This window comes from Nelumbo nucifera, chromosome 1 (genome assembly GCF_055504915.1).
Source record: "Nelumbo nucifera cultivar China Antique chromosome 1, China Antique-T2T, whole genome shotgun sequence".
Taxonomy (NCBI): domain Eukaryota; kingdom Viridiplantae; phylum Streptophyta; class Magnoliopsida; order Proteales; family Nelumbonaceae; genus Nelumbo; species Nelumbo nucifera.
In genome coordinates, this window is record NC_142649.1 from 108,414,119 (window position 1) to 108,475,066 (window position 60,948).

General features: G+C 40.6%; 1 protein-coding gene, 1 long non-coding RNA gene and 1 pseudogene across 5 annotated transcripts; 1 reads left to right on the top strand and 2 right to left on the bottom strand.

Moving 5' to 3' along the window:
• Positions 1 to 18,234: 18,234 nt before the first annotated feature.
• On the bottom strand, positions 18,235 to 19,384 carry LOC148803682 (pentatricopeptide repeat-containing protein At4g13650-like; annotated as a pseudogene).
• Positions 19,385 to 24,338: 4,954 nt separating this feature from the next.
• On the bottom strand, positions 24,339 to 33,000 carry LOC104605947 (putative WD repeat-containing protein C2A9.03). 2 transcript variants are annotated; one of them, XM_010270912.2, is made up of 10 exons: positions 32,714 to 33,000; positions 32,051 to 32,195; positions 31,774 to 31,944; positions 31,062 to 31,148; positions 26,050 to 26,184; positions 25,848 to 25,958; positions 25,613 to 25,704; positions 25,428 to 25,530; positions 25,232 to 25,318; positions 24,339 to 25,120 (listed from the first exon to the last, which is right to left on the bottom strand). In XM_010270912.2, exons 2-10 carry the CDS (start codon positions 32,189 to 32,191, stop codon positions 24,710 to 24,712), a joined length of 1,338 nt encoding a protein of 445 aa, XP_010269214.1. In that variant the 5' UTR covers positions 32,192 to 32,195; positions 32,714 to 33,000; the 3' UTR covers positions 24,339 to 24,709. The 2 variants fall into 2 exon arrangements, with proteins under 2 accessions (XP_010269214.1, XP_010269213.1); XM_010270911.2 differs by having other exon boundaries at positions 25,428 to 25,533.
• Positions 33,001 to 36,641: 3,641 nt separating this feature from the next.
• Positions 36,642 to 39,855, top strand: LOC109115310 (uncharacterized). Of its 3 annotated transcripts, none has more exons than XR_016081322.1 (4): positions 36,642 to 36,786; positions 37,080 to 37,540; positions 37,724 to 37,984; positions 39,542 to 39,852. It is a non-coding gene; the product is annotated as an uncharacterized LOC109115310 (long non-coding RNA). The 3 variants fall into 3 exon arrangements; XR_002023158.2 differs by having other exon boundaries at positions 36,669 to 36,793; XR_002023157.2 differs by lacking the exon at positions 36,642 to 36,786 and having other exon boundaries at positions 36,805 to 37,540; positions 39,542 to 39,855.
• The last annotated feature ends 21,093 nt before the right edge of the window (positions 39,856 to 60,948 follow it).

The window sequence follows — 60,948 nt, forward strand, 5'->3', positions numbered from 1 at the left end:
AATGGTAAAAGGTGGAAATCTCCTGGAACACCTAAATGTATTCAATGGTATCTTGGATCAACTAGGGAAAGTTGATGTCAAGGTGGAGGAAGAAGACAAGGCCCTTTTGCTTCTTACCTCACTTCCTGATTCATATGAAAATTTGGTGACAACATTACTATACAAGAAAAATACATTGAAGTTAAAAGAAGTCACTACATCTCTTTTTATGCAATGAGGTTAGGAAGAAGCCCAAGTATGAATGTGGGCAAGGTTTTGCATTGGTTACAAGGGAATGGATCAAAATCTGATAAGGAATCTGAGAGCAACAGGTCTAGATCCAAGGTCAAGGAAAAGGGCAAAATACAAGGTTACAAATGTAAGGAATTTGGTCACATAAAGAAAAATTGCCCTACATGGAAAAGGGGTGGAGATGAATATGGAAATGTGACAGTTGCATTGGATGATGATGGAAACATTTTCATAATCTCCGAAGGTATGTACAATTTTTCTCCAAATGAGTGGGTTTTAGATTCTGGGTGTTCTATGCATATTTGCTCCAAGAATGAATATTTTGATACATTCCAATAGAGGAAGACATGTGCTATCTTCTTGGGTCATGGATCTACTTGTGACATCACGAATGTTGGAATAATAAAAATCAAAATATTTGATGGAGTGGTTCACACTTTGGGTGGTGTAGTGTATGTCCCATAGATGTGTAGGAATCTAATATCATTGAGTTGGTTGGACTCTAAGGATTGCAAGATCTTTCCCATGACCTCAATGAGATGTTGGAAATGGAGTGCGTGAGGTAGTGTGACCACATGGAGAGTCTCTTTCACAAATGGAGCGGAGACAAGTGCTAGAACTTTCCAAAGTACATAAGTTGGTGAAAGTAATATTCATGCTGGAAGAGAGGAAGGATTGAGGTCCCTCTTTGGAGCTAACTAAGACTATTAGCTCAAGTGTAGTTACACAAGTACATTGGTTGTTTTGTTTGAATCAGGTGGAGTCAGGACCGAGTGATTTAGGTTATGTGTAGCTGATGGTATTTTACAAGGCCAATAGAGGTTTGTTGTATTTGTGAACAGGTGAAGGCACAAATAGTAGATCTCCAAGATGGTTGAAAAATAAGCCAAGGTGGAGATTGTTGGGTTTGGATTATTTTGAATCTAATGGTTGGTATGGCCTCTCTTTAAGTTAAAAGAGGGTTTTACATATAAAAGGTTTCTTTTGTATGAAGGGTTACAAGAAAGAATGAGAGGTAGAGAGAAAGATGGTGCTCTTGGTGTAAGGGTGGAGTTTTTCTATTGTTTCTGTTCTTTGGGTTGAAAGAGGAAAGGGAGAACGAGTGTATAAGGGTTAAGGGTTGGTTTGGGTTGCAAGTTACAAGGTACCTGTATTGTTTCTCATTTTCTTTCATAGTGAAGAACAAGTTTTGTCTCTCGTGGACATAGGCAATAAGGTCAAACCATGTAAACCCTTTGTGTTTTTGGTGGTGTTTGTTTATTTGCCTTTTGCTTTGTTGCCTTGATGTTTTTTAGGTTATTTCTTGTATTATCTTACTATTATTCTAAGTTTTGCTGATGTTAGTAGTCAACTACCAAGAAATCTCTTTGTGTAGTAGTCGACTACTAGCAACATGATACGCTTAGGTAATGTTTGGTATTGTGGCTATATATACTTGAAATGGTGCCACATCAATGCCACTTACGCATTTTGAGTTTATCATTTTTTTTGGGTAAAAGACTTAAAACTTCCTCCCTAATATCTCACCTAAATACTAAAACATCTCCTCACTTTTTAAATTGGACTTAAACCTCCTCTCTTAAATGACATCAGCAAACAAAAACCTAACATTCCTTAATTCTCCATCTATATCTATTAGCACATGACATCATATGTGGTTCAAGTTTTTTAAAAGTCTCAATTTTACCCATCATTATCTCTTTGATTAGTTTTTCAATGATCCTCATATAGAAAAAGCAATCTTGAATAGATTCACTATTGTTTTTAGTTTTTTTCTCTTTGCTCTTTTTATTTGGTTGACTTTTGTGTTACTTCAATCATGGGTACTGATGATGCATGATCTGGTCGCTCCCTGTTAGAAGACAGCTCATACATCAGACTACTATGTACTCGGGTCGGACTACAAGGCAAGAAGATCAGTGATTCGGGGGTACTTTACCTAGTGTGAACACTCTGATGCTTAAGTTAGCAAAGGAGATTGTAGAGAGCTGATTGCTTGAGAGTAATGGTATGTGAGAGCTAAATTGCACGTACCTTGTGAGGTTGGAGGCAAATCCTTGGGCCTCACGATGCATGTATGAGATCACCGGTCCGTCTAAACCGGAGTCAGTTCTGCACCCGAAGATGGACCCCGAGTAAGCTGATAAGGCTTATCAAGGTCCATCCGATTCGGGCGGGATGAAGACATGATTTGTTGGCATGCAACATGATCCCGAGGAGATCGGAGACAGCTGGCTCGCTTCTAGAAGGAGGCTATGTGGCACCTCGAAAGGTCAATGAGTATCGCAAGTTGCTCGGGCCCCAATTTTGGTTGAGTGACCCGAGGTGCCCAAGATGACTAGGACTGCTGAGGTGTTTGAGGATGTTGAAGTGTCGCCAAATCATTGTAGCTCCATGTGTCATGGTGTCATTGAACGGGCCAAATTATCCCTCAACAATTTCCCCCCACTCCCGAGCCTGAAATCGTTAACTCGGGGCGGGTCTCAAAGAGCTGATTGGATTTGACAGGTCTTTGGTTTAGTCAAGGTCCAACCAATGATTCGGACCTGATCAACTCAACCAGCTCGACCATAAGGGGCGAGGTCACATCTCGGGCATGAACAGACGTCACGTGAACTATAAACTCCGCGGATGTCAAGAACACACTCAACCGAATTTGGCCTCATAATATGAATAGTTGCACCCCTGGGAGCCGTTGGATCTGCTCGATTTAGATCGTTTGTGGTCGATTAAGTCGACTATAAATAAAGCCCTTGGGGATTCATTTACTTCGTCCCATTTTGAGCTCTGATGCATTTAGAGGTCGCAGAGCGTGTTGTCGGTATCTTCAGCCTGATTAGAGGTTAGTCTTTCTTTCTTCTAGGTAAGTCATCTTCCATTGCTCATTTCATTTCCTTTGGTTTTCCTTCCTTTCATTATGTCGACTAGCGATTCTAGTGCGCAGAGGGTTTGGTCCAATCTGGCCGAGGGTACCTCGGTCCAAGACTGACGAGGTTCCCATAAAAGGGCCTTGTCTTCCCACCGACTATCTAGGCTTAGTGTGTCGAATCACTTCGGTCCCATCGAGTTGTTTGTCAAGGAGATCCATAATCTAGCAGCTCGGTATAGGTTCTCGGACCATTACGAGTATTCTCTTTGAGGAGGCCATCTTCGAGGAGTACGAGGTGGCCGTCTTCGAGGAGGCTCTAAAGGCAGGTCTCCGATTTCCGCTCCACCCCTTCATTCTTGAGGTGTTAAACTACTACAATGTCAACCTCGATCAACTGCACTCGAACTCTATCAGTACCCTAGTCGATACAATCTCACTTTTCTTTCACCTCAGCCTTCCTCTTGACAGTAAAACCTTCGTCGTCCTTTGCAAAAAAAAAAAAAACAAAATCCTACCAGCACCTCGGGCAAGGTCAGTTACTACATGTCTTACCAGGCCCGGTATAAACTTCTTCAAGGCTTCCCTTCCAAAGTCCTAGCCTAGAAGAGTAAGTACTTTTTCGTTGCATTGTCTAACAAGTGGCCCTTCCCGATGCACTGGAGAGAGGTTGTAAAAGACGTCAGGGATGAGTTGAGCGAGAAAGTGCAAGCTAGGATATGGAACCTAGTAGACTGCAAGTTGAATCTAAAGGGCTTCTTGACCGTGGAGAAGCTAATCCAAGTCGGGCTGAGTCCTGTAGGTAGGTTGTTGTCTTAAGTTTGGGTGTTTATTTTCTTCACTTCATGGTGATTTGACTAACACTTGGGCTTCTTGTGCAGGTGACATATCAGGTGTCGCAACTTTGGGGTTCATCCAAAATATAAGGAAGAGGAAGAAGAGTAAGGTGTCTCACAAGGAGGCTCCACGGGCATCTTCCCCAGAGCCCTCTGTACCAGCCATTGCGAACAAAATCCCAGTGGTCGACCTAGTCAAGGAAGATCAAGTGGGGAGGCTATCACAAGAGACCAAGGTGTTCCAGTTGTCCAAGGCATGCCCTCTGCAACCTAGAGCTCCAACAGCCGAGGAGACACCTGAGGAGAGGTAGACCATCATTGACTTCCAGACCGCCTTAATCAAGAACAAGGAGGCCATCTTCCCCGAGGAGGTCTCTGACATGTTCGAGATGCGGTTTGGCGAGCTCGGCGCCAAAGCCATACGTTTCCTCATGATGGTAAGCTTCTAAATTCGTTGTTGTACTATTCTCAAGTTGTTTCTTTATACTTAGCCTATTTCTTCTCTTTGCAGATGAACTCCATAGTCCACTCCCTTGTCAAGCAGTCTAAACAGCATATGGCGAGGGCCAATAGTGCTGAAGCAACGGTGAATGAGTATCAGTCCCGGGTGGAGCGAGTTGTTGATGTCATCGGCAAGTTGAAGGACAAGCTAGTGAGCGAGAGTAACCATGTCGGGGAGTTGGAGCTTCACGTTGAGAAGCTTAAGAAGGATTTTCAGGAGAAGGATGGCCACCTCGCTGAATGTGAGGTCCAATTTCTCAAAGAGGTCCAAGCTTCCAAAGCCCACGCCGTTGAGGAGTACAAGGTCTCGCCAATCTATCTGCGGGGAAATGAGTTCAGCACCACGACTTTCCGTCAAGGGTTCAAACTTTGCCAGATGTTGATGGGATCGGTGTACCCTAAGCTCAACCTCATGCCCATCAGGTCCTCAACCTGTACCAATGAATTGTCAGATCAGGTCGACCTAGAGCCAGACTTCGAAGAAGAGGAAGATGGGGTCAGCGAGGAAGTTGCTGTTGGGGCCAACGTGGATGCTGCCAGAGAGGACACTGTTGAGGGAGACATTGCTCAGATAGTTGGTGATGGGGACGAGGAGCCCCAAAATGTCTGAAACCCTTGCCTCTTTTCTTGGACCCCCTTGTAAATATGTAAAGTGACGAGTCTCCGAGCTCAATGTAAAAGAACTTTCTTCTTTTCTTATCTTTCTTGATAATGATGTAATCGGTGTTTATCTTCAACGAATGGAAGTCCCATTTCTTCGCACCTTGTATCCATCTTCTTTTAACACTTCTTTTGAACCTGAAACTTCATAAAAAATAAACTAAGTGTAGGATTATCCTGAGGTGACTAGGCATAGTAGAGGATTAACCCGAAGTGTCTATATGCCGAAGCAGCTAGGCATAGTATGGGTTATAATCCGAATTGGCCATGTGCCAACTGAGCGTAATATGGGATTAACCCGAACTGCCTATATGCCAAAGTGACTAAGCTTTTCGAGTTGTCGAGGTCGTTACCAATTCGGCAAAGGGGGCCTTTAGGCTTAAAGCGACTTGGTGTCCCCTTTAAAGTGTAATTTAGTTGAAGTACTCTTTAGGTAGGATGGCTCGACCAGGTCACCGAAGGCGGTCTTTTATACTTGGCAAAATTTTATAGCAGTTGGTGAAGTTGCAGACGCTGGACTCCTGAGCTCATAGGTAGTACGAGCTCGAGACGTTGGAGGGGAAGCAAGTGCCCCGTGCTTGGAACGTGGACAATCTAATGATGTAATCGGTGTTTTCTTCAACGAATGGAAGTCCATTTCTTCGCACCTCGTATCCATCTTCTTTTAACACTTCTTTTGAACCTGAAACTTCATAAAAAATAAACTAAGTGTAGGATTATCCTGAGGTGACTAGGCATAGTAGAGGATTAACCCGAAGTGTCTATATGCCGAAGTAGCTAGGCATAGTATGGGTTATAATCCGAATTGGCTATGTGCCAACTGGGCGTAATATGGGATTAACCCGAACTGCCTATATGCCAAAGTGACTAAGCTTTTCGAGTTGTCGAGGTCGTTACCAATTCGGCAAAGGGGGCCTTTAGGCTTAAAGCGACTTGGTGTCCCCTTTAAAGTGTAATTTAGTTGAAGTACTCTTTAGGTAGGATGGCTCGACCAGGTCACCGAGGTGGGCGGTCTTTTATACTTAGCAAAATTTTATAGCAGTTGGTGAAGTTGTAGACGTTGGACTCCCGAGCTCGTAGGTAGTACCTCCTTAGATTGTCCACATTCCAAACACGAGGCACTTGCTTCCCCTCCAACGTCTCGAGCTCGTACGTTCCTTCATTGATCACCCATAGTACTCTAAAGGGACCTTCCCAATTCAGGCGTAGCTTACCTACACCGGGCTCAAGTACCATAACTTTCTGAAGTACAAGGTTACCATCTCGAAAGTGGCATCTCTTGACTCAGGCATTATAGTACCGAGCTACTTGTTGCTGGTAGGCCGCAGTCCTGATATAGGCCAGGTCAAGGTTGGTGCACAACTCGTCGTCGTTGGCCTCTTCATCGTATGTCTTTAACCGCAAGGTGGGCACTTCGATCTCGATAGGGATGATGACCACCATTCCATACGTGAGATTGAATGGGGTCTCTCCAGTCGCCATTTTGATTGTAGTCCGATAAGCCCAAAGGTTGCAAGGTAGCTCGTCTATCTACAAACCCTTGGGAAAGTCGAGCTTTAAGTCCATAGAGGATTGCCCTGTTCATCACCTCAGCCTGTCCGTTTGCTTAGGGATGAGCTACCAAAGTAAAGTTTTGCTGGATCACCATCTTGGCACACTAATTATGGAAATTTATGTCCCTGAAATGCATTTTGTTGCTGGATATCAACACCTTCGGGTGTCCAAATCTGCATACCATGTTCCTCTAGAAGAGATCTTGTATGTTCCGGGCTATGATTGTCACTTGTGGCTTGACCTCAACCCACTACATGAAGTAGTCAACCGCCACGACAAGGAACCTTCTCTGCCCAATCGCAGGTGGGAAAGGACCGAGTATGTCTATTCCGCACTGAGCAAACGATCATGAGCTAGCCAGGTATTTGAGGTCGGCGGTAGCCTGGTGGGGTATGTTGGTGTGCCTCTAGTAGTTGTCACACCTCCAGATGAGCTTGAGTGTGTTCGCCTTCATCATAGGCCAGTAGTAGCCTTGCCTTAACGCTTTTTGGGTAAGCGCCCTGGCCCCTAGGTGTCCTCCACAAAGACCCTTGTGGATCTCATATAGCACCTGGCTTGCCTTTGAAGGACACAAGCAGCATAGGTAGGGGAGCATGAAAGTTCTCTTGTACAGTTGCTCGCCAATAATGATGTAGTGAGCTAACTTGCCCTCTACCTTCCGAACTGCATTGCGATCCGCTAGTAGGGTCCTGTGGCATAGATAATCAACGAGCGGATCCATCAAACTCGGTTTTGCTGCCAAAATAGGATCAACCTCTTCTGCCACCCTCACGATGCTAGGTCATGGTAGGTCTTCGATGTTGATTGTTCTTCTTGTCACATTGGTTGCACTGGCCAGCTTGGAAAGCACATCAGCCTCTATGTTTTCAGTCCTTGGTATTTGTTGGATATACCAGGAGTGGAAGTCGGATAGGAGCCCTCTAACCTTAGTGAAATAGGCTGACATGGCAGGCTACCAGGCCTCAGGCTACCTAGTTTACGACCAGCTGAGAATTGCTACATACCACGACGTGCTTAGAGTCGACCTCCCTTGCCAAATTCAGCCAAACTATCAATGCCTCGTACTTCGCTTTGTTGTTCGATGCTACGAATGCAAGTTGGACGGTGTACTCCAGCTTTACTTTTCTAGGCCCGTAAAGTATCAGCCCAGCTCCGCTTCTATGCTGGTTAGACGAGTTGTTGATGTGGAGGATCCATGGCTTCTCATCCCAAGCCGAGACTTCCCTGACCGAGACAGACACCGCATTAGTCGATGCTTTCAACTTTCTATCTCACTCAAACACCCTAGGGGTCGGCGTGCTTAATGTTAGGGGTGGATTCGAGCTGAGTCAAGCCGAATAGTAGTAGGCTCAAGACTATTCTATAAGGCTCAAGTTCGAGCTTGAGCTAGATTCGAGCTAGAACCTTGAGCTCGAGCTCAATTTTGAGAAAATTTATTTTATAAAAATAAAAATTATATATAAAATAATTATTTATTTTATATTTAAAAAATTAAGAGTTATAATAATTAATAATTATAATATTATTATTATTATATATATATATAATAATCGAGCTCTAGTTGGCTTGAGCTTGGCTCGTTTAATAATCGAGCCACTAAATTGGGCTCGAGCTCGAGAAGCTCATGAAAAGCTTGGCTCGTTGCCACCCCTACTAATCGTGCACTCGGTGACAAAGTGTACCAAGACCTGTGCTTTGATTGCTGGGCACAACTCGAGCCAGATGTCATACTCGCTTAGCTCGGCTACCCATTTCGTCAACCTTCCCGAGACCTCGGGCTTTTGAAGAATGTGCTACAGAGGTCAATCAATCAGGACTATGATGGTATGGGCTTAGAAGTAGGGACGTAGCTTCCAAGATGTCAAGACTAAGGCAAAGGCCAACTTCTCTATGTTGAGGTACCTGGTCTCAACTGCATGCAAAACTTTTCTTATGTAGTAGACGGGTCGTTGCACCCTGTCTACTTCTCGAACTAATACCGAGCTCACTACTTCATCGCTTGCGGAGAGGTAAAGTTTCAGGTTGGGTCAACAATGAAGGTGAACTGAGGTACCTTTTTATCTCATTGAACGCGAGCTAGCACTCCTCGATCCACTGAAAGTCCTTGTTCTTTTTATTGCTTTAAAAAATGGTAAACACCCATAGCCGACTTAGACATAAATCAGTTTAGGGCGGCAATCTGGCCTATTAACTTTTCGACTTCCTTAATTAACCTAGGTGGTCTCATGTTTAGGATTGCCTGGATTTTATTAGGGTGGGGTTCGATGCCATGTTGGTGCACTATGTAACCACGGAATTTTCCCAACGTGACCTCGAAGACACATTTGTTCAAGTTGAGTTTCATGTTGAATTTTCTTAAAATTTGAAAAACATAATTTAAATCATTAACTAAAGAATGCAAATTGGGTTTTCACGACCATGTCATCAACATAACATTTAACTTTATTTCCAATCAATGGAGAAAATATTTTATTTACAAGTCACTAGAAAGTAGCTCCAGCGTTTTTCAGTCCAAAGGGCATTACTTTATAATAGTATAGCCCAGCTCGGTTACAAGTGTAGTTTTTTCTAGTCTTTTGGGTCCATCTGGGTCTGGTTGTAGCTGGAGTAGGCATCCATGAAGCTCAACAACTCGTGTCTCGAGATCACGTCTACTAGGTGGTCTATTTAAGGGAGTGGGAAACTGTCCTTTGGGTAAGCCCCATTGAGGTTGGTGTAGTCGATGCACATGTGCCACTTTCCATTCGCCTTTTTCACAAGCATTAGGTTGGCTACCCAGCTCGGATACTGGACCTCTCTAACAAAGTTTGCTGCAAGGAGCTTCCTAATCTCCTCATCTACTATCCTCCACCTTTCCGAGGCAAGATTTCTTTTCCATTGCCTGACAGGCCTAATTAAAGGGTCCACGTTAAGCTTATGAGTAATTACGGATGGGTCCATGTTGGGCATTTTTGTTGCCAACAATGAAAAAACATCTTAATTTTCAAGTAAAAAACTTATTAGTCGAGACCGAAGTGGTTCTACTAGGTGATCTCCGATATGGACCATCTTCTTGGGCTCGGTATCAGAGATTGGGACTAGGACAGTGTCCTCCATTGGTTGAGCTCGCTCATTTGTGTTCTCGGGGGGTGGCTCTAGGTCGACGTCGTCCGTCAGTTTTCCCTTGTCCTTCAATGCCGCGACATAGCACTTATGCGACTCTAGTTGGTCGCCTCGTACTACCCCTACACCGTACCTCATCGAAAACTTCACCGAGAGATAGTAGGTCGACACCATCGCGCAAAGCACATGTAGGATGGGCCGACCTAGGATTGGGTTATAAGGGGACGGGGTCGTGGCCACTAGGAAGGTGTACTCAAAGTGGACCAAGTTGGGCTCTTATCTTGTTGCAACTTGCACCTTGATACAGCCCAAGGGCATCACCACATCTCTGTTGAAGCTGACAAGTAGAACATCTGCTGGTTGCAAATCCTTCCTCTCTAGTTGCATCTTCTCGAAGGCCTCTAGGAAAATAATATCGGTCGAGCTCTCGGAGACAACCAAAATCTGCTTTACCTCGAAGTCATTGATCACCATCTTGACAACGAGGGTGTCGTCGTGTGGATACTAGATCCCACGAGCGTCATCCTCGGTGAAGTAAATGACTTCACCCACACGAGAACACTTCAGTGGGTTCTCGTCTTCATGCTCGAGCTCCTGGACTGAGTTCTTCCCTGCCAGACTGGTACAACCTACCACTATAGAACCTTAGATGATCATGTTGATCATTCCGCAACTAGGCCTCTTTGGTGGTGGTGGATCCCAAGGTGGTTGATCCTAATCCTGGTTCCTGCTTGACTCTGGCACTTTTCTTGGCTAGTCTACAAGTCGGCTTCTGTTGTCATGCTTGATGAATTGTTTCATCAAGACGCTACGGATCAATTCCTTGATCTCATCCTTCAATTTTTTGCAGCTTTCTGTGTCATGGCCTACGTCACGGTGGAAGTGATAGTATGTATTCGGGTTGCGGTTGGCGGGGTGGCTGTCTTATTCTGCACCAAGATCTCGCCCCTCTTTGCATTTAGGGTGGTGTAGCTTTGATTCTAGACTAGAGGAGTTCTGGATCACCAACCTAATTTGGAACTCCAGTGTGGAGACCTGATCCTTCTTCTTGGTGACCTACTTCGCCTGTTATGGGGTGACCAACTTCTCTTCGGCAACTTGCCCTTACGTCATTGCTTACTGCTCCCTGCTTCTTCTTTAGCTCACTTCCTCTTCCAAGATAGCTCTAACCAAGATCCTAGCACCTCCTCGTCCTTTGTGAACTTGTCAGCCTGGTGAAGGAACTCCTCCATAGTGGATGGATGGTTCAACTCTACTTCCTAGCACAAGTCTGGGTAGCAGACGCCATTAACTGTTGCAGTGAATTGTACTGCTGGGTTGAGATTGGGAATTTGGAGGCACTCCAAGTTGAATCTCTTGATGTAATCTTGGAGCATCTTGTTTGGTCGTTGGACGACATTTAGTAGGCAGGTCGCAGATTTGGGGCACCTCTTGATGATGGCGAAGTGCGTGGCGAAGAGGTTTGTAAAGTGATTCTAGCTCTTTATCGAGCCCATGGCCAGTCCCAAGTACCACATCCAAGTTGTACCTCGGAAAGTCATCGGGGCCTGAAGGCTATCAATGTGGTCTATGGGGTCCGTTGTGTTATCATATGACTTCAGGCTCGGGGCTTTAAAATCCTTAGGCCATGGGACCATAAGGATCTCTGGTGCTAGTGGAGAGGTGCGGGTCACCTCTGGTGTTGCTGTCTGCACAACAACCTAACTAACCTCCCCTTTCCTGTTAGCCTCCTTGTTGTTAGTGGGAGTGAGGTGGCTTCTCCTATGAACTGCCCAATTGTCATAGAAGGGACTTCAGGGTGTGTTGCGGGTTATTCTTGGCCCCCTATGACCTGGTTGTTGACATTGGCAGGCTGGTTGTTGCTTGAAGAGGCCATCAATGTAGTAGGATTAACAAAGGAGTGAGAACAAGGCTTTTTATTGCATGTTCCCATAGACGGTGCCAATTAATGATGCGCGGTCTGGTTGCTCCCTACTAGAAGGCAACTCGGATGTCGGGCTGGTACATAGCTAAGTCGAACTGCAAGGCAAGAAGATCAAAATTCCTAGGGTACTTTACCCATTGTGGTTACTTCGATGGTTATGTTAGCGAAGGAGATTGTAAAGAGCTGATTGCATGAGAGTAATGGTATGTGAGAGCTAAATTGCGCGTACCTTGTGAGGCTGGAGGCAAAGCCTTTATATAGGTGAGCTGTAGTGGGCCTCACAATGCGTGCTTGAGATCACTGACCCGTCTAACCCAGAGTCAGTTTTGCATTCGAAGATGGACTCTGAGTAAGCTGATAAGGATTCTCCAAGTCTATCCGATTCGAGCAGGATGAAGATAAGATCTTTTGGCATGCGGCATGATCCCAAGGAGATTGGAGATAGCTAGCTCACTTCTAGAAGGAGGCTATGTGGCACCTTGACAGGTTGATGAGTGTAGCAAGCTGCTTGGGCCCCGGTCTTGGTTGAGTGATCTGAGGTGCCCAAGGTGACTAGGACTGCTGAGGTGTCTGAGGATGTTGAAGTGTTGCTAATTCATTGCGTCACTCCATGTGTCATCACGTCACTAATTATCCCTCATCAGATATAGTGTAGTATGTATAGTTAAAACAAAAAATTCTTTTCATAAAATTGACTTGAAAGAAAAAGAAGAAGAATAATTGTTTACTGTATTATAGGTTTAAAGAGAAGAAAAGAGAGAGAGAGAGAGAGAGAGAGAGAGAGAGAGAGAGAGAGAGAGAGAGAGAGAGAGAGGAGAAAAGAAAGAAGGGGTTCAATGGTGAATGATCCGCTGCCTCATACACTCCTTTATTTATAGCTTTTAGGATCCTTACAAGAATAAGAAATAAACAAAAATTAGAAACAATAAGGGTAGCCAGCCCAACTTAACAGAAATTAGAAACTTCTAATAACAGAAATAAGAAACTAAAGAAATTAGAACTACTAAAAGAAATTAGAAACTACTAATAAAAGAAATTAGAAACAACTAGGTGTGGGTATGAAACCACACACACTAGAGCCTGAGTGTGGGTATGGAACCCCACACTCGTGGCTAACCAACTATTTCTTCAAATTGCAATATCGTTCTACAAAATAAAAAAGGTAGATAAAAAGGATTTATGGAAGAAAATTTCAAGTGAAGATTTAACAAAATAAGTTCAGAAAAATATTCGTTTACCCTTTTGTGAGGAAATTAAGATCACCAATTGTTAATTGCCATTGAAGAAACCCACTTTGTAGTTAATAAAAAGGGAAATTATCTAAAACTCACCATGAGTTTTCATCATTTCTCTTAAACTCACCATGTCACTAACTTGATGTTAAACAGACTAACGGGTGTTAATATATTACCATTTTAACCTTCATAGAAAAATATAAAATATATCAAAATAAATTAACGGGTGTTAATATATTACCATTTTAATATTTAGACATGAAAAAGGAAAATGTTCAAAAAAATATTTTCAAATTATAGAAACTATAGAAATTGAAAAATAAAACCAGAAAATAAAAATTGTAGAAAAAACACCAAAAAATGATAGAAAAACACAAAAATAGCAAATAAATAACAAAAAATACAGGAAAATTTATAGATTGTAAAAATTAGAAAAATGTAAAAAAAAGGAATTATAAAAAACATTGAAAATTATAACAAAACACTAAAAATGCAAAAAAAAACAAGAAAAATGAAAACTGAAAAAGACCAATTTTCCTCTTATTCACCATTCAAGGGTAATTTGGTCATAAAAATAGTTATTTATGCTGACATGGACACCTCTGTTAAGAAGTATTAACGGTGCACTAACGGAAGGTGAGTTTTGGAAAATAAAAACTTACTGACATAGTGAGTTTTAGATTTTTTGAAAATTTATGGTGAGTTTAAGAGAAATGTTGAAAACTCATGGTGAGTTTTAGACAATTTCCCTAATAAAAAGTGCAAGAATCCATCACCCAACTCTTCTCCTCCCTCAAAAATGTCAAAAAAGGAATCTTCAACAATCTTTTCATAAGAGGTAAACACGTTAATTGAGTATTTTCATTCATGCAATCATTGTCTATTACACTATGGAAATAGGTCAATGTAGATACTCCACCACCGCAGTCAAATTTTTACTACTTCAAAGGTTGAAGAGGATAGGTTTTTCACTTTAAATTAATTATGAAAAATTAACCAATCAAGTCCCAAGTTTAATTTGGGGTATCTTAATCATTTCCAAAAAGTACGGGCATGCCCAATGCAGATTTCTGAATTTTACTGCAGAGTTATAAACATTCAAAATGTCAAAAATCTCCACTCTATACACCAAGGCCCGCTTGTAAATTGACATCAATTCCGAGTTGGCACCTACCCCAACTGTACTTTGGGCCTAGAAGTTTTGACCTTGGGCTGAGCTCCTTTGCTGAAGAGAGAAAAAGGGGGAAGAACTAGAACCCCCCTACAAGAAGCAGGCCAAGTGGCCGCCTAAAAAATAATAATAAAAAAAATAGTAGTTTCATGATTTCAGACAATACAGGGCATGCAGGCCCCAAGATCTTAACAGGAGCATAAAAGCCCCCGGAACAACTGAGAAGAAACACCAACAGACCACCATAGATTCCTTGGCCAAGCTGAGAGATAGGCTACTCTTCACCACCAGCATCATCCTGAGCCTCCTCGCCATCTCCCCCATCAAACCCCTCTTCTTCGTTTTCCTCTTCCTTTGACGGGGTCAGCGGATCTTGATCCACCTGGGTGACGAGCTCGAGCGGCACCTTCTAAGAAGTAACAGAGCTGACGTTGAGGTCAAGAAAAATAGACTTAAGATAACGGTGGCACAACTTGAAACCCCTCTTCATTGAAGGAATACCATCCACTACTTGTTGGTTCTCATACGCGGGGGATTTCAGGTAAGAAGCAACCTTCTCCGCCCTAGCCTACTTAGCCCCTGGGCAATCCTTCTGGGAACACCTCGACCTCGCCTCCGACAGCTCGTGCTATAAACACTGACGCTCCACACGCTCCCCTTCCAAGTCCAGCTTGAGCTTCTACACCTCAGCATTAAGCAAACCTACGTTAGTCTACAGACTAGCTCACTCCTTCTAGCTGGAGTAGGCACGATCCAGCAAGGCCTGGCCATAAGAGTTCGCCTATAAAAGGAAAGGACGGGAGTAAGGCACTTCAAAAAAAAAAAAAAGAGAAGAAGGACGAAGGGGGAAGGCACATGGATAATGCATTGGGTCATCCGAGCTCCGGCCTCCGCTAGAAGAAGGATTCCCCTGCCAATCTGAAGCACCACCCAGGCATCGCTCGACTGATCAATCACCTTCACATCAGGAATACTGAGAACAAAAGGAGGGACGTCGGAAAGATGAGGACCTGCCACTCGTGCAGGATCAAAAGAATCCTACTCAGTAAGCATTGGATCCCCCTCCCCTTCCAGGTCGACAATAGGAGGAGTCCCAGAAGAAGAAGCTCCACCCCTTGATAGCATGCGCTCAGCTCGACGCTTCTTGTAGGAAGATCTCCACTCAGTATCAGCAAACACCATTGAAGCTAAGCTCGCCATACCTGAAAAAAGTGAAAGAATATTAGTTACCAAATCAAAGGGAGAAATAAATAGACAAGCGACCTGAACTGAATGTGCAATAAGTGGCCAAACATTCGACCCACCTATTCGGCTCAAGCCTACTTGCACGAGCATCGGCTCGGCTAGAAAATCCTCAATTTTAACACATTCTCGGATGAGCTGCTGAACGACAACCCACAACTTGTCATCCTTGCACTCAAGAACATTTTGAGGACTATTGTACCAAGCAATACTACAGCCCCAACCACCTGCCTTCTCAAGAAAAAAGAAATGATGCCTCAATTCCTAACCTCATTCGGGAAGTTAAAAATTTTCTTCCCATTACGAAAGGGGAGATAGAAACAAAAGGGAACTGAAACCCGATTCATGTGCATTAAAGCCGAGAAGGCCTTAATACTCAGGGGAAAGCCACGATGATGGAACAAACTGATTAACCCAATTAGCGTCCTAACCCTGTTAGGAGCGAGTTGACCCAAGGATACCCAGTAATTCGTCAGGACTGCAATGATGAAGGGATGGAGGGGAAAACGAAGGCCAGCCGCCAAAAACTCTTCGTAGACACATAAATCCTCTGGGCCATGCTCCCATGGATAACGACCAGGACCGGGCATGATCCACTGGTACTCATCTGGGACCTCATACCTATGACACAGTTATACTACCTCGTCCCCCAACAACTCTGTCCCCCCAAGTTAAGCTGTTGCAGCCTTAACTTCTTCTTGTCTGCCCACCATAGCCCCATCATAGAAAACCTCGAAAGATTCTTCATTTGAGGAGCAAGATTCCTCTCCTGACCTGCTACAACGAACCCTATTCTCAACGGAACTGTGGGACATGTCAAGAATGAAGTACTCACCAGGAGAACGCTATGAAGGACTCGGAATGACAACCGTCGAGCTTGGCAAAGGAAGAAAAAATAGCTCGCCCACGGAAAATAGAGCTCGCCTCATTAGGAAATTCCGAACTCTCACCACACACCTATCCTCAGAAAAAGCCAAAGAACAGTGACAAGGTGGGGACCTCGAAGGCCCCCATATTTAAAGCTCACGGGAAATAGGTCAACAATCCAGATTTGGAAGCTACGTGACAGGAGCATGTCTCCCACGACCGAGCGGCGCCTGCACCCGACAGGGTGTTGAGAGCTGCCAACAGGCACGCGCGTCAATTGTGGGAGTTTGAAAAATGGTGCACATTTTCAAAATTTAAAAAGCCCGCCATCCTCATCAATTGCGCAAAAACGGACGAGTTGAACCAACTAAGCATAACCGACAACCATGAGTTGAATCGACCTGGTTCAAAAGGCGAACAAAACCTGAGAGTAAATCGAAATTGCCCCAAGAACTTCTACTCTCTTCGTCTACTAAATAGTGACCCGAGAGTGGGGGGCAATTGATGAGGGGCATTTTGGTCAACCTAATTGATGGTGGACACATGGACGTTGTCAACAACACAACATCCCACTTAGCAAGACAACTCGCCAGCTCGAGACGTGGTAGCCAGCATCAGGTACACGGCCGAGCTAGAGCGAGCTCAATCCATAGCGTTCAGCATAGCAGAGCAACTTGCCAAAGTAACACGTGGCAGTCAATATCTGGTATGCGGCTGAGCTAGGGCGAGCTCAATCCTCTGACAGCACCAGCTCGCCCGAAACAGTCCCGAAGGCATTGCCCGCGTAAGCACTGTAACCACAACATAGGGAGTAGTCCATCGAGTTGACCACCTCAAGACCAGCAGGTGACCTGTAACTGCCGCACGGATCTAGAAATCAACTGACTAGTACACCCCAGAATTTAGGAAACAACTCTATACAAGGCTCAGAGACATTACCCAATAGCACCTAAACCTCTGGTAGCTATAAAAAGACCCCCAGGACCACTCCAAAAGGTAGGCACACATAAGCTCTCACTCTCTCCCAATTTCTTTGATAGAACCACTCACTAACTTAAGCATCAGAGTGTCCTCTTAGGTAAACTTTACCTAGGCACTCTAGCCTCTTTTTCGTTTCTACAGATCTCAACTCGAACCCTCAGCTCGGTTCACCGTAGATTGAACCCAGTCCAAGCCACCTCATCAGACAAGAGGGAGTGAACAAATTCTATGCTTCATCTATTGGTGGGCATATTTTGTGCCTCATCAGGTACGCTATACTTTAGGTCGAGTGGTATTTTAGTACCCAAACTTTAAAATGCGACAATCTAGTGCCCGAACTTTTGAAATGTGACAATTTAGTACCTATCTTTAATGGACCGTCAATTATGTATATCACATGACCTCATGTGTGATTTAATATTTTTAAAATGTCAAAATTACCTTTAAAATAAAATACATTGTTCATTATCTTCTTTCTCACGAAAATAAAATGGATCTCAAGCTCTCAAAAGTCTAGATGAAAATCGAAGAGTCTGCTTATCGCTTGCTATCCTCCGCCTGAACTGTAAACCGCTGGCACAGAATGAAGAAACAATGGCCATTAGAGACAGACGTTAAGGTTCTGAACTAGAAGCACGCCGAGGAATTGGTCGATAGAGATCTCGGTGCGAGAGAAGGTGGTGCCTTTATGCATAGATGATGAAGGCTCAAAGAAAAAAAGGTGACCTTTGGTGCGATGGCCATTGTCTATCAAACTCCCACCTCTGTATCGCAACACAACAAATTCTTCCCTTCCCTGTTATAGATTTTGGATGGATATCTTATTTGTTGGCATCGACTTCATTATCATCACAGTAAAGGCCGACTTCTGGGTCAGCAGAGGGAAATAATTTTGGTAGGTCATCTGGATTTTGCTTGAGGTTGAATGAGCTAAAACACAGATTGTATGATGATACCATATGCCATCAGTATGATTTTTGGGTTGTGACTGACTGTACAAATTAATAACTATACCTGCAGCAAAATAATGTGAACCTATTGGGAGTAAGTGGTTGCACATGATGTCAAGAGTAGCCATGATTGATTGACTCAATAAAGTTGTAACCTGTCCCCTTTCTCATTTCATTTGTTTCCTTGTATTCTCTAATTTTCATGGACATCTCTTTCTCACCAATTTCAGAATAGAAGTTTGATGCCTACAACAACACCGTAGGATTGTCTGGGTCAAGCTCCAGCAAAGCTATTGCAGCTCTTCTTCCTACTTTCTCATTTTGGTGTACTATACAACTATGCAATAGGGAGCTCCACATTACTGAATCACCCTTAACTGGTGAGCATTTTAGCAACAATTTTGCTTCCTCTAACAAGCCTCCTATCTGGGTTGATGGCATGGATGGTTTCCATTGATTCAAATATTAATTACCCTTTTCTCACCAAACCTGAGTGACTGCAACCCATTAACATAGACAAGAATGTTACAGCATCTGGCTTCAGGCCCTCCTGGATCATGGTCTCAAGCATCTTGAGGCCCTCTCTACCCATTCTATGTCGAGCACAGGCATATATCAAATAGAAAAAAGTAACACCATTTGGATCAACCCCAACATTTGATTTCATCTTCAAGTAGAATCCTAGCACCTCATATGATCGACCCAATTGACAGAACCCACAAAAATTCCACGTTGCTAAACTTCTACCAGGCAATTCATTGAGCAACCACATAGCAGGGTTAAGATATGAAGCTTGCAGGTACAAATCAATCAGTGCGGAGCCAACAAACAAGTTTGCGTTGAACCCAAGCAAAACCACTCTGCAATGAACTTGAAGGCCTTCTCGATAGAACCCAACATCGATGCAAATACCCAAAACTGAAGAACATGTGGACGGGCTTTCTCTAAGGCCTCGAGAAACCATTTCTTTGAAGAGATCAAGGGCCAGGTCTAGAAACCCATGGCAAGTGTGACCAGCTATTACCAAGTTCCAGGAGACGATGTCACAGATAGACATTGCTTCAAATATCTCAACGGCTGAATCAAGACGGCCACATTTTATCAAGTTATCGATCGTTCAATTGTAGGAGAACACACCCGTGTGATAACTTCCATCCAGCTCCAATAAAGCAAAAGATAAAGAAGCTCGGGTTGTTGTTTTTGGTATAACAATGGCGACAATTGATCGGGCAAAGCTTAATAGACTTCTTGTTTGCAATCGCATTGCTTGCGATTGCAAGCGCCTTTGGTTTTGATTTTAGCGGATAGGTTGATAACGAAAATTACATTATATTTTAAGGGTATTTTTGTCTTTTCATGTGCCATTTAATGACTGATTAATGACAGGTACCAGATTGTCGCGTTTTGAAAGTTCGGGTACTAGAATGTCGCATTTTAAAGTTTGGGTACTAAATTGGCACTCGGCCTAAGGTATAGTGTATCTATCGGAAAATTTTCCTAATAATTAGAGATCACATGGGTGCTTTCATCGCCTGTGTTGTTAAGATCCCTTAACACGGAACCTAAGCTTGCTGAAGTCAAAGCTTTTAAGGCCTGATGATGGTAGTAGAGCTCAATCTTTCTCACATTCATGTGGAAGGAGATGCAGAAAGTAATTATTATTTTTAAATAAACACTTATTTTGTATTGGGTATTTGATAGTCTTTTTCTCTAATAAAAGTATTTTCTTAAAAGTGTTTTTATAAAATTCTAGTATGGATAATTTTCTAATTCGTATTTTAAAAATCAATTAGAGATAATTTTAAAAGAAAAAATTTGAACAAGTACTTATTGTATAAACACTTAAAAAAAGGTGGAAATTTGGGCTTAAAAAATAAGCCCTTATTTTTAAAATAAACACTTACTTCGAATTTATTTCCCAAATACTAATAAATGCTTAATAACCCAAATAAGCACTAATTTTGAATACACTTATTTTTAAGCACTCCCAAACCTTGTGCAGTGCTTTTGCCCAAACCAATTAATCATCAAAGAACTCAGCAAGCCGTTAATGAATCCTAAGAACTGGTCAAGGGGTTGATAAAGTGGGCTACCTTGAGATCACACGATTGATTTCTTAAGGAACATCCACTCCCTGAGCCTGAGGTAGCCAAACTGCAAAGGGTCTGAGAGAGCGTCAATAGACCAGCCATTACCACCACATACCCAATCGTCAGAAACGCAGGCATCTGGGCGTGTTCCACCAAGTGCCAGTGCAATTAACTATACCACATTTGCTGTCGTAGCGCTCGGCTGAAACAACTAAATCAAAACCTTCTGTGTGTTGCCATGGCCCATCTTGAATTATATGAAGCGACATCTTGGTGGGGCCACTAGAATGCATTAAGGCCATGATTTTTGGTTTTAGCCCTGCACTATGATAGCGTCGTTTCAAAAAACAGTGAATTCTAATTCTCGTTCCACCGTATGTGCTAGTGTTTACGTGGGATTAATCTGTTCACGGGGTCTGGTCCGACCATAGGGCTTAACTAAATCTTGAACCTGAGTTCATCCCTCATATAAAGTCCAAGTCCAGGCCCAAGCCCAAAGCCCAAACAAGAAATTGGGAAAAAATTTTTTTTTCTCAATAATAAAATTGATTTATTTTATATTAAACGACCTCAAAACCCAAAAATATTATCGAAGCTAGACTGTTTTGAGAAAACACAAATCCAGACTGAAAAAAGTTGGATATTATGTTTTGGTCCTGAGCCCAAACCCATGGCCAAAATTCATGTCTAAGCCCCACTAAGAACAGGCTGGGCCAGGCCTGTCCATTGGACTACCCAACCCATTAACAGAGGTCTAGGTGGGACATACAAATTGAAAGTCTTGAATACTGGGCTAGCATCAATTTTCCCAAATCTAGGCCCCGTTTGGCATCACTCCTCGGGAGGGATTCTACTGATTCTGGTGATTCTTAGAACGAGAATCATGTGTGGGTAACCTAGTGATTGATTCTCATTCGAAACAGGATGAAAAAATCCCTCCAGAAATGAGATTCCGATAAGTGAAAACAGTTCACTTCTCAGAAACGTGATTCTCGCCACGGTAATCTCTAAATAACGAACACGAGCGACAGGAAGCCACATGAGAGAGAGGGTATTTCGGTAAATGTGCTAAAAAATATACATAACATTGTGAAAAAGCTCCAGTTGTGCAGAGTTGTCTTCTTCTCAGTTCTGACCACCTCTGTCACCGCCGAACTTGCAGCGGCCCACTTTCCTCATTCCTTCGGTCGGTTTTGATATTCTTCCCTTCCCTTCATCATTACCTCTTCTTCTTTCAGAATTTCGACCCCCCAGATAACATTCATCATTTTAAGGTTGCTCTCTTATCGGTCTCAGATCTGAGTACAACAAGTGACTCGACGAAGCTTACACCTCATCAACCCCGTGGATATACCCCCGTTACCACTGCTCAAGAACACAGTCCGGGACGAAGATGGCTGGACCCCTGCAACACCGGTCGTTGTCAAGCCGACATACATTAGGCAATTTGTATCCTATTTCATTTTATTTTTATTTTTTGTTGCTTCGTTTCTTCGCTTCCTTTCTCTTCCTTATCTTTATTTTTATTTTCTTTTTTTCTTTGATGTTGAGTGATCGGGATTTGAGAAAAAGTGGAAGGAGCTGGTGATCCTCAGGAATCGAATGAATATGACTGTGCCAAATAAGACCACCATGATTCTCAGAATTCATTCTTTTCTAAAAGAATTCTATAAGAATCCTCAGAATTGATGCCAAATAGGACCTTAGATGCCATTACTTGCCATGTATAAATTGCTTCTCTGATTGGGATATGGCCCATCATCAGATGGGTTACATGTATGGTAATTCTAGAATTTACTTTCGCTCCTAATACTTTTTTAGTATTTTTACCGTAATGTTAAATTCATACCATCCAACATTCAAGGAAAAAAAAACGAGATATGACCTTATCATCTACCATGAAAAAAGCTGAAGTACCTTGGTAGAAGGAGCAAAAAAGATGCAAGAATTCTTCCTACCACATCACTGGTGAACATGCAAGCTATTCTTTTTCTTTTAAAGCAGCCTGGCAACAGACGCCTTGCCCTTGGTTGCTTGCCAAAAGGTTGATGGTAGCTAGCAGTGATTCGGTCCCAAGACATAACCCCCCAACCTAGGTACAGCCGGAATTCAGTCCAGTCTTCGCTATAACCAACAGGAGAGTTCTAAATACGTCTGATAGTATTGATCCTTTTTTTTTAACTTTTTTTTCTAAACTGGTTCAGGGGGCTGGTTTAAGACCACTCCACCCCTGAACTGGTCAGAATCTCGATACACCCTCTGTAAGGATGTATCGGAATGCTCCCAATACAATATATCGGTTGATACATGTATTGGGAGGGAACTAGCTGATTGACATTTTTCTGTCTTTACAAAGGTTTGAACCTATATATGCTCCTCAAATGGGAGGGAAGCCGTGTGGCCAAGTCAATTTCTTGGTCATCCAGCTATTTTGATGAGATATTTTACTCGTCATAGGCCAAAGGCTGAAAATTCTCTAAAACAATAGTGATGTCAAAAGGTGGAGTTGAGCTATGTCCACAGACACTCAGACAGGCGTATTTATATGCACCGATCCAGGTCTGTTGGGTCAGGCTATAACTATTTGAAATCCTACAGCTACAGGGAAAACATTTTAAGATTTAAGCTTTATTTATTTGCATACAATTGAAAAATAAAACAGAAATCCTTTTCTTCCCTCTAGACATCAACAATCATATAGGCACCATTTCTTAATTTGCCGTGCAAATCTGAGCTGGATACAAATTTTGCATCTGATTCAGTTTTATATCTGTTTTGTTTGTAATTATGATTTGCACATCTACAAAATGTGTATTTTTCTCTAATTTGCAAACATTAGCATCACTTTTCTCCTATCTCAATTATTCTCTCTCATATAAAGTAGGGATCACATCATATTGCTTCCTACTCCTTCCAAAACAAATAACCCTCCTCTCATCTACATTTCTTTCATATGAGGTGAGATTGTGAGAAGCATATTATTTGTTTTTTTCTATTTTATTTCTCACAAACAAATAAGACAAAATCATATATGAAGCAAAAGTACGTAAATCAAAATTTACATTCAGCATATTTGCACTCCCATGCATTTACACCAGTGTGTAATGAAATTTGAACTGCAACTAATCTCAGCCATTATGAAACATTCATTATCCCCTCACCTGGGTTCGAGGTGGATAATATTTGGCATTCTAAAAAAAAAACAAAAAGAGAAAAAGTGGACCATATTCCTAATTGGTCTTAAATAATTGAATGTAATTGAGATAATTCTGAAGTTTGCAAACCGAAGCTCTACCAATCATTCATGGCTAGATGGGTATTACAGGTTCACATCTCATATCTAGATTTTCCTTATTTTTGATCAATAATACTAACAGTGCCAGCAGAGGCCACCTTCTCCATCTTCTCGAAGTCGGAGACTGGCAGGAAAACAATGGAGTTTTCTATATATATAATCCTTTTCTAATACAAGTATATGGCAAATCATCCTATAGATAAAAGAAATTATTGCAGGGTGCCTGGTAAAGTCTCTTGCTTGGTTGTTGGTTGTAGCGGGGTTCGGTGGTGCTGGTGAATGGGCAACCCCCGATGTATAGCCCCCTATAGTGAAGAAAAATTAAATAAATAAAAGAAGCAATTGCTAAAGAATTTTTCTTTTGGGTAATGGCAGATAGTGTTGCATGTTGTGCATAGAATTCATTTAAGGATAGATATGTAGCCAAAAAAATTAAATAAATTCAAGAAATAATTGCTGAAGATTGTTTTGGTTGGTTGCAGCTAATGTTGTAATTTGTATTTATTTCTTTTATTTGCATAGAATTCATATAAATAAGAAAAACATGTATACCCTTTGCCATAGGAATGAATTCTCATGTGTATGCCTGTGGACCAGTACGTGGATTAATAATGTTCTAGCCAAGTAGACTTACACCACTGATAGAGGTAAACTACTGCCTCTAGACCGAGTTTCGACATTTGAGAGATTTACCTCCCACTATGAATGGCATCTATTACCCGATACTTCATAATTGAGAAGTTTCTTTTTTTTTATTGCAGGCTTGCAGCTTCTGAAATGCACAACGTACGAAAAAATTCGCTAAGCGATAGGAGAGAGACGAAGCAACCATGTGAACCGAAAGAAATATTTGTATTTTTCCATATGAACAGCTATCACCGAGAGCTTTACAATTTAAATAGACAAATTTTCCTTCTTTCTTCCCCCAAGACCCACTAAACCCCTCTACAAGAAATGGATATAGGGGATAAAATCTTCATCTGAAACAATTAAACATGCAAATGCAAGTAATGCAACCTCTGTAATTTAGATTTTCTAATTTCTACCGTTTCAACGAGAATAGGACAGTAGTATTCCCGCAATCCAATCTTGTCGATAGAACAGCGGCTAACATGGACCGGCGCTTTGATCATCAGCTTGGTCCATCCCCCTACGTATAACGTATGTACAACTCGCCCACATCCATCAAACTCAGGCAGTTTGATCAGATGCAATACAGATGTGGGTCGCAATGCCTCCTGTTGAACTCCAATAAGCTGCCATAAGTTCGATCTGCTACCCCAACAAAGAGAGCCTCCGTGTCGGGGCTGAATGATATCCCAGCAATCTCTCCAAACATATCTATCTCCTGTGCTTTGCTATACCCAGATCGTACATCATATATGTGAACAAAATCGGCAGGCTCGGCCATCGCCATGAACCGTCCATCTAGGGTGAACTTCACAGCCCTTATTGCTCCCATCCTCCCCTTGAGCACTTCCAGGGATTTGGAGAGATTTCTCACATCCCAGAGTCTGCATGTTGTGTCTTGGTTCCCGGTGGCAAGTATCCGACCATCAGGGTGCCATGCCGATGCAAAAGAATAGTCCAAGTGCCCTTTGAGGTTGCTGACCACCTGCAATTATCCAGGTATCAGTATAAGCAGGTTTAAAACATCACTCAATTGGATTCATGAAGATAGATAACAATGCTGCGAATGTGAACTAGTTGAAAATTTGCAACTTACTTTCCCAGATTGTGCATCCGCAATGAAGCAATCTGCACTATCCCCAAGAACAGCAAATAGCTTACCATCAGGACTAACCGATGTGTTCTGCAAATCAAGCAGGAAGAACCATAAGTCGTCTGTGAGAAACAGTGAAGACATTGAAACTCGTACCCAGAATAAATGACAAATAAGATTGTTTTAGGTGGCCACGTACATTTACAGACCAAGAGAAGGTGAAACGGCTTAGGCAAGCGAAGTTTTCTGTATCAAACACTCTCACTTGGGCGTCGTTGTTTGCAGTCATCAGTCTAGTAGAGCTACTGCATATATGGATTGGTTAGATAAGGCCTTCACTGATAGAGGAAATTTCTTACTTCAAGCTAGGATAGATATGCTTACTTGCAACTCCGGTAGATGTCCACAGCATTGGTGATTGCATTCTCATCAGTGGTTACTTTGGTGCAAAAGGCCACTCCTGGTCGATTCAGATACTGACCGAGAAATGAGAACACATCAGAACAAGCAAGTATTGCTTAAAATAAGAGTGCATGAGAAAACTGATGTTTCACTTCTTTTCCCGGCAAGTAAAGTAACCTATTAGAGGTGTTAAGCCATGTTGATATCATTGTCATACCTTACAAATAAGTTCCCCTTGGAAACCTCCTGCCACCATTAAGTTGTCTTTGACAGACATGGTGCTGATCTGCACCCTTGAGAGAGGTTGAGCCAAAGAACCTGACCGTTTCTGCATAAGAACCAAGGATCAGCCTGCTTCTTTGATGATGGAAAAAACAACAGTAAAGAATTAACGAGTTAAACCAGACGTTATTTCTTACCACGGTAGGCATAATTGGACCAGCCACATTGAGTACTTCTTTCCCCCTCCGAAGCAGGGAAGACCAATGCATGACGGAGTAGTTTTGCATCAAGTATACATCGTGCTTTGATGTTGCCCACAACAGATTCCTTAGCTACAAAATGACAAGCACGTTACCAATGATTCAACATAAGACGACAGGTTAAAACATTCGATTGATAGCATTAGACCTACTGTGAATTTCCATTTTAAATATATAATAGCGGTATCCTAATCCATAAATTTTACTGCGTTTTATCTTTTACATAATAAACACAAAATCATATCTACCATAACGGGGGTTCAACAGCTTCTATAGCCTTCCATCTTTATATTGTTAGATCCATTTAGAAACTAATTGACAAGCATGATTTCATTCCCCCCCACCCCCCCCCCCCCAAAAAAAAAGATCTTTTTAGATATCTTGGAAACAAGATACTGAATCCATCGGGTAGTTACAAGATTACAACACACAGAAGAGGAATGTGAGCATATTGACACATACCGACTGCGATCCTAAACAAGAAGTCAACTCATTTACATTCTTTAAACATCTTGGAATCAGAATAGTAAATCTCTTAGGTGGCAGCCAGATAATGATGAACAGAGAAGCTGAGTCCATGCAATTCTAGACAGGATACCAACATACCAACTAAGGAATACAGGGACAACGGCAGGCTGAACAAGGAAATGCAAGTTAATCAACAACAGTTTCTAGAGTTGGAGTCGTGGAAACCACCAGACAGAGTAACAGTATGGAGTTGAAGAGACGAATTATAATTTTATCATTGACAATATAGCAATATTCTCAAGAACCTAACCAAAAACCATATGGTACCAGGCACCAGAGCTAGGCCTACACAAACTTCCTTCAAAACCACATGGAGGGTAGGCATTTCAGAAACCATATAAAAATTACCATTTACCAACAATCCGTCAACTGCACCATCCAACTACATTATTGTGTACACCATCTTTGGGATTCACAAGAAGTCACCTTATCACATTCATTCATTAACCCCTGAATCAAAATTTTCATCAATTTGATACCAAGATGGAAGAATTCCAAATAGGAACTTTCGTTGGTAATTTCCAGTCATTTTTTTCTCTACAATTCATAGTAAAATCTCAAGTCCAAATGATGGATTTTCTACATCAAAAAAAGCTCTAGGACAGGTAGTAATGTCATTATTTTAGCAATGTCATTTGCATGTAACGGTAGCACTTGAAAAACTAAGATACAACATCAATCCTAGCTAACAAGAGTGCTGCAGTAAACAGAAGATCTAAAGCACACGTATTAACCACTTTTTGAGTGTTAATACCAGAAATGATAACCAACATAAAACAGAGGTTGTGAACATTGAGAACATTGATAGAACTTTTGATCTAAACCAAAGTTTATATTAGGCACCCATTGGACACTTGTCAAAGCTCACCCAGGGAAAAATGGGCGTACATGCTATTTTTAACTTGATACACATCACAGTTAAGAATTTTATCCGTAAGGTTTTCATGGTACTAGTTTCAGTGTATTGAAGCCAACTGTTATTTATTGTCAAAAGTCTGAACTATTACAGACAAACATTGCCATTAACAAACTGAGATGACTCCAAACAAAGAATACACTTTATGCATATAACCATGCAAGAAATATGGTATTCAGTACTCACTAGGTCATCAAACATGCCCAACAAAGCTAATGCTTGGTCTTTCTCTTGGTTTTCCTCAATAGGCATGATATAACGCAAAATGCAATTAAAAATACCTAAAGATTCCATTCATTAAGTGCTCAACTCATCATCTAAGTGCTTAATGTTCCTTGGACCCACTACAAATCAAAGCGCTCCCAACATCAAGATAGACCAATAATTTTCCATAATAAACCATTCATGTAGATATGTCAAAAAACCAGCATATGTAAAATGAAATTCTCAAAGGCACATGATAAATTTTGTCTAAAAGAGTACATCCTATACAATAAGCATAACAAGTGCTATTATTATTTAATAAAATAGGAACATTTAGGCTTCAAAATGCATCAAGACCACTATGGTAACACCAATATGCGAATCAGTGAACCAGAATGCTAGTTTAGATCCCTTCATGACCCAGAAGCATCAATAATACTTGGGTACATGAATTTCTAGAGACGCCACTTAAATACTCAAATATTTTCCCATCATACCATATGGACAGGGTCGCCTCATCCATCAGCTGCTCAGAGAGAAGTCCCACCCTGCTTTTAATGCTGAGATAAAGATAAAATAGCAAGTCCTCCTAAACGTCACAGAGGATGGGTTAAAACACAACAAACAGACAGTGGTAACAATGTAAACAAATGGACATCTCTCAAATCACAGAAGATTAGGATTATAACCACCACAAACATTATGTGAAAGTGGTAAAAAAGGAAGTATTCACATCACAGCCAAAGGTCTGAAGCCTCAAAACCAGTAAACTGATAACCTTAGAACACTTTCACATACCATGAAAACATCGAGGAACTAAATCTTAACTACCAACTTTCAGTTATAACATTGACAGAAGAGGTAGAAAGACAAGCATCACTCCATATTACACAACACAAATACAGTAGATACTTACAAAGCTTGATTTCCTACAGATGAAGATGAATTTTAGGTTAAGGGCGCATGCATTGCTTTTTATCAGTTTGTAAGATACATGCATTGTCAACCTAGTCACACCATAAGCCCCTTGAACACTGGATATCTCAAATAAAGAAAACCATCAATCATATGACAAATAAATGAACCAAAAACCAGCACTAAGACTAAAAACAACAGGCAAGTCAACTTTCTCAGAATAAAATGTAAAGACCATGCATCAACCAATTAGACCAGATATTCTACACTAAGTCACAATTGACATGTAGAGATGAAAAATGCAAGGAGACAAAACACTTGGTTTGACTTATCCCTTTAAAAGGTTCAAAGGTCTGGAACACCAAGCTATTGCTTACTCCTCTCAAAGTTTGAAGCACCAAGTTATTGTTCATTCCTAAGAAGAGTCTTAATGCTTAGATTAAAATCATCAGCAAAATACACAAATGCTGATTTTGTCCCAGTGTTCAAAATCAATTAAAATCTCCGAAAGGGGATTGCTGGATATTGATTAACCGTATCCTTCTACATATTATTATTTTGCAATAGTTTTTTATGCATTTTGGAATTTAGAAACTAACATAGTACAATCATATAAGGTCATTATTTATTAAACCCTATGGAGTACAATTATATATGGTCATTCAATAAACCCTATGGAGTTGGGCATAAGGAATCTACGGTGGTCAAACAACTCCTACTCTCTAATAATTAGCTAAACTAAAACAAGATACTAACATATCAAATGAGAACAACAGCATAATGAGATCAAAATTACAGGACAAGGCATCAACATTTTAATGGAGATATCCTTGGAAAAAAGACGATGTGAGATTTAAGAGGAAGCTATGTCATTTGCCCAACTTACTGCGTCTTTGACCGTATTTGGTATCTTAGCATCTCAGTCTAAGTAGTCCGTTCATCCATGTGGATTTCCCCTATAAAAGGTTGTTATCCTATCAATTCTCTAAAGCTCACTTCTCAGTAATACCATATATCAACCACAGTAGATGATGTTCGTGATGAGTCAGCATCTACAGGTAGCAACCATAAACAGGATCTGCACACTGAGATGCCATCTGCACAAATGGTCCAGTTGAACCAGACACCAAGCTAACAACTGGATATCCCCATGAACTCTCAAAAGCATGTCAGCAACAGAACACTATTGAAGGAACTGTTAATTATAATTACAAGCAAGCAGATGCGAACTTCCAGACACAACTGAAGAGTAACATAAATAATAAACATATGCAAAACTGTAAAACAACATGAACTGCAACACAATGTAACTTTTTTTCTGCTTTACTGATATTCAAGATCAATTTTAGCAACAATGACTTTACTGGAACACAATTTAATCTGAAATACAATCACATTTCAGTTAGCAGTAATACATGTACATCCAAATGAATCAATAGCATCTACTAGATCTAACAGAAAGATTTCAACCATGAATCCATACCTTCCCCGGAATGACAATGAAGCTTAGGGAGAGAAATCAACATGCACAAGTCTATATTTCCATAAAGCATTAAAATAATATGTATTGAGGACCTGCAAAACTACAACACTAATGATATGTGCATAGTAAACTGCATATTGAAACATTAAAGACTACTTTTAATGTCAGAAATACACCTTAACCGTTACTTTATCAGCTATATATGAGCTTCTAAGCTCGTCCCAGACCTACTAGAGACAAGGAGATGGCACTACTCCAATCCAAGTTTCATACAGAATTTTTGGTGCAACAAATTAAAACAGAGAATGAGAAACTTTGTCAACACTACATATTAATTCCTACCATGATTTTCACTCAATGCAATAATAGGTATGAGATGGCACCTCAATAATTAATAATGACGACCGATAAGCTTAGATAGCAAGTAAACAGCTAAGGCCTTCAAACAAACAATTTTTTGAGAAGTTGGGCAGAAAAAAAAATAACAAAGAAATAAATAAACAACATATAGTATAAGCTTCAAAAACAGAACCACTGAAAGAAAACTAGCATCATTACGTTGGTAAGACCATTAAAAATATTTTGAAGCACTTGCCCTTTTAAATCACATAAAATCCGAACATACTGCTCCATAAGAATTAAGAAAATGAAGCAACCTGCTGGGTTATTTTGAAATCAGAAAGAACAAAATGCAGTTCAAATAATACTTGCAATTGTAGAGATGATGGAATGCTTTGACCTTGGAAAAATTAGGAATGCGTTTTAATCAGAAAGAAAATATAAATCCATTTCAATTGTAGAGATGATGGAATGTTTTGACCTTGGAAAAATTAGGAACGTCATATAATTGAAAGAAAATTAAAAGATTAGAACAGTGATAGAGTGACTGGGCAAGATCTCTACCTGAAAATGCACAATTGTTGATTTGACAAGCCTTGTATTGAATTGGAAATCATAAAAGGTGCCCCCCTTCTCTACTTTCGTGTATTCCTGTTGATAGAATTTGTTCAGCAACGAACATTACATATATATATTCCCAACCACTGTGGTCAGAACGACATAAGTAAGAGGAAAGATATAAATGGGGGGGGGGGGGTAAAAAATTGTACTGATAAGGCCGAAATACAGACAAGGTTATACCCATGCCGCAGTAGCTTGAAATAATAAACTTTGTTTATTCAAAAATGAAAAAAAGGGGAAAAACGGGGACTGGAAAGGCTTGGTTTATATGCATGTAATCTATAAGCACCAGCCTTTGGCCACAGAATTTTCGTCTGTGTTTAAAAATATGTGCACAGAAAAACCACGCGATGAGCAGGAAAAATATATATTTTTTCCTTACCAATACTTGAAATCACAGGACACGTCAACAACTACAGTAATAAACGACGACAGTAAAAGCCTACCAATACTTGAAATCACAGGAACATGGTTAAACAATTCATCGACTTCTCAACTAATAACCAATTCGCGGTCTAATGCAAAATCAACCAATAGCTTTTTTTTCTATGAAAAGAAACAAAAAGGCTTGCATCAACACCGGGGCACAAGACTATTTTCAAAGACAACTAATTAATTATTGACGATTGTCTTAAACAGGGGAATAGAAGCTTGCCTTTGCGATCTCTTCGCGAGGGTGGGAGAGGCTCTCGAAATTTTTGTACTGCTTCAATCTCGTCTCTCGGTACTTATCCCTCGTAAAGTTCATCCTCTCCCATGGAATTCCCTGAATATCCTTTCCATTTCGAGCCTCAAGAGCCGAAGTATCGGTCTTTGGCTTATTATTCTGAAACAAGATAAAAAACAGAGCCAAAGCCCAAATCAAATCAATTACTTCGGCTCCAAGGTCGAATAAATTTAGTAAAGAGCCAATTACAATCCTCTAAACACACCATGTCAAAATCGTCTTCAAAATCTGAATCTTCTCCATTTCTATTTTGCTGAGTTTCTTCAAAAGGATCATCCTCGAAATCAGTCAAGTTATAGTAATCATCAACCATGTATTCAAGCTCGTCGTTCTGGTACCGAGCCATTAGCCTATATAATTCAGATAGACTTTAGTGGGCAATAGTAGAATAACCTTTACGTGAACCGTTGAGTCCAAATGAAAGAGAAAATAAGAAAAACAATGAGCGAAAAAATGAGCATTTCTCAAACACACAAGGTAAAGAAAGAAATGAAAAAAAAAAAAACAAAAGAAAAAGGCAAGCCTGTAAACAGAGGATTCAATCAAAAAATCAGAAACAGTATTAATAACAAAACGAATAAATTAGAAGAAAAGATCATATAATCAACATCGGGCGGAACACAACTATTGATTCATCCCGAATCGTAACAGATGAAACCAGACAATCGTACAACATAACCAAAGCAGGAAAACGGGAAAAAAAATTGAACAAAGAATTCCCTAGCACCGCTTTCTCAAAATAAAAAAGCACCGACCAGAAAATAAGCAAGGGCATAACTCGAACAACGAATTAGCACCAAGCACAATTAATTAAAATGATGAAAGCAACGAATGAAAAGAAAAACATGAACAAAGAACTATAACTCACCTCCGAATCTTGAAAGAAGAAGATCGAGAAACAGAATTAAGAAAAAAGGCAGATCTCAAAGGGAAGGATTGAGGAATGTAAGAGTATTAAACAGGTGAGTAACAGACAAAGAACAACAGAGTGAGGAAAGCTAAAGCGACCGGCGATGAAGATCACGAGAACAGCACGCGCTACACAATATGAATTATTTAGAGAAAAGAACGAAGAATACAATTTTTTTTTTCGCTTCAAAAATGAACAAAGAACACAGTAAACAAACGAAGTCTGTAGAGCTCGCCAAAAGAGCAAGAGATGATGATTCCAGATGTCATATTTATAGAGTAATAGGAAATGCCCTGTAGTTCTTGGTGGGGCCCTATTGGATTAGAACCCGACTATCTGTTGGGCTATCTACCTTGAGTTTACCGACTATCGCTGTATTATCGAGAACGGAATCTGCACATTCACTGAATAATAATTTATAAGTACGGAAGATGCTCCTAATATATGGTACGATGTGCGTGTGAGGCGCGAGTGCGGCGCCCTGTGTTAAGAGTAAATCCGATCTCGTATTATCGCCATGCTCTCTCTCTCTTCACAGCAAACCAGTGGTCGCCACTCGCCAGTACTGTTGTCTGTCGTAGTTACTGAAACCACAGAAATTGAAGGAGTGAAGGGCCAAATTAATTAACGAAACCGTATTTACTGGAATACCATTGTATTAGTCTTAGTGGAAATGGTGGGAGCGCCAGGTGGACAATTAGGAAACAACCGCCTACCAGGTAACCGCCTAACCAGTGACTGACAACCACGAAATGGTCCGTACTGCCAGCTGGCTGGACGTAACCTCTTCGGCAGGATATGTATAGGGGCAGCCGGCAGATCCCATTAGCGAGCCGCTTGTCGAACTGCATGTCATTGGTTACAAGGCGGAAGTCCACGTGGTTGGCTTTTAGGGCGCGTATAACAAATTCCAGTCTGCCCCGCCTCACAGGCACATCCACCGTGCATTGGGAACATCTCTGTGAATAATAATAAATAAGTATAAAAGATGTTTCAATCCATGATAGGATGTGCGTGTAAGACGCCTGTGAGGCGCCAGGTGTAAGGAATTGATCCGATCTCGTTTCTTGGAGAAGTCCACGTGGTCTCCAACGCCCTCTGGGCTCTAGACATCTGGTCAATCTTTTCTCTCACACTGTTCCCGAGACAGATCGATGGCATTTGCATTTGTTGAACGAGACCGGATCTGCTCCTCACATCTGATGCCTCACACACACATCCTACCATGTATTGAAAATATTTCTCGTAAAATTATCAATTATTATTTACGGGAGATGTTTTTAATGCATGGTAGATATACATGTAAGGCGCCCATTTGTGAGTAGCAGATCCCGTCTCTTATTGAACTGGGATTAGTTGGAATTGGTAACATTGAACCACCATCCGCATCCACTTTCTTTAGGTCGGTCGAGCGGGAACCCGTCCCCAGTCCCCACCGGCCACCACACCCACAAGCCTCCTTCGGTTTGGGTTTTGGCCCCTTGAAGGTTGTCGAATTTTAAGTTTATTGGTGCAATGGCGTTTCAATGGTGTTAAAAAAATGTTAGAAGAATATTTTTCTACAGTTTCTTTTTCAATATGCATGTTGTATAAAACACGTTTTTCAAATAAATGATAATGAAATTAAACACTCCTATTACCTTTATTATTTAATGAATTGATAAACTGTATTCTTATCGTTTAACTATTCATTTATCCTATTTTTGTTTTTATTGTTTCTGACAATTTACTAATTATATGCGCTTATCGTTAATATCGGTTAATATTTGTTAAATTTTATACATACGTAATACTACATGATGTATAAAAGTTTTTTTAAAACCTAATATTATCCTTCGTCTGTCTCACATAAAAATCACTCCTGATGAATGTATCATCTTCTTCCTCTTCTAACCCTAATTGCATTGTTCGATCCCAAAGGCCTATTCAGACACATAAAGAAGTTGCAAACTTTTACACCCTACAAAGAACCCTAACATTGGTGGCGTTAGCTGGAAAACATCAAAGTTTTCGTCATAGCGATTAATTAGATCCAGAAAGAAGTGACGAGTTTTTCTCCGGTGGCATTAGCATCAGTGGAGGGGGGAGAGAGAGAGAATGGTTTTTTGGGGTTGCTCGCGAGTGTCACAAACCCGAGAGATTCCTACCTGCATCCTATTTTCTCTTTCTTTATTCTTGTGTTCTGCTGAGATTACTTCAGAGCCGAATCGATCTGTGCCAAATGATTAGTTTATGTTGGAATTGCACAGCGAATATAATGTAATTTGTACATGCACAGAAACAGAACAAAAGCAGATAGCAATAAAGAAAAAAAGAAGAGAGAACACCAGATTTACGTGGTTCGGCCAAAATTGCCTACATCCACGGGCAGCAACTCGAAGCTTCCTTCTTACTATAAGCAGGAGAAAATATAAAATGACTTCACTGGAATCACACATGTACCCAACTCAATACTCCTCTCAACACACTGTATACATTATACATTGAAATGAAATAGAGAATGAAATTAGAAATAACATAGGAGGGACCCCTATTTATACTTGAGCTGAGGGGTATAATGGGCATTTATGAAAATTTTCTTCATGGTTAAGCAAACCATAACCGGTGGTTTGCAAATGGTGTGCCATCGAATAAATGGTGGGCTCAGCTTGGTGGGCCACCAATTGCAAATTCGGTGAGCCACCAACTATCCCACCATTTTACTTTTCAACATTCTCCCACTTGAAGACAATTTTCATAGTGAAAAACCCTCTCGAGAATAGTTGTCGATCATCTATTGCTATGTGGCTTCAAGTCCCAGAGAAACATCGCAGAAGGAAGCTCTGAGTTGCTGCCTGTGGACGTAAGCAATTTTGGCCGAACCACGTAAATCTAGTGTTCTCTCTTCTTTCTTTTTTTTATTGTTATCTTCTTTTGTTCTGTTTCTGTGCACGTACAGATTATATTATTTCTATTGTGCAGTTCCAACAATTGGTATCAAAGTTGAGCCGATTTTGCTCTGCTTTGGGTTGCCGACAATCTTTTCGAAGGTGCCCCGTCTTACCTCTTTGCAAGTACACTTGAATGAGTTCAACGCTCTAGTAAGTAAATTAGCAACTGTAGAGGTACGTATTGATGACGAAGAAAATGTTGCTCTTTTGTTTTGCTCTATGCCAGACTCTTGGGATAGTTTGATAATGAATTTGAGCAATACTAAAGATCTATCATTAGAATCTACTACTTCTATGTTGCTTACGAAAGAATCTCGTAAAAAAGTTAGTGAGAATTCTTCAGGTGACGCAATGATGGTACGAGGTAGATCAAATGAGAGAAATGGCTCTACTAGAAATCAAACGAGATCCAAGTCAAGAGGCAACAAGAAAGGACTCAAGTGTTGGAATTGCAATAAGAAGGGACTCCCTTTGAAAAGATTGTCAGCAACCCAAAGCAGAGCAAAATCGGCCCAACTCTGATACCAATTGTTGGAATTGCACAGCGAAAATAATGTAATCTGTACGTGCACAGAAACAGAACAAAAACAAATAGCAATAAAGAAAGAAATAAGAGAGAACACCAGATTTACGTGGTTCGGCCAAAATTACCTACGTCCACGGGCAACAACTTAAAGCTTCCTTCTTACTATAAACAGGAGAAAATACAAAATGGCCTCACCAGAATCACACATGTACCCGACACTCAATACTCCTCTCAACACACTGTATATACTAACACTGAAATGAAATGTAGAATGGAAGCTCTAAATAGGGACCCCTATTTATACTTGAGTTGACGGGTATAATGGGCATTTATGAAAATTTTCTTCATGGTTAAGCAAACCATAACCGGTGGTTTGCAAATAGTATACCACCGAATAAATGATGGACTCAGCTCAATGGGCCACCGATTGCAAATTAGGTGAGCCACCAACTGGCCCACCTTTTTGCTTTTCAACAGTTTAGAAAATAATCCAATGAAGAAAGAGTGCTAATGAAACACCGAAGCTCTTTCTAGCATATCCGCTGAGGAACTCTTTCTCTGGTTCCTAGTGAAGGGTATTCGGTTGGCATGCCCCGCTCTATCTCTTTTTGTTTTCTCTTTTTTTTGGGTAGTATAGTTGATTTTTGGTGGAGGCAAAACTGTTTAATGGGATTGATTCCATTCTATTTATGGAGAAACATAAGAACACATTATTACATCATTTTTTATTTTTATTCTTAGCTGTCGTTTCTATCAAAAAAAAAATCCAGTTTTGTTTCTTGATTTATGCTCATCTGCTTGATTTGATTTTTGCTTTTAGTATTGGCTGCTATTAATTTTCTTTTAAATCCCTTCTAATCAATTGTAGAGTCAATCTGGAAAGTTTCACAATGAACTTGATGGGGAGATTTTCAGAGGGCTGTTCTATAGACGGAAATGAGGATGATTATTCAAATTTTATGTAGACGGAAAGCTTCGCTATGAACTTGTGGGCTTCCTTTCCCTTGAAAGACGATCTCAGAGTCTGGTTTGGCAGGTCTTATGCGTTCATGGTGTGTGCTTGCTTGCAATATAGTTGGGCCTGCTGTTTCTATTTGCACGAGGAGGAGAAAAGAATTTTTGACGGAGAGGAGAGAAGTAATGAAATGAGAGGAGTCGAGAGGATTGTGGGTGAAGGGAATCAAGGTTTTGGGTTGAGGTGATTTTGGATGATAAATCTGCTAGAATGCTATTTTACTCTTTGTGATCCTATTATTGTATATATGGGTCCGGATGAGCTGAAGACAAGAATTTACAACGCGCGCTGGTCATCCAACCTCGTTGTAACACGTAAGCACCCCACTTTAATGTTTAAAGTTATCGGAAGAGAAGCTCCTACCTCTGTTACTTTTAATATTTATTTTTAATTAATTAAAAATAAATAAATAAATAACCCCACTTCCTCTTCTTCCCTATGCCCCGTTATTTTTCTAAAGTGACAAAATCCTTTTTAAACTTAATGTGAAAAATTAGGAGTTGAAGCTGGTGCCGACGACCAACGATAAATTTCCAACAACGGACATCCGACATCGAACATAAAGCAACACTGACGACTGAATTCAACCCGGTTCCAACACCAAACTCTCTCATTTTTTTTGGCCACAAATCTTTCTGAGGGGAGCTTAAAAACGAAGAGTTGAAGCTGGCACCGGCGGTTGATTATTGATTTCCGACAACCAACGACCGATATCCAACATCGAACGAAAAGCAGCACAAACGTCTGAATCCAACCTGGTTTGTCAACATGCACACCAAGCCCTCTCATTTTGTCACAAATCTTTCTGAAGCTAAGTTATTCACAATGATTATAGTACAGGGTTTTTGCAAAAGCTTAGGCTAGAAACAATAAATCTAACTATTGTCTTAGAAAATAAAATCTGGTTGAGTGAGCAAACCATTACAGAGAGACCTAAAAACTAATTCTGATTCCAAGAGTAAGCCATTACACAAAGAACAATCTAACTATTGTCCTAGAGAGGTCCAACCTAAATTTAAAACCTTGCTCAAAAAATTAGAAACAGAGTCATATCAAGTTATTGACCCCTAATTCCCTTTTCACTCTCTCCTTGTCTTCTCTTTTTTCTTTCTTTTTTTTTTTTTTTGTTATTGTTCACACTTCATAGCCGTAATAAAAATTTGCAATATTTGATTTTATATGATGGGTTTTCTACTATTGTATAGCCACATGAATGTTCTTGTTGATGCAAGAAATGAATAAAAGTTTAGGACTGATTTTCTGTAAAAGCTATAAGGAATCTTGGTATTTTATGTTTTATTGTAAAGATCATATTTTTCCTATCATGGACATAGAGAAAAGGTTGATCGATAATATTCTATTTTTTTTTTGTATTTTTTACTCATAGGTAGGGTAAAGTTTGAAACCAACAAATAAACCCTCTTTGATTTTTGATTGTTGATTAAAAGAATATATACATATATGATACATGAAAATATTTTATTTAATATATAAAATTGTTATGCTTTACAAAAAACAAATAAAATTTTCAAATTTTCTTTGTATTGGTATTCTGTTTATTGATATATCATTATTATATATTTCTCATATCTATAAATATTTAATAAATTATGCACATGTTCTTTTTTGATATTTTAATCTAGGCTAGAAAACAGAAATGTACTTTGGCAAATTGGCTTTATATAAAAGTACAAAAACAAAAACAAATCACCTCACTTTTGATATAGTTATAGGCCATTGAATTTCTAAAACCTTTTCAAAAATAGATATGTAGAAGTTGAATACAAAGAGGGCTTAATTGATATAAGTTGAGTTCCAGAAAAAATTACATCATTTTAGAATCTGAAAATGCAGACTTTTCTTCTTAAAATCTAAAATGATCTTTGTTTAAATTTATCCTTATATTCAATAGAAAATGCACAACAGGATCATTTCATTGCAGGTTGCATCTTAACATTCCATTTGATGTATATAAGTTAATCATATCTAAGCTAGATCAGTCACCTAATGGTATTTTTTTTTATGATTAATTACCACCTGAGCATTTATCAGGATTTTCTCCATTTTAATTTCAAAAATTCCCTAAAAGGACCTTCTTTTGGCATGTAGTCCGGGTGATGGTGCCAACTTGAAATCTCAATTTTTAATTATTGCATGTAGTTGATTCACTAAATTTAGTGAAATATATATAAATTTTGAATTTTATATTGTATTTGTTATTACAATAGGAATGAGTTTCAATCCATATATTATATACTTGTCAAGATGATTTATATCATCATTGGTTGTCCTAACTTGCATTTTTGTGTATGTAGGAAAAACAAAATCAATGCAAATATTTTGAATGGATTGTTTCAAACAATGATTCAGATGAAGCTACTTCGTTGCAAACTATGAAAAAAATCCAAGAAAATTGTGTTAGAGAGCTCGATAAACTAGTAGCTGATTTGGATAAGCATGTTAAATAATAGTTGTGTTTGAAGTTTTGTGATCAATTATTTGTTGAAGGGTTGAAACCATGTTCATATTAAAAATTATAGATGTAATTGGTTTTTTGCTATTGGTGTGTTATTTAGATTTATGTTGGATATGTTTTTGCTATTGTTTGGACCTCCTAATTCTCGTTCTCATTTACTATAAAAAAATAGTACTAAGGATGCCCCTCAAAATGGCAAGTTACAATAAAAGTTCAACAACTCAACCTATTGTCAATGTAGGAATATTATTATGTTCCTTTCCAAAACAACTAAACCCCCAACTCTTTAGTATTCATTGATTCATTCCTATTATTATTAGGGAGACATAGGTATGAGTAATATTTGAAGGGATGAAATATCCATTGTAGGGACACCGAATCTTGCAGAATAGAATGGGCGAATTTCAAAAATTTTTCTCCATCCTACTGGGAATCGAAGATCGAACTGGCAAATATGGAGGTGGCAGGAAAGAGGCGGCAAGAGAGATTTAGCATAGTGATGTTGAATTCTCTCTTCTGTGATTTCAGCTCTGAAGAGGATGTGAATATGAATGTCTTCTAAAGGCTGCCGCCCCTCCTCCTTTTATAAGCTTATAGGGATCAGCTCCTAATCCCATTAGAAGTTGCTGATCCAAATCATATTTGGATCAAAATTCCCTTTAAGTGATAAGGGTAAACCCTAATCCCATTAGAAGTTGCTGCCCAGTTGGGCTTCCTTGTATGGCGTGGGACCCAAACATTGATCTACACATCAGCCACATGGGTTCAGCCCAGCCTTTGTTACAAGGCCTGGCCGAATACACTGTTATGGACAGTGCACCCCCTGAAACCCATCGCATGGGCTCTATGGGCCCAATACTTACCCTAAGTGATCCCTGGGCCAAGCCACCTTGTAACACCCAGGGACTGTGGGCAGATGCAAGATTAGCCCATCAGGTATTACCCTCAATGGCCTTACACTTAACCTCTCAACCCATAATGATCAAACACTGCCCGACAAGAGAGGACCTCTCCCTCGGCTGCAAGGAATAGTGTTGCACTCTTTACTCACATGGATCCCGGGAATTAAAATATTTTTGCAAATGTTTGGAAACTATAATATATATATATGTATATCAATATATAAATATATTTTGCAAAACAAAATTTCAACGATTGAAATCGGCTGCCGGTAGTCTTCGTTTCCATCAAAGAGAGTGCATCCCCGATCATTACCTTTGTCCGACAAAGGGGTTGATTCAATCACTATGATCACTCACTCAGATGAATTCTTAGACTATTCCAACATATCCAGGTTTTGACCCCCGCTAAGGATGTCACTAATTGGCATATCAAAGACAGCTCAATCCGATACCTAGTGTAATATCATAATCGAGTCTAGGGGTCAAGTGTAACTTTCTAGTTTTTCCCATCAATCTCCAAGGTCCAGGGCAATACTGGAAATCTGGTCCGGTTCAAAGATTCAATTAATCCTACACTGCATGTGCCTTAGGTCTCACCCTGGTGGTTGAGACAGGCCACCCCAACATTTGGTAGCACACCAGTGTCAGCCTTGGTAAGATAAATCTCCCCAGACTTATCCAATGGCTGTAAACATTCTAAACTAACACGAGTCTCATAAGTGTCCAGTTTAAGGTGAACTTTCATCTATGCCTGAGATGTAAAAGCATAGTCAAACATTACATTCAATATCAAATACCCCGTACACTGCACGACTATTCTACTAGTCTTCTTGAAAAAAGAAAATAAATCAGTAGAACAGAAAAAAAAATGAAGTTTCCTTCTGTTGAACTTTCCTCTGTGTAGGACAACCTGGACACCCGAGGTCAAAAGTATTATAAACTGACCTTTTTGTGGGCTTCTATATAGGAAATACCTTCTTCTTGCTCTTGTTTTCTTTTCTTTCTTAGGAGCTACATAAATTGAACTATGAACTCCACTCTTGTTTATCATCATGCTGCTGCTGGCACACCAGACTAACTAGAGCATTGATCAGATAACTAAAACTTTTTTTTTTAAAATAAAATGGGATAAGTGCATGTCATGTAATGGATACATGCACGTGCTACTTCCATGTGAGACGGTTAATCTACTCGCACAAGTAGATTCTATTTACTGAATGGAGAGTACATCCATTTCATAATAATTATATATATATATATACTACTTATAAAAGTGCAAATGCGGAAGTATTGGCTTCTGGAATTTTTCTTTTCTAAAATATCCCTCATCTTGAATTTAGTTCATCTCCATTGAAAGGACAGAAAATGTAAGTAAAAGAATATCATTAAATACATTCAATTACCTCTCATTAAGTCTCACATTTAAGTCATTAAATAAATCACATTCTCTCATTGAATCCAACATTTATACTCTATGTATTATGTTAAATTCCACTAATAAATCCACACACAACCATTATTAATAGAATGAAAATTTATATTTTTAAAATAAACATAGAAATGAAATCATATTTCCATCTAGGTGGTGGGTAAGTACCACTGTTTTCAAAACTGGACCGGACCGGACCGAACGGTTGGACCAAAAAAATCAGGAACCAATCACTGACCTGACCGGTTCTGTTTTCCTCCAAGACCGTTTTTTCCCCCAAAACCGTTGATTTTGGTCAACAAACCGCTAAACTAGTCAGTTAATCGTTCAAACCATTCGAACGGTTTTGACCGTATTCCAAATTTTTTAATTTTTTTTAATTTTTTTGTTAGAACGGGCCAGCCGCTCGGGTCGAACGGTCGGACCGTTCAAACTGGTAACCAGACCCCTGACCGGTTCATTTTTAAAAACCATGGTAAGTACTTCAACCATTTGGGTCAGATGGATAATTTCATGATGTCGTTAATAAATAATGAAAATTTAGAAATATAAAACATACTTTTGTTTATCATCATTAAATTCCACTAATAAATCCATACGCAATAATTATTGGTAGAATGAAATTTTATATTTTTAAAATAAACCTAGAAATAAAATCATATTTCCATCTAGGCGGTGTGTAAGTACTTTAACCATTTGGGTCAGATGGATAATTTCATGATGTCAAATAAATAATACAAATTTAGAAATATAAAAATACAAAAATATAGAATTTTTTTTTAAATTGGACACATTTCTATTATTATATATTTTTCATATTAAAAAATAAGTATGATAATATAGGCATAATTTTATTAATGATGGACATCAAATATTCAACTTAAAACCGATGGAAAATTAAACCATCTTCCAATCTAGGGGGTGGGTTAATGGTTCAACCTTTCAGGTCAAATAGGTTAACGCATGATGTATAATTAAAAAAATTAAAATAGAATAGTACAAAAAAAAAGAAACAAGTTTGGGCACATCTATAATATTATGTACTAAGATAATATAAACAAATGAAAAAGCAATTGAAAAAGCAAAATGGTTTTTCCATCCAAGTAGTGGATTAGTGGATAAACTATCTTAGGGTTGTTCATAAGAAAGCCCAACCCAACCAAACCGATCAACCCGGACCGACCCAACCCGAGTCAGCCGGGTTTTCATCAGTACCGGTCGGTTTCGGGTTGTACAAATTCATAAACCGATGGTTCGGGTCGGTTTTGGTTTTCTTGTGTGAAAACCGAAACCGACCCGAACCGAACCGACTTAGTTCCTACTTAACTAAAAAGCTGAAATATCTGAAAATATATATTCCAATATCTATATCTAAAAAATATATATTATGAAATATGTCAGATATATATTTCCAGAAAATATATATTCCAATATATTTATGTATATTTTTGTTTATAGATATATTTCTAAAATACATATTTCAGTTTTAAATATATTTCCAGAAAACTAGGTGGCCATGGGGGGATGGATGAACTTAGAGCCGAAACCGACCCAAACCGACCCAACCCGACTCAAACCGACCAGGTCGGTTTTGCTTAACACTAGGTCGGTTTTGGTTTCCATCTCAGGTAACCCGACCAGGTCGGGTCGATTGGAAAAAACCTCAGTAAACCGACCCAACCCGACTCGTGAACAGCCCTAAACTATCTGATAAATCGATTTTTTGGTGATGTATCAATTTTTTGGTGCTAAGTACCTTCTCATTTGGTCTGCTTCCAAGTGGTTGATGACTCAGGCCGAAGTGAAGAACTTTGGCTGCCGAGCTGAATCGAGCTGGGCAGGCTAGGTGGCGAGCTAACTATAGTGCCGAGCTGCCTATGAAGTGCCGAGCTGACCAGGTGGCGAGTTGCCTGGGTGCCGAGCTGCCTGTAAGGTGTCGGGCTGCCTGTGAGGTGCCGGGCTGACTAGATGCCGAGCTGCCTGTGAGGTGCTGAGCTGCCTGTGAGGTGTCGGGCTGACCAGGTGTCGAGCTGCCTAGGTGCCGAGCTGCCTAGGTGCCGAGCTGCCTGTAAGGTGCCGGGCTGACTAGGTACCGAGCTGCCTGTGAGGTGCCGGGCTGACCAGGTGCTGAGCTGCCTGGTGACGAGCCGAATTGATGAGATTCGTTGCTCTTTAGAGACCTGCAAGGAACCAAATGTCAGAGGACCTGTGGTGGCTAACTCGACAAGGTCGCTCCGATGCTTACGTCAATACTCTCATAGTAGACTGCGAGCTAAAAATCACAAAGTATGAGAGCTAGAATTTGCTTACTTGCTTACTTGCTGTTGGGGTTGGTGCCTTTATATAGGCATTGTTTGGCGTGGGCTTCACGCACCATATCCGAGATTTCTGCGAGGTCGTCTAAGTGGTTCGAGATTCCCAGAGGTAACCGCCATGCACGTTGACCACCCTCCGTATCGTTCGGCACGTGGGCCAACTTCCAAGGATCGTGGGAGTGTTAGGATATGCATGCTGAATTTTTCGGTGAGCACGTCTCGCAGGTCGCCAGGTCGGCGCCTGGGCCCGGCCACCAGATCTTGCCTAGGTCATTGGCTGGATTGATGGCCGCCAGATCATGCCTGGTGACGAGCTGGATTGATGAGCTTCGTTTCTCTTTAGAGACCTGCAAGGAACCAAATGTCAGAGGACCCGGGGTGGCTAACCCGGCGAGGTCACTCCGATGTTTAAGTCAGTACTCTCATAGTAGACTGCGAGATAAAAATCACAAAGTATGAGAGCTAGAATTTGCTTACTTGCTATTGGGGTTGGTGCCTTTATATAGGCATTGTTTGGTGTGGGCTTCACGCACCATATCCGAGATTTCTGCGAGGTCGTCTAAGTGGTTCGAGATTCCCGGAGGTAACCGCCATGCACGTTGACCACACTCTGGATCGTTCGACACGTGGGCCAACTTCCAAGGATCGTGGGAGTGTTAGGATATGCATGCCGAATTTGTCGGTGAACACGTCTCGCAGGTCGCCAGGTCGGCGCCTGGGCTAGGCCGCCAGGTCGCGCCTGGGCCAGGCCGCCAGGTCGCGCCAGGGCCAAGCCACCAGGTGGGACACCATCAACTTGGCTAAGGCAAGTTGCCAAAGTGGTTCTGGGTGTCACCTAGTTGTTCCGAGGTGCCATGTGTCATAATATCATTAGAGGGCCAAATCTGCCCTCATCACTATCCATGTCAAATTAATGGATCAACATATGATGTTATTATTAGATAATAAAATACATAAAATTCTAAAAAATGGGATAAAATTTAGGATAAAAAATAAAGAGCATTAATTTCTAACACATGACCCCACTAACCATGTCAAATGGTTCAATGATTTAATTAGATAGGCCATTGTAGGCAAGTGGTTTGGTAGGGATACAAATAGATGGGATCGGATTTGAATCATGGCATTATTAGAATTCGATTCAATTCAGAGATTTGATCGGATCTCATAAATATTGATTTGAATCTAAATCCAATCAAGATGTTGGATATTCGAATCTGATACAATCCAATTTAATTTAAAAAAAATAAATTATTAAAAGGAAAAGAAAATATAATAGTTGAAATAAAGAAAAACAAAAAATATAAGTATTTTTTTGAACTATTTTCATCACATAAGAAGTTTCAAAAATGCAATATAAATAACATATTTATAAATAAATAATAAATAACATATATATATATATATATATATTGTGATATATATATATATATATATATAATTAATTAATTTGACCACAATATTTAAAACCAATATTCAAACAATATATTGGAATTGCATTTCCTCTTGGTAAATAAGTAATTTTTATTATCTCATAAATTAAATAATAAAAAATAAAAATATAGAAATTTTATAGAAAATTTTGAACATGCATTAACATTATATATTATTCATATTAAGCAAAAATATGTTTGAAAAATAAGAATTATTGTTAGTAAAGATAAAAATGGCTAAAATACAAAGAAAAAATGAATTAATGTCTTAACCATAGTCTATTTTCCTTGTTAAATAGGTTAATGGTTCAACCTGTAAGGTCATTTGGTTGCTGACTATTATCATCATCATCATCATTTGATATTGCCACGTGCAACACACGTACACTTTTACTAGTGCTACTTATAAAAGTGCGAATGAGGAGGTATTGTCTTCTAGATTTTTTTTACTGAAATACCCCTCCTCTTGAATTTAGTTCATCTCCATTGAAAGGACAAAAAAATGTAATTAAAAGAATACCATTAAATACATTCAATTGCCTCTCATTAAGTCTCACATTTAAGTCATTAAATAAATCACATTCACTCTTATTGAATCCAACATTTATACTTTTTTTATCATCATTAAATTCCACTAATAAATCCATACACAATAATTATTAATAGAATGAAATTTTATATTTTTAAAATAAACATAGAAATGAAATCATATTTTTCATCTAGATGGTGGGTAAGTAGTTCAACCATTTGGGTCAAATGGATAATTTCATGATGTCATAAATAAATAATACAAATTTAGAAATATAAAAAATACAAAAAAATATAGAAGAAAAAAAGAAATTTTGAAAAAAAAATTGGACACGTTTCTATTATTATGTATTTGTCATATTAAAAAATAACTATGATAGAATAGACATAATTTTATTAATGATGGACATCAAATATATAACTTAAAACCAATGGAAAATTAAGCAATCTTCCTATCTAGGGGGTGGGTTAATTGTTCAACAGTCAAGTCAAATAGGTTAGCGCATGATGTATAATTAAAAATAAATTTTTTAAAATAGAATCATACAGAAAATATGAAACAATTTTGGGCACATCTATAATATTATATACTAATAATATAATAAAAAATAATTATTTTATCAATGATATAAATGAAATGCAAAATTTAAAACCAGTTTAAAAATGAAACCACTTTCATATCTAGATGGTAGGTAGGTCAATGATCTAACATTCTGGGTGAAATGGATCAATCTATGATGCCATAATTAAGTAACGAATATTACATGCTTACATACATATATATATATATTTATAAACTCAAAGAAAAATATAAGTTTTATATAAAGCATTTTGATATAATTCTATTATTATATATTCACCATACTAAACAAATATAAACGTGAAAATAAGAATTACTTTTATCGATGATGGAAATGGAATACATGATTTTCCATAATAAAATAAAATACATTCTATAATATTAAATAATAAAATAATAAAGAGCATTAATGTTTAACACATGGCCCGATTAACCATGCCAAATGGTTCAATAATTTAATTAGCTAGGTTATCATAGTCAAGTGGTTTGGTAGGGATGCAAACAGATCATATCATATTTGAATTAAGGTATATTCAAATTTGATCTGATCCAAAGATTTGAGCGAATCTTATAAATATTTATTCGAATCCGAATCTGATCAAGATGTTAGATATTCGAATACGATCCAATTAAATTTTTTAAAAAAGTAATAAATTATTAAAATAAAAAGAAAAATATAACAGTTGAAATAAAAAACAAAAAATATAAGTATTTTTTCAACTATTTCCATCATACAAAAAGTTTATAAAATTGCAATATAAATAACATATTTATAAATAAATAAATAATAAATAACATATATATTATATATAAATAATTGATTTGACCACAATATTAAAAACCAATGTTCAAACAATATATTAGAATTGCATTTCCTCTTGGTAACTAAGTAATTTTTATTATCTCATAAATATAAAATTTTTTATAAATTTTATAGAAAAATTTGAACATGCATTAATATTATATATTCTTCATATTAAACAAAAATATGTTTGAAATTAAGAATTATTGTTAGTAAAGACAGAAATGGCTAAGATACAAAGAAAAAAAAGAATTAGTGTCTTAATCATAGTCCATTTTCTTGATTAAATAGATCAATGGTTCAACCAGTAAGATCATTTGATTGCTGACTAACTATTATCATTATCATCAGTTGATATTAAATGAATTTATTTGTCAAGTTAGAAGTCCAAACCCAACTTGCCCTCTCTAATCTCTTTCTTGAAAAAAAAAATTTAAGTACATATAAAATAAAAAACGTTCTTTTCATGGAAATATAGAAAAAAGAGGAAAAGGAAAAAGTAACAAATAAGTATATATAAATGATAAAAAAGTAAAATGAAAACAACGAAAAAAGAAAAAACATGAGCTGTCTAGCCTCTCAGCACCTTTAGTTTTGCGTTCCAGTGGGTCTAACCATTAATGTTAGATTCCCCTCCAATCATCAGTGTCTTTTTATAAGTAAATCATGAAAGGGTTATATCCAACCATTTTCAAGCCATACCCTTTTCCGACCCAACTTGAATCTGTGGTCCTAAAAGACAGCTTCTGGAAGTGTCTTTATTACCAAACATCAAATATATATATAAAAAAAAAAAGATACTTTGCGTTGGTGGCTCCATGGTTTAGTGATTTATACATTTTGTCTTATATTTTATAATTAATTCACCTAAATTTCGGAAAAGTACAAAATCTGTATATTTCAGTTTTTACTGTAATTAAGAATATTAAGCCCCAAATATTCTTCCCACATGAAAATAAAATAAAAAACAGGAAATTTGAGAAAATGAAAATAAGTTCTAAATTAAAAAAATAAATAAATATAATTTATCATATTCCCTTTTTAATGTTTTAGCTTTTGATGATGCACTCGAATCCCGGTAGAGGCCATTGAATAGCGCAGCACTACACTCGTAAGTCATAAGTCAAAATCCTTAACCCCTCTCCCCAGAGATGGCAGTGGGATTCGAATCCTCATCTCTCCTGCAACCCCTAAAATACGGAGACACCTCAGTTTTGGGTAAAGATATTGGGTAATTTTGTCATATCACAATTTATTTTTTTTTTAATTTTGAAAGATATCATAACTTTAATGAATACTTAATGAAGCAAAAATATACAAAAAAAAAATCAATACTTTTAAGATGCTTTGCTTCTAATGGAAGGGGCAAGAATGTAGTAGTCAATTTGTGCATGGGATAAATCCAGTCTCATATCTCCTCCCAAAATGGGATAAAGCCAATCTGTAAAGCAAAGGAAGGCCATTGTGAAATAAAAAAAAAAGTGGGAGAAACGAACAAAATCAATAAAACATGGGGACAAAATATAAAAATCCAAAAAAAATGAAAGAACTCTATAATAAGAGGCCTTCCCAAACATGTTTCTTGTGAGTTCAACAATGTAATCATAAAATTAATTCATTAGTTTATTGGTCGAGAGCTTGAGATAGCAAGAAATTAGGAATAAAATATATTGTTGTTGTTATCTGTAGTTTGTCTTGGTTTTTTTTTCCTTCTTATTTTATACAAGGGGCCTGTTTTTAATTGAATCAAAACATTGTTGACTATTTAACTATTTATTATAATTATATTTTAACTTGGAGTGTTACATTAAAAATAATGAACCACTGATATGGCAATAAGTTACCTCTCCTCTATGCTGTGTTTGGCTTGATAGGAAATAAGAAGTAGAGGTGCGACCCAGCCTGGCCTGATGGCCACGGGTCATGTCGTGGCCCAGTACGATTGTATGGGCCATGCCGGGCTTGGGTTTTAGCTCATTGGGTCAGGTTGACATGGCCTGCATTGTCGTGCTATGGTGCCCATGGCTTGCAGGCTGGCACAACCCAACCCACAGCGGGCCGTGGTCGGGTTCACCCAAAGAACTAGCTGTTGGAAACCCCCCCAATGGCTAGTTTCAATTTTTTTTGGGGGGAGGGGGGTATTTATGTATTTTGGTTTTAGGGGAGATAAAATAACAATATGCCCCCCAACAACTATATAACAGCTAGTTTAGGGGAGGTATTTAGGTAAAGTGATAAAGAACTTTATAATGACCAAAATACCCCTCCCAACAACTAAAATCTAACTAGTTTTTAGGGTATTTGGGGGAATTAAATTATTTTCAATTCCTATAAATAGCCTTTTCCTATACCATTCTCATCACACCCATTATCATACTCTCTTATACTCTCTCAAATTTCAATCTCTTCTCATACATCATACTTTCACATATACTCTATACTCTCTCTACTCTCTAATTCTCAACTTGATTCTACTCTCTAATTCTCAACTTGATTCAAGTTTCAACGAGAAGAAGGCTTATTCGGTATCTTAGGTTAACAATTTGGGAGACTTGAAGGCTTCAACCATTGAAATCAAGTTAAAGTTTTGAGCTGACAATCTGGGTAAGTGCAATTAAATTAATTTTTATTTTTTTATAATTAAAAAATGGTTGGCTCCTCCTTTCGCTCTAGACACCAATTCCCCAACAGGGCCAATGTCAACAATGTCGGTGTTTAGTTGCAATATGATAGTGTTAGTGCTGATATGGATGATGTTGATATTGCCAACGCTCCCACCCTTAGTACTGCTACTAGAGGTAGGGGAAAGAAAAATGAGAACACTAGGTTGATTAGCCCGGTTTTGACAATATTTAAAATAGAGGAGGTTGAAGAGAAGGGAAAGAGAGCCGCTTGTCAAAAATGTAGGAATGGATTTAGTTATAGTAGTAGTGGTGGTACTGGCCACTTGGACAAACATTTGAAAAGTCATATGATGAAAGAAGAAGAAGAAGGGAAAGAAACACCACAAGCACAAATAAGAAGTAAGATTTTTGGTACTTTTAAATATTCCCAAGAAAAAACGAAGCAAGAATTAGCAAAATATATTGTGTATGCTGAACATCCATTTTTATTAGGTAAAGACACTAAAATTGAAAAATTTTTATATAGATCTGTAAATCCACAATATAAAAAAGTTTCTAGAAATACTATTACAATAGATGCTTTAAAATTTTTTTATTCATATAAACAAATTTTAATATATGTTATCAAATTTTAATTCTAAAATTGCAATTACTTCTGATATTTGGACATCTAGATTTGACATAAATTATATTTGTGTTACCGGTCATTTTATTGATGAAAAATAGCTTTTACATAAAAGAATTTTAAGTTTTATTAGGCTTGAATGGCCACATACTAGCCCAGTTATTGTTGCAAGTATTTTAAATACTTTACATATTTATGGAATTGAAAATAAATTTATTCTATTAGTTTTGATACTTCTAATAATAATGATTCAGTAATAAATATTTTAAAATTTCAATTAAAATCATGTTTAAACGATAAATTATTTTATATTAGATGTGCATGTAACATCTTAAATTTATGTATTCAAGATGCTTTAAATATTATTTCTCATCACATTTCTAAAATTAGAAATTGTATAATATATATTAAAAGTTTTGGAGCAAGAAAACAAGAATTTAAATATTTATGTCAAAATTATGGTTTAAAATATAAACATTTTGTGATAGATATTCACTATAAATGGAATTCTAACTATTCTATGTTAGAAAGTTGTATTGCTTACAAACAAATAATTAGTGATTTTTATAATGCAAAAATGCCACACGATCCTATTGATGAAGGATGATTTGACCCAACCTATGAAAAGGTGACACGTAGACGTTGACTTAGCATGAGCGACAACCCAGCGTTGAAGCCCAGTAAGACCAGGTGACAGGCTCACGAAGCAGTCCACTACGTTACACCTCACGAGGGGAGGAGTCCGCCGCGACGTGAACTCCGAGCTCCCCATGCTATCTTTAAAGAGATACTCTGAGGCAACTGTAGCTCGCGAGCTAAAGTTATTATCTCGCCCGAGCTCCCTAGCAGACGAGTCATTTCGAGGACCAATTCCATTAAGGGTAATCCTGGAGTGTTTCAAGCTCGCCACAAAATAGCTCGCGAACGAGCTACACTAGCGCTCTTCAGGAAGCTTCCGACTGACAGACCGTACCGATCAGATTGCGCCATATCCTCTACTGACGGCGCAGTCCCAGTCTTTTCGACAGTCTGTGTCCACGTCTCTCAGCAGGCAAAGGCATGCCTGCCACTTTGGAAACGTGTCACTCACCCGGGCGAGGCGTACGCCACAATGGCCACCTGCGCAGCCCTGGCAGGTAACGGCTGTGGCAGGAGCTTAGTGGCGGTTATGCCCGACCTAATGTGAGTGTCCCTATAAAAGCCCTCCGGGCAGAAGAGAAACTTCTTCTTGAATCTCTGACCTCTTGAACATAGTGGTAACGCGCTATCTACACTCTTAGCCTTTCGTCTTTTCCTTGCTTCTACCGAGTACTGACTTAAGCATCGGAGTGTCCCCGCCAGGTAGCCCCCCAAGGGATTCTTCTTATTCTTCCCCATCTCAGGTGTCTTCTAGGAGCCACACGAGTGCCAGCTAGGAGTGACCGGATTGCGCTACATCATTTGGCGCCGTCTGTGGGAAATGCTTCAAAAGGCCTTTCTCTCTAAACTCTCACAGTTATTTTCTTCCTTGAAAAAATCCAACACTCATGGCTTCCTCTAGCAACGTCGGACGAAGCACGGAAATGGATAACTCCAGGGAACAACCCCAACTTCCTACTGTCTATATCGGATAGTTCACCGTCCCCCTCTCAGCGGACGGAATCCCCAGCTTGAATGTGCCTCTCATAGTGGCACCTGCCATCGCCCCGCTCCCAGCTACAGTCAGAGTGACGTTCACCGAACCTTCGGTTGTGCCCCCGGCGACCAGCCCGAACCAACCGGAGGACTTGATGTAGTGCGTGCGGGCCATGCAGGCCCAAATGCAATAGTTCCAGCAATTTCAGCTCTATCAACAACACGTACTGCACTAGGTCTCCTAGTATCAGTATCAGTATCAGCAGCAGTTCCCCCAACTACCTCAACCTCAACTTCAGCCGCAGTTCCCGCCTCGGCACCCAGCCTCGCAGCAAGCTAAGTCTCGCCACCAGGACGAGCGCCTCGCTGGGCAAGGAGAGGCCCCCCAAAACCTCCCAAAAAACCAGGCCTCCCCCCGTGGTAGACGAGAGAGACCGGCTACCCCGGTCTCGCCGCGGGCGGACAGGTCGGGAGGACCCCAGCTCGCCAGGTCTACATGACCTCGGCAGTCGAAGTTTGAAACCCCGATCCTTGAGAACCGGTTCGAGATCCTGGCAATAGACTCCAAGCAAGACCCCTCTGTCCGTAGCCATCACCAGCAGACCGGGCTACTTCCTACGCAAACCATTCCGGGCAGCACAGAGCTGAGTAGCACGAACGCCGAGCCCACCAAGAAATAGAGACGCCGTCGCCGAGCTCGCCGATCTGCCACCCACGATATGCCTGAGCTCATGGGCAAAGAAGAGGTAAGCTCGGCCGGAGTCAAAGCTCCCCTCCTCTCGGTTCCATCCCCCTGTCTTCTGAACTCCTAGCAGTCCCAATGCCCAAAGACTTCAAGCTCCCCTCTCTTGACAAGTATGACGGGTCGTTTGACCCAATGATCATGTAGATGCCTTTTAGTCACAGATGCACCTGGCGAGAGCTAGTGAGTCGTGCATGTGTGTGGCCTTCTCCACTACTTTTAGAGGAGCAGCCCACACATGGTACCGGAATTTGGCACCTGGGTCGATAAGAAGTTGGGCGCAGTTCGCACAAACCTTCACGTCCCACTTCGTCACCAACAAACGGTGCCCGCGAACTGAAGAAAGCCTCCTCAGCATAGTGTAGAGAGAGGGAGAGTCCATTTGGGGCTATATCAAGCGGTTCAACGATGCTTGTATGCAGATACCGCGCCTGGACCTCGCCGTACGCCTTGCAGCAGCCAAGAAGGGCGTGACACACAAAGAGTTCAAATGGCACATGGTCATCAACCAACTAGCGACCAAAACCGAGTTTTTGAAGCTTGCGAACAGGTTCATAGCCACCGAAGAGGAGATCAACCAAAAGGGCGAGGGCGCGCCCGAAAAAAGAAAGAGGGAAGGAGAGCTTTCCAGTCAAGGGGACAACCGAAAGAAAAAGGACACAACTCGGGGGGCAAGGCCGGGTCAATTATTCTGACCTCCTGTAGCGGACCGAGCTGATTACACCTCATTGAACGCGAAGTGGGCTGAAATCCTGATGGCGATCAAGGACGCCCCGTACGTGAAGTGGCCACCCCGTCTGAGGGGGAATCCCAATGAAAGAAATAAGAATATGTATTGCAGTTTTCACAAAAATCACGGTCACAGTATTGAGGGTTCTAAAAACCTCCGCGACGAGATAGAGGAGCTCATCCGTCACGGATATCTAAGAAACTTTGTACAGAATAATAATAATAGTAATAAAATAGGTCGGCAAGGGAAGCACGGTAGGAATGCTCCCGAGTCCAGCAGCAGGCCGGCCGAACAACCGCAGAGGCAGCCTCCGGAGGAGAGGTCAGTTCGGGGGACCATCCACATGATAGTGGGAGGTTCGATCGTTGCGGGTTACACTTCAACATCAGCTCGGACGTCGGTTCGTGAGGCCACCCGGGAGGAGCAGAACCCCCCAAAGTGGCCGAGGACAGAAGAGCCAATTTTCTTCACGGAAGATGATGCGCGAGGGGTCCATTACCCCCACGACGACGCGCTTGTAATAAAGCTAAGAATCAACGACTTCGAGGTCAGGCGCGTACTCGTCGACTCAGGCAGCTCAGCCGACATCCTCTTCAAAGCCGCGTTTGACCAGCTTCAGTTGCAGAGAGGTGACCTAAGGCCTACAGACACTCTTTTGGTAGGCTTCAGCGGAGAAGAAGTCCAACCCCTTGGGAAAATAACAGTACCTGTGGAAGTTGGCACATGGCCTTGTGTGGTCAGGTTCAAGCACGACTTCCTGGTGGTCGCGACCCCCTCCCCCTACAATGCCATAATAGGTCGACCGATCACCCATGTCCTACGGGTGGTGGTCTCCACTTACCATTTGGCTATGAAGTTTCCAACAGACTTCGGTGTGGGGGTAGCGCGGGGCAACCAGCTTGAATCCCGCAAGTGCTACGTCGTCGCCCTAAAGGGAAAAACCAAGGTGGCCGATGACCTCGAGTTGGAGCGGCCTATGGAGTAAGGCGAAGAACGAGCCACGCCTATAGAAGAAATAGTCGCAGTTCCGACCTCAGCAGCAGACCCAACTCGGATGCTTCAAATCGACGCTTCTGTCCAAGAACCTCTGCGATCCGAACTGGTAAGTTTCTTACTTCAAAATTTAGATATTTTTGCATGGTCTGTGGCAGAGATGCCCGGTATAGACCCCGAACTCATAACTCACAAGCTGAATACTGATCCTTAGTTAGGCCCATTAGACAGAAGAAACGCAACCTAGCCCCGGAGGGTGGAAAGCGGTCGACGAGGAGGTCGAAAAGATCCTCGCGGCTGACTTCATAAGAGAAGTCCACTACCCGAGCTGGGTAGCCAACCCCGTCCTAGTAAAGAAGGCCAACGGCAAGTGGCGCATGTGCGTCGACTACACCGACCTGAACCGGGCTTGCCCAAAAGACTGCTTCCTGCTCCCCAGAATCGACCGCTTGGTGGATGTGACCTCAGGACACGAGTTGCTAAGTTTCTTGGACGCCTATTCGGGCTATAACCAAATCAAGATGGACCCAGCAGACGAAGAAAAGACTGCCTTCATGACGGAATTCAGCCTATACTGTTACAAGGTTATGCCCTTCGGGTTGGAAAACGCAGGGGCAACCTTTCAAAGGTTTGTGAATAAATTGTTTGCGCCATTAATCGATAGAAAAGTAGAATGCTATGTAGACGACATGGTCGTCAAAACTCAATTCTCACATGAATTAATACAAGATTTGCATTCTGTTTTTGAAATTCTGCATAAGTTTAATACAAGATTTGCATAAGTTTAATATGAGACGACATGCGCCACTTGCCGTTGGCCTTCTTTACTAGGACGGGGTTGGCTACCCAGCTCGGGTAGTGGACTTCTCTTATGAAGTCAGCCGCGAGGATCTTTTCGACCTCCTCGTCGACCGCTTTCCACCCTCCGGGGCTAGGTTGCGTTTCTTCTGTCTAATGGGCCTAACTAAGGATCAGTATTCAGCTTGTGAGTTATGAGTTCAGGGTCTATACCGGGCATCTCTGCCACAGACCATGCAAAAATATCTAAATTTTGAAGTAAGAAACTTACCAGTTCGGATCGCAGAGGTTCTTGGACAGAAGCGCCGATTTGAAGCATCCGAGTTGGGTCTGCTGCTGAGGTCGGAACTTCGACTGTTTCTTCTATAGGCGTGGCTCGTTCTTCGCCTTACTCCATAGGCCGCTCCAACTCGAGGTCATCGGCCACCTTGGTTTTTCCCTTTAGGGCGACGACGTAGCACTTGCGGGATTCAAGCTGGTTGCCCCGCGCTACCCCCACACCGAAGTCTGTTGGAAACTTCATAGCCAAATGGTAAGTGGAGACCACCACCCGTAGGACATGGGTGATCGGTCGACCTATTATGGCATTGTAGGGGGAGGGGGTCGCGACCACCAGGAAGTCGTGCTTGAACCTGACCACACAAGGCCATGTGCCAACTTCCACAGGTACTGTTATTTTCCCAAGGGGTTGGACTTCTTCTCCGCTGAAGCCTACCAAAAGAGTGTCTGTAGGCCTTAGGTCACCTCTCTACAACTGAAGCTGGTCAAACGCGGCTTTGAAGAGGATGTCGGCTGAGCTGCCTGAGTCGACGAGTACGCGCCTGACCTCGAAGTCGTTGATTCTTAGCTTTATTACAAGCGCGTCGTCGTGGGGGTAATGGACCCCTCGCGCATCATCTTCCGTGAAGAAAATTGGCTCTTCTGTCCTCGGCCACTTTGGGGGGTTCTGCTCCTCCCGGGTGGCCTCACGAACCGACGTCCGAGCTGATGTTGAAGTGCAACCCGCAACGATCGAACCTCCCACTATCATGTGGATGGTCCCCCGAACTGACCTCTCCTCCGGAGGCTGCCTCTGCGGTTGTTCGGCCGGCCTACTGCTGGACTCGGGAGCATTCCTACCGTGCTTCCCTTGCCGACCTATTTTATTACTATTATTATTATTCTGTACAAAGTTTCTTAGATATCCGTGACGGATGAGCTCCTCTATCTCGTCGCGGAGGTTTTTAGAACCCTCAATACTGTGACCGTGATCTTTGTGAAAACTGCAATACATATTCTTATTTCTTTCATTGGGATTCCCCCTCAGACGGGGTGGCCACTTCACGTACGGGGCGTCCTTGATCGCCATCAGGATTTCAGCCCACTTCGCGTTCAATGAGGTGTAATCAGCTCGGTCCGCTACAGGAGGTCAGAATAATTGACCCGGCCTTGCCCCCCGAGTTGTGTCCTTTTTCTTTCGGTTGTCCCCTTGACTGGAAAGCTCTCCTTCCCTCTTTCTTTTTTCGGGCGCGCCCTCGCCCTTTTGGTTGATCTCCTCTTCGGTGGCTATGAACCTGTTCGCAAGCTTCAAAAACTCGGTTTTGGTCGCTAGTTGGTTGATGACCATGTGCCATTTGAACTCTTTGTGTGTCACGCCCTTCTTGGCTGCTGCAAGGCGTACGGCGAGGTCCAGGCGCGGTATCTGCATACAAGCATCGTTGAACCGCTTGATATAGCCCCAAATGGACTCTCCCTCTCTCTACACTATGCTGAGGAGGCTTTCTTCAGTTCGCGGGCACCGTTTGTTGGTGACGAAGTGGGACGTGAAGGTTTGTGCGAACTGCGCCCAACTTCTTATCGACCCAGGTGCCAAATTCCGGTACCATGTGTGGGCTGCTCCTCTAAAAGTAGTGGAGAAGGCCACACACATGCACGACTCACTAGCTCTCGCCAGGTGCATCTGTGACTAAAAGGCATCTACATGATCATTGGGTCAAACGACCCGTCATACTTGTCAAGAGAGGGGAGCTTGAAGTCTTTGGGCATTGGGACTGCTAGGAGTTCAGAAGACAGGGGGATGGAACCGAGAGGAGGGGAGCTTTGACTCCGGCCGAGCTTACCTCTTCTTTGCCCATGAGCTCAGGCATATCGTGGGTGGCAGATCGGCGAGCTCGGCGACGGCGTCTCTATTTCTTGGTGGGCTCGGCGTTCGTGCTACTCAGCTCTGTGCTGCCCGGAATGGTTTGCGTAGGAAGTAGCCCGGTCTGCTGGTGATGGCTACGGACAGAGGGGTCTTGCTTGGAGTCTATTGCCAGGATCTCGAACCGGTTCTCAAGGATCGGGGTTTCAAACTTCGACTGCCGAGGTCATGTAGACCTGGCGAGCTGGGGTCCTCCCGACCTGTCCGCCCGCGGCGAGACCGGGGTAGCCGGTCTCTCTCGTCTACCACGGGGGGAGGCCTGGTTTTTTGGGAGGTTTTGGGGGGCCTCTCCTTGCCCAGCGAGGCGCTCGTCCTGGTGGCGAGACTTAGCTTGCTGCGAGGCTGGGTGCCGAGGCGGGAACTGCGGCTGAAGTTGAGGTTGAGGTAGTTGGGGGAACTGCTGCTGATACTGATACTGATACTAGGAGACCTAGTGCAGTACGTGTTGTTGATAGAGCTGAAATTGCTGGAACTATTGCATTTGGGCCTGCATGGCCCGCACGCACTACATCAAGTCCTCCGGTTGGTTCGGGCTGGTCGCCGGGGGCACAACCGAAGGTTCGGTGAACGTCACTCTGACTGTAGCTGGGAGCGGGGCGATGGCAGGTGCCACTATGAGAGGCACATTCAAGCTGGGGATTCCGTCCGCTGAGAGGGGGACGGTGAACTATCCGATATAGACAGTAGGAAGTTGGGGTTGTTCCCTGGAGTTATCCATTTCCGTGCTTCGTCCGACGTTGCTAGAGGAAGCCATGAGTGTTGGATTTTTTCAAGGAAGAAAATAACTGTGAGAGTTTAGAGAGAAAGGCCTTTTGAAGCATTTCCCACAGACGGCGCCAAATGATGTAGCGCAATCCGGTCACTCCTAGCTGGCACTCGTGTGGCTCCTAGAAGACACCTGAGATGGGGAAGAATAAGAAGAATCCCTTGGGGGGCTACCTGGCGGGGACACTCCGATGCTTAAGTCAGTACTCGGTAGAAGCAAGGAAAAGACGAAAGGCTAAGAGTGTAGATAGCGCGTTACCACTATGTTCAAGAGGTCAGAGATTCAAGAAGAAGTTTCTCTTCTGCCCGGAGGGCTTTTATAGGGACACTCACATTAGGTCGGGCATAACCGCCACTAAGCTCCTGCCACAGCCGTTACCTGCCAGGGCTGCGCAGGTGGCCATTGTGGCGTACGCCTCGCCCGGGTGAGTGACACGTTTCCAAAGTGGCAGGCATGCCTTTGCCTGCTGAGAGACGTGGACACAGACTGTCGAAAAGACTGGGACTGCGCCGTCAGTAGAGGATATGGCGCAATCTGATCGGTACGGTCTGTCAGTCGGAAGCTTCCTGAAGAGCGCTAGTGTAGCTCGTTCGCGAGCTATTTTGTGGCGAGCTTGAAACACTCCAGGATTACCCTTAATGGAATTGGTCCTCGAAATGACTCGTCTGCTAGGGAGCTCGGGCGAGATAATAACTTTAGCTCGCGAGCTACAGTTGCCTCAGAGTATCTCTTTAAAGATAGCATGGGGAGCTCGGAGTTCACGTCGCGGCGGACTCCTCCCCTCGTGAGGTGTAACGTAGTGGACTGCTTCGTGAGCCTGTCACCTGGTCTTACTGGGCTTCAACGCTGGGTTGTCGCTCATGCTAAGTCAACGTCTACGTGTCACCTTTTCATAGGTTGGGTCAAATCATCCTTCATCAATAGGATCGTGTGGCATTTTTGCATTATAAAAATCACTAATTATTTGTTTGTAAGCAATACAACTTTCTAACATAGAATAGTTAGAATTCCATTTATAGTGAATATCTATCACAAAATGTTTATATTTTAAACCATAATTTTGACATAAATATTTAAATTCTTGTTTTCTTGCTCCAAAACTTTTAATATATATTATACAATTTCTAATTTTAGAAATGTGATGAGAAATAATATTTAAAGCATCTTGAATACATAAATTTAAGATGTTACATGCACATCTAATATAAAATAATTTATCGTTTAAACATGATTTTAATTGAAATTTTAAAATATTTATTACTGAATCATTATTATTAGAAGTATCAAAACTAATAGAATAAATTTATTTTCAATTCCATAAATATGTAAAGTATTTAAAATACTTGCAACAATAACTGGGCTAGTATGTGGCCATTCAAGCCTAATAAAACTTAAAATTCTTTTATGTAAAAGCTATTTTTCATCAATAAAATGACCGGTAACACAAATATAATTTATGTCAAATCTAGATGTCCAAATATCAGAAGTAATTGCAATTTTAGAATTAAAATTTGATAACATATATTAAAATTTGTTTATATGAATAAAAAAATTTTAAAGCATCTATTGTAATAGTATTTCTAGAAACTTTTTTATATTGTGGATTTACAGATCTATATAAAAATTTTTCAATTTTAGTGTCTTTACCTAATAAAAATGGATGTTCAGCATACACAATATATTTTGCTAATTCTTGCTTCGTTTTTTCTTGGGAATATTTAAAAGTACCAAAAATCTTACTTCTTATTTGTGCTTGTGGTGTTTCTTTCCCTTCTTCTTCTTCTTTCATCATATGACTTTTCAAATGTTTGTCCAAGTGGCCAGTACCACCACTACTACTATAACTAAATCCATTCCTACATTTTTGACAAGCGGCTCTCTTTCCCTTCTCTTCAACCTCCTCTATTTTAAATATTGTCAAAACCGGGCTAATCAACCTAGTGTTCTCATTTTTCTTTCCCCTACCTCTAGTAGCAGTACTAAGGGTGGGAGCGTTGGCAATATCAACATCATCCATATCAGCACTAACACTATCATATTGCAACTAAACACCGACATTGTTGACATTGGCCCTGTTGGGGAATTGGTGTCTAGAGCGAAAGGAGGAGCCAACCATTTTTTAATTATAAAAAAATAAAAATTAATTTAATTGCACTTACCCAGATTGTCAGCTCAAAACTTTAACT

Coding starts and splice junctions, on each gene's coding strand:
- LOC104605947 (XM_010270911.2), bottom strand. CDS start 32,191: ATGGCTCGGTACCAGAACGACGAGCTTGAATACATGGTTGATGATTAC. Junction 25,959..26,049: donor GTCCAATTATGCCTACCGTG/GTAAGAAATAAC, acceptor GTTCTTATGCAG/AAACGGTCAGGTTCTTTGGC. Junction 25,319..25,427: donor CCTTCTCTTGGTCTGTAAAT/GTACGTGGCCAC, acceptor CTTGATTTGCAG/AACACATCGGTTAGTCCTGA.